At 39.1% G+C, this 72089-nt stretch overlaps 2 protein-coding genes and 1 long non-coding RNA gene across 3 annotated transcripts; 2 read left to right on the top strand and 1 right to left on the bottom strand.

Annotated features, from left to right (window-relative positions):
• The first annotated feature begins 8276 nt into the window (after positions 1-8276).
• Positions 8277-11057, top strand: LOC136558061 (uncharacterized). Its single transcript, XR_010783832.1, has 2 exons — positions 8277-9009; positions 9413-11057. It is a non-coding gene; the product is annotated as an uncharacterized lncRNA (long non-coding RNA).
• A 17715-nt stretch (positions 11058-28772) lies between these two features.
• NRDE2 (NRDE-2, necessary for RNA interference, domain containing) lies at positions 28773-57057 on the top strand. Its single transcript, XM_066552782.1, has 14 exons — positions 28773-28882; positions 32636-32744; positions 34809-35027; positions 37041-37190; positions 39456-39918; positions 40117-40519; positions 44063-44196; positions 46153-46273; positions 48288-48463; positions 49172-49558; positions 49920-50848; positions 53071-53209; positions 55551-55622; positions 56265-57057. Exons 1-14 carry the CDS (start codon positions 28804-28806, stop codon positions 56388-56390), a joined length of 3507 nt encoding a protein of 1168 aa, XP_066408879.1. The 5' UTR covers positions 28773-28803; the 3' UTR covers positions 56391-57057.
• A 2783-nt stretch (positions 57058-59840) lies between these two features.
• PSMC1 (proteasome 26S subunit, ATPase 1) lies at positions 59841-67751 on the bottom strand. Its single transcript, XM_066552783.1, has 11 exons — positions 67676-67751; positions 67249-67302; positions 66330-66426; positions 65882-66006; positions 65222-65407; positions 64900-65028; positions 63897-63993; positions 63523-63712; positions 62377-62528; positions 60907-61061; positions 59841-60141 (listed from the first exon to the last, which is right to left on the bottom strand). The coding sequence occupies exons 1-11, from the start codon at positions 67676-67678 to the stop codon at positions 60007-60009; spliced, it is 1323 nt and encodes a 440-aa protein (XP_066408880.1). The 5' UTR covers positions 67679-67751; the 3' UTR covers positions 59841-60006.
• Positions 67752-72089: the final 4338 nt, after the last annotated feature.

Genomic DNA, 72089 nt, shown 5'->3' with positions numbered 1-72089 from the left:
CCTGCGCTCCCCCGAGGAGCCCCGAGCGGCACCTGGGAGAGGATGATGGCGCGGGGACGGGGAAAACGTTAATAAAGGACTTTTTTCCATGACAAGGCGTGTGTGACAGCGACTGTAAAACTATAATGTTGAAGCGAGCACAGCTGCCTTTTTATTGATCATAGGGTTTTTGTCAAGCGCCAAAATCCAGGCGACGACGAAATTTAATCCAGAATCGGATGGTCTACAACTGAGGTGTCGCTTCAGCCTCTTCAGAAGCCTGCAATTGAGAGGCAGCAAAAGCATGTCCTGATGTCCAAGTGTTTTCTTTATTTCTTCCCTGTCAGCTATGAGGATTTTGTCCACACTGTTAATAACCCCCCAAAAATATTGTAGTATTCACACTGTACCTCCTTTAATAGGCATGGAAGCACAAACATGGACCCACTTTGGAATCTAGGATTTTGGTTCCATTCATGAGAGGTTCCCTTGATTTTGAAATTCGCTTTAGTTCGAGATATTTTTATTTGAAGGTTTTAGTTTGGGCCTCTCTCTGGACTGGGAGGCTTGCAACATTTCCAGTGTGGTCATAATTCTGATGAATCTGCCTGCAGTATAGCAAATCTTTTGAAATTCATTTGTCTATTTACGATTTTGAAAAATCGTGCATACTTTCAGTGTTTGGAATAAAGACAAAATCAGTTTGGTTCTGTATAACAGTTTCAATAGCTCTGCCACTGAAGTTAAAATTTATTTGCTTGCCTTTCTGGAACATAGAGATAGGGTGGCAAGCACAACAGTTACCTGTGTGCAATGTAGAGGGATTTCTCAGCAAACAAAATAGCACATTTAATGTGTCAAGTTTGGTTCCCAAACTATTCTAATATTTGTATAGCAACTACTGTATGAAATGGTGTCAGCAAACCAATTTGCAGCTGGCTAGTCTGGAAATGGTAGGTTAATAGACAGTTTCCATTTTAGATGTGGAATGCCCATCCTCCTATTTTTTGATATGCCTTCTTTTTTTTTTTTTTTAACTACCAAACAGTGATGCTGATTTTTTTCCCCCCTGTGGAAGAACACGCAAATAATTGATCCTTCATTTTCAAACCAGACCAGCAATTTTAGCTCTTACTTTCCTAGCTTAGTACCTTTCTGGAAAGCATGGCAAAATGTTTGATTGGTGTAAGCTACAAGAGTGTTTGCTTGGATAAGTGAATCTTGGAACTCTCTGAGACTCACAGGGACATGTGAAGAACAATGTTCATGTACAAATTGTTCAGCTTATTGTGCTGGTCATACACAAGTGAAGATCTCGTTAAAACACTGAAATTCTACATAAATATTGGGCTAATAAATTTGTACAATTATTTTGCAAAGAAAATGTATTATCAGAAGAATAATTTTTCCAACATTTAAATGTGACAGTTTAGAATGTGGGTGCTTTATTTCAATCCCCTTAAAGTTAATTTTAAGCACATGTAATATGTTCTTCCATTGATCCAAATCTTCACTAGTTAAAAAGTGAAGGGATTAGATTTATCTCTTGAGGAGAGACTATAAGACAAGTAATTAAAATTTATGTAGATTCTCTTACCAACTATCAGCATTACAGCGTTTGGACAGACATGATGAAACTTGGAAATGTGAAGTAGAAAGCCACTCAGTAACATTCAATGAATGTTGCCAAAGATTAACAGGACCTTTGAGTAGAAGGATTGCTGTGCATTTATTCCTATTACTTTTTTTATCTTTAACCTTTTGTGTCTACTTTTCCTAACTCTTGATGGATCATGTTAATAATTCATTTATATTTAAAATGAAATTTTGAAATCAAGTTACTTTTAAAGTAGTTTAGAATATAGTTATCTTGCTTTATTTAAAAAAAAATCAGGATGATCAAGTAAGGTGCCACAGTTGAGTTCTGCAGTAGTTTCTATTTAAATTGCATCATTCTGTGTTTGAAAATATTTCACAGCTCATGTTCCAAAATATCATTCTGACTAAGGGGATCTTTTTTCCTAATTTGACATATGGCAAAGATAAATGTAAACAAAACAGAATACTAATCTTCCGCTGCTTATTTAATGCAAATAAAAATCATCTAAATTGGCATCTCCCTGATCCTTGTAAATTTGCTTTCACTCAATTGTACAGCCAGACCTTGATCAGTATTCTTTGTTCTCTTAAAATTTACATTCAGTTGTGGGCAGGCAATAAATGCCCCTGTCATTCCAATGACATACAATGTCAAATGATTTGCCAGGATCTTCTACAGCCTCATTCAAAATCTCCTGAATCTCAGTGGGAGCTGGACTGGGCCATGGAATTACTCAGTGTTTGTGCCTGACACCAGAGAACTTGGCCATCCCATTGCCATAGAGCTTTTCTATGAACAGAGGGCTATGTAGTAGCTATTAAGATGAATTTTGACTGGATAAATTTACGTTGTTCTAAATGTTCTAATGTTCTAAATTCCTTTACTCTCTAAGCATGCTCTTGTTGACTTGTGTTTGAACTGTAATAGTAAGAAGATATTATTTCATAAATTTATTTATAAAATAAAGAAAATGTTTACAATGGAAGACTTGCAACCATTCTACCTAGTATTGCGTCCCTAAATTTTGCCTTGCTGTGATGGTAAGATTACAGTCTTACAGCTGGTCTTTGTTTCAGCAGACACTTCACATGTCCATTCCTTGGGAGCAGCCTAAGGTAAAAGAGGAATTCTGTTGAGAACCTGGCAAAATAATAAACCTTACTAGTTACATACAAGGTGTGCTTTTCAGCTTTAGCTGTTTGTTAACGTAAGCACTGAGGAACATGGCCTCCCATGTATCAACTGTTTTCTTATATTATATATATGTAAGTTTAAAAAACCCCCAAAAATAAATTAAAACATTTCACAGACGTCTGTCATGAGAGAACGGATGTGAGGACAGATGCACAGAAGTTTGTCATATCATTAATGCACAGCTGGGAAACTGATATTATGGCAATAAGCATAGATAACCAGTTTATAATAGGTTAGAAGTACAAGAAGCCAAAATCAAGTATATATGTGCATGCAACATCTGTGCAACTGGAAAAAATTAATGATTAGTTTTCATGGGTATAATATTGCCAGTTATATGTGTGAGCTACCCAAACTAGATTTATTGTACTATTTTTCAAGCCAACTGGAATCCTCTTGGTATATCGATTTTTCACACTGTCTACAAAATTCTCTTCATATAGGCAATGTTTTTTGGGGAGACCATTTTCCACAAAAATTACTGATTCTAAATGCCATTGGCAGCTGTGAAAGCCTAAGCGAGTATCTTTATAAACTATAAATATCACTAAGATTGCAAATAAGTGGGTGGAACTCCATTGAAATAAAAAGCTAGAACATAATTTATTTTTACAAAAGGTGAAAATAAAAGTTGCTTTCATGTTAACATTTTAAAGTTGCAGATCTTGGAGCATTTTTAAATGGGTACATACACATTCCTGTAGGTAACTGTTTCTTTTCTGAGAGAGGTTTTAAAAAAACAAAACAAATTCATCAATTTTTTATATGTTTGTGATTTAATTTACATTTGCCTAATTCCCACAGGTGTATATCAATAATCACATACAATTATGGATTTTCACTGAGCATTCAGTGTTCAAAGGCCATCTATGTAATTGAATAATCAGTGATTGCTGCCTATGTTGACTGCATATTGTCTTGTAAAGTTTTAGATGTTTATATGAAACTAATTTAACTATTAGTTAGAACTAAATTATTTGCACATGGTAATTAAATTAGTGAGTTCTTTGTCATGTACCTATGTAAAATGGCATCCTTGAGATCCAATAACTTGAAAAGTTTCATGTTTTAAACTTAGCATAGTTTGAGTTGGGAACCTTCAAGATCCTGTCTTAAAAATACTTGTAAATATGGGAATTACAAACTTGCATCCACATATAATCTCACACGTATATCTTGCAGATTACACATCATAAAACAATTATTTTAAACCAAAGGTTTCCCTACTTTTTTTTAAACATTTGCAATGTAAAATAAATGAAAAAAACCCAAAACTTTTCCACACAGTCTTAAAACCCCCAATCTTTCTTCGTAGTCCTATGAAGAGTTCTCTAGAGACACTGGAATATGTGAAAACAGGATTTTCCTTCTCAGTTTTTGCAATTGCCACTTTCATAGAAAGGTAAACATTGGATGATTCATGATGTAAACAATTCACTCGCTCCATTTCTCTGTTTTGTTACCATTAGTGTTTTTTACAGATAAGAGCTGAATTGCATCCACTATTTTTCAAGAAGAAAATGCAGAAGAGGAAAGGATATTTATGTATTGTGTGTTTGCTAAGTATTACATATTTTTACATAACGTTGTCAAGCATACCTAGATCTTGATTTTCCACTGATAAATACATATTCAAGAACTATATTCCCTAATGATGAATCCAGGTAATACATCTGTCAAAGGAAAGTAATATATTTTTACCATAAAATACATTAAAAAATATTCTGTATAGAACAATACTTAAAGGAATGGTTAGTCTAATGATAGATAAAACTCATTTCTAATTTCAATAGATGGGTTCCTCAAATTTTTAAGTGATATAATGTAACAAACAAGTAATTTTTGGTCAGATTCACCTTATTAGGAATGTCTTGAGTTTGCATTTTATTTCTTAGGAAAATGCTGGAAAAATTAGTGGGCCAAACACTAGTTTACTTTATATATACTACATACTCCATATATTAAATTTCTGCATTAGAATTGATAAAAGCTGAATAGCTGTTGCCATTAGCTACATTTTGAACTAATATATAGCTTATAATGGTACAATAAACAATGGTACACAAATATCCTTCAGAATTTAAGTGCTGAAGAAAGGCTGGAAACTATTTTGTTCATCCCCAGTAATGCTGTTCCTCATGTCAGTTTGTCCTGCTTACCATAGGAAAAAAATCTTCACAGATATTTAGGACTGCTTTTTTACATGATGGAAATTATTAAATGAGCCGTTTATACCTCCCCATTGACCGTGAGTTATTAATTTTCATCTGAATATTACTCTGGGGCAAACTGGATATCAATTTTGCAATAGAAGTTCCAGCTAAACTTAAGAAATATAAGAATATATATGATATAGGCAAACAGGTATTTAAAATCCACAGATACCTCCTTTAATGGCCAAGCCTCCTTTACTTAACTCCAATTTTAATTTTGTACTAGGTCTATATTAAATGGAATTTCTTTGGGTCAGGTGGAGCTACAGCTAATGATAAAAAATTAAACAACTCCACATATGAGGTTCAAGAGTGATCATAATTTTAAATCAGAATCATAATTTCTGATACAGATTTTCAGCAATGTAAACATGCCCTGAAGTCAATAAATCCATATTAATCTGCATGAATTAAGGATATGTTCTTCCCTTCCTTGACACACTTGAATCGAGATGTTTCAATAAGTTTGGGATAGAATCTTATCTGAGGATAAGAAGCTCCAAGATCAAAACCACGTGAGTTAATAATGGATGTCAAATACTGTCATCCAAGAAACATCCAGCATTCTAATCTGCCATACTGCAAAGCTGGCCTGAGGTGGGAAGCATAGATACATCCCAAATTACAGATGCTGAAAGCCAGCACCATTGCCAAATGACACTTTTTCCTTTGCCTTACCTACAGGAAGAAAACTATGGAATCATTTCACTTCTTTGGATGGCTATTTTATGTTGTGAATGCACCAGTAAAAAACCCACCTCATAATGAAATAACTTCTCCAACTTATCAACACTTCTGGGGAGATAAAAACCCATGCTTTTCAACAACCTTGAGGAGAAGATGCATTTCTAGTATAAAACTATAAATTCCAATCTCTGTTACCTATTGTCCAAGAGCAAATGACTGCCTCTCCCCTGGGAACATTCCATGGCAGTACCTAGGAAGTGCTCTCCTGAGGCCTCATCTCTTTTAATTCTTTTGGTGAACAGGGACATCTGATGCCTCCAGAATGTAGGTTCTGATATCCCCCTTAAGGTTTCTCTTTGATCCAGTTCTTTGTGTAGACCTTTAGGTTTTTAGTTTTGAGGACACTAGCTCGTGTGAAGTTCAGACTCTTAAAACGTCCAACCCCCAGAGTATGCATCTCCATCCTAAAGCAACTCCCATCATTGTTGAAACTCCAGAAATTGTGCCAAGAAAAGCCATCTTTTTCTGTAAAATTAAAAAGTAGAGCTGTCCCATGAGACTTCGTACTCTTCCCCACATTTTTGTGAGGCTACAGTTCACATCAGCTACCTAATTAAACCTCTGTTCTGCCTGCTTTACTCTGAAGCTATCAGCTTCTGTGGAATAAAAATATGCCTAAAAATTCCGGTCTGTCCCAGGTATGTAGCACTTTGTGCACACCTTTCCTGGCAAGCAGCATTGACCTTCCCCACAGTATGGCTATTTGTTGTTATTTTTGTGGTAGCAGAAGTATTCTAGATGCAAATGAAGTACTTATATTTAGTAAGTGCACTGTTATGTGCTGGCTGTGAAGCAGCACAGTTAAAGAGCACAAGCCTAACACAAAGGTGCACTGCACTTTGAGAATGGGGGGTTTTATGCTATATAGAAGGGAAGTACATTTAATGAGTTTATTTTGGTTAGCCTTTGGTTTAGTTTCAGGTCTGCCAATACTGACATCATTTTTCCAAGCAGGGAGCACCATCTAAGACTTCACTGCATCACTATCCTTGGGGTGGGCCTGTGTGTGGGCTGATGCAGTGCTCAGCACTCCAGATCATTTCACTTTGGCAACCATTCTGCTTCTGCTGTCTCTATCTCCATATTCTATTTTAGGGGCTTACGGAGCACCAATCCACTCAACTAAAATATAACTGAAACAAGATATTCAGCATTAAATAAGCAAAAAGCTAAAGACTCAAAATAGGCTATTTTGTTATTATTATTATGGGGTTAAATCACTTAAACATAGATATCTTCCTACTCCTCCTCCCACATCTTTCTTTGTCTCTTCTTGTTCTCTCAGGACGCACTGATGGCCCACAGGTTTGTGCAAAAAAAATTGAACTCTGTTCTGTGAGGGGTCTATGGGTGCCAAGTACTCATCTAGCTTAATTCTTGAAAAAACCTGTTATTGCTAGAATTTTGTCTGTCCTGAGACCCTTGCAGCAAATCAGCAAATCCTTAGCCACCAGTGGGGCCAGGGAGCATCCTTTAGAGAGCGATCTGGCATGGCAGAATTGTTTTGGCATGAAAACACAGCTCCACCGAAGCCGCATTCAGAGTGAAGTGGATTTATGGGTATGGGAAGCAGGTGGATTTTCAAGCAGGTACACCCATGGCAGGTGTTTGGAAGGATATAGAGGAATAGCGGTCCCTATGCTGGGGACTTCAGCTCGCCACAGAGGAGCTGTTCGGTAGGACAGCGGGCTGCCCTCATGCCCCGCAGCCGCTCGGCACTGCGGCTCCTGCCGCCGCTCCCGAAGGCGCTGTGGCGGCATCTGCAATTCCCGAGCGGCACCGCAGGGCTCTCGGCTGTGCTCCCGCAGATGCCGCTCGCCAGCTTGGCACGGCAGCTCTGCAGCTCCTCTGGAGACACTCTGAGATTCGCCTGAACCGAGGCTTTGGCTCGGCTCGGCGCTGGTCGTGCTCCCGCTCCCCCCGCAGGAACTGCCGATGGCGATTAACGTGACACCCACCAGCGATGGCCCGGGCGGCACAGCACAAACGCTGCGCTCTCCCGGAGCCTCCCCAGGGACCCTTTTCCCCCACCACTGTCCCGCAGGCAACGAGGCCGCAGCGGGCGGCCGGACTCGGCAGCCGTTTGCTGCCCGGGGGATGGGGCTGCACCCCGCACGCTGCCGGGTCCTGCAGCGCTAGCGAGGGGGAGGCAGCGCTGAGGCAGCCGCTCCGGTCCCGGCTCCCTCCGTCCCTCGGCGGGCCGCTCCCGCCAGGCAGCCGCTGGCCCGCGGCGGGACCTATATGCTCTCGCGGAAGGTTACCGCTGCCCGGCACGGCAGCGACCGACGGAAGCGGTGCTGAGGCTTCTGAGGCAGCGCTTTGTCAAGGAGCGCCTGATTGGCTAACGGGACTCCGCAATGGTTATCTGGTAAGAGTCAGGGCCTCTGATTGGCTGCGCCGTACCTGCAATGCGTCAAGTGAGGATGCTGGGCTGCGCGTGCCAGCGCGCTGCCGGGGGGCGGCCGCGGCCCCGGCCCCGCCGGGAATGGCTGTCCGCAGCCGCTGCTGGCCGCAGCACCCGCCAGCTCCGGACGCTCCCGGCCCTTCTGGGCAGCATCAGCAGCGGTCCCAGAGGAAGATTTGCCGTCTCTTCATACCGCTGCAGCTTGCAGCAATAGCAACTGCTTTGCTGATGAGCCCGAGCTGGCGGGAAGAAGCTGTTCCTCAGCCAGTGACCTCTTCAGAGCAGTGTTTCTACGTAAAAAAGCGGCAGAAAGACAAAGCCGCTTTTCTCAATCCTTTTCCACAACACAGGGTGCCAGAGGTGCAAAGTGTGGCAGAACAAACGTGCTCAGGCCGCCCTTCCGCTGCCCGTGTGAGAAGCGTCTCTCAGACCGCTGCTCCCAGTGACAGCTTGAGTGGCAGCTGGGGGAGGATGTGCACGGCGAAGTGATGACTGATCGCCGAAATATCTCGCTGAAACCCTGCAAAATCTTTCAACACAAAAGAGATGCTTCTGCAAAATTAGCCCTGAGCTGCGAAGCTGTGCCGAGGCACGCGAGATTGGTGTGCGTCCATGTGGGGATGGCGGCCCCTCGGGCCTGGGCAAAACCCAGTGCAGCCCTGTTGCATAAGGAGCTGCAGAGATGCCATAACCACTTGTGTGGGATTTTTTGTATGTCTCTAATTGAAATAAGCATAGATCAAACAGAAGCAATGAAAGTCGTCTCTGCAGCAGTAAGAAGCTTACAGGACTGCTTTAAAAACGACGGGGGTTTCAAAGCAGCAAGAACTTCCTGGCAGATCTGTGAAGCTTGATACAATAGGTGTCTAAAGGTAGAAGTAGGTTACAGACACTCATTATCTAAATTCTTCAGTATTTCTGTTACTGGAGTGTTTTCATTGCTCTTTTTCAAAATCCCATTCTTGAAGAGTGAGTCAGCAAGAAGCCTGTGAATGTGTCAGGGAGCAGTGTTTTAAATAAGCTTTTGCTGCTAAGCAATTATTAAAGAGCATGCTTACATATGAAAAAATTACAAATTTGCATATGAACATAACAGCCCAATTTTTTCACTCTAGTGAAAGTTTTTTCCTAACAACGGTTTTCAGGATGACATTCTTGATGTGCTAGCATAGGAATTTTGAGTTAAATTCCTTGGTAATTTGTTTTCTTTGTTCCATTTGGTTACCTGGAAGTAGATCAGTTTTTAATTTAAAATTATCTTGATTTCCTTTTCAGGGCCCTACTGAGTACAAACTGCTTTCCTGCTGGCATGAGAACTTCTTACTGTCTTTTTTCCAAAGAACTCTTTCAAAATATTAAAAACAATTGAACCGCTTTTCCTTGTAATCCTAGCCAAGTGGAACAAGTGCAATGAAACCTTTATGGGAAAATTATATGCCTGTGTAATTATAATGTTTATGAGTCCAAGTTTGCTAAAGTGAAACATAAAAGTCAGACTGCAAGCTCATTCTGTTTCTTACCTGGTCGTTTAAAGTATGATAATGTTTTTGAAAATTTCATGTTTGAACACGTTAGGTCTAAACCAGGTTAATGTCTTAATAAATGGAAAGGAAATTGGTATAAAGCACTGCTAAAGGCATCACCTTGTTCTGGACTATTTTCCAGAACAACCTAATATGACTCATAAAACAAATTTGTTGTATTAATTTACTATAATAGTACTATAATGACTGTACAAATAACAGAACTATGTTAATGACAGAGAACCTGGAAAAAGCTTTTAGAAGTGACATCATCCCATCATTCAACAGGAAATAAATATACTAATTTTAGTTAGCATGTAAGTCATTGTTGCCCCAAACAGTCTCCTTTAAATCAGATTATTTAAAAGATAACTTCAAGGCTTTGGTGTGTTCAAGGCAGCAATATATTCTTAGAGTTAGCTTACAATGACCAAAAGTTCTAGAATGAATCAATGGGAATAAAAACCAATTATATGTTTATTAGAGAGAATTACATTGATCAAGTAATGGTAATTCCCAATCAATCAGCTATGAGTGATGATGCTACATTTTATTTTTTTACAGGTGCTTTATGTAGGCCATGTCCAAAGCCATCAGAGTGTATGGCAAAGGCAATACAGGGTAGTAAGCAGAGTTCATTACAGTTCTAAATATATCACATTCTAAACATTCTGAGTGAAAACATGCCCCATCAATTTAAAGCAACCATTTAAAAACCAATGTATTTACAGCAATGTCATTACACCAACATCTGTTAAATGTATGCAGGTCTGCCATCTTATGGAGCCTGAATGGTACTGCCAAATAACAGAACGTGGAGCTGCATGTTCATGTTTGGTGAATAGTTTGAATTTTTCCTTTACAGGTAATGTGTGCTTTCTTCTAAAACTTGCACCATTTGGATGCACTCTTTCTATTTGATTAGTATGTTTGTGGGATTTATGCATGCATGCAAGTGTAAACACAATCATATAAAGGTGTTACACTGCAAGTTTAAGCATATAAAAGCTGGAAAGAGTTGAAGTTAAAGCTGGTTGTTTACATTATATGACAGCCTGGACCAACTTAATCATTGCAATTTTTTGGGGGAGCTCTGTTGGATCTGTCTGGTTCAGCATTCAGGTTAGATGGTTCTATTTAGCGAGTGGCTATTCAGAATTTTGCTCTAACCTCTTTGTTTGTAGTGTGACTGTGCTGTATTTCCTGCAAGCTAGTCAAGTCTTGTTCTAAAGATGAAATTATTAACTCCTTTATGGGCTTTTCTACAGCTGTTATTATTAGAATATAATATAAACAGTTTTGAATTAAGTTTGTACAGGCCAAAGCAGACAATCATCATGGCAATATCCAGCCCAAGTGATTAAATTTTGGCACAGCTATTAAAGTTGCTAAAATGATGCTTGTTTGTTTGTTTTATTTTCTATTTTTATAAAAGCTGATGTCAGATAAACTTGATAAGTGACTTTTGGGTCAGCCAAGAACAAATGCACAAGAACACAAGAATGTTATAATTAGTACATCAAGTATTATTATACATTATTTTCTCTTTAACTGGTGCAAATTTATTTTTGGGTGAAAAGCATTCTTCAGGAAGACCTCATTATTTTGCTTTTGAAAAGTTTGAGGTGAGTTAGGAAAGTGGTTGATCTAAGTGGTTGTGACACAGTCAGATACTGTGGTAGAACACTTAAGATAAGCAAATTGTCCAGCATTCAGTGAAGTTTTGCAGAGTTTTACCAGCTGCTGGAAAATCTAGTAGTGCCTGGAATCTAAACACATAGGAGGATGTCTGATTTTTCCCAGTTGTACCTGTACTAGAAAATACTCTGTGTTATACCTTTTCCATTTAGTGTCATTTGCAAATATTCATATCTACCCTGATGCTCTTGATCAAAAAAGACACTAAGCACAAACTGCCATTTAGATTACTGTCAATTTGTGAATTTGATGATGTGAAGTACTGCTTACCACAACAAAGATGTCTTAGCATAATTTGTTTTCACTATTTGAATCAGTTTGTTATCATGATATATCAATTTTCATTTGTCTTTCATCTAAAAGTTTTACAGTTTCAGATGGATGTTAGGTAACCTTGGCTTTTTGTTGAGGAAGTTATCTTGTGTCTCAAAGGTCATGCCACATGTTACTGTGTCTTAAACACCTTTTTTTTCCAGTCAAAAAGAATCTGTTGTTGACTAGAAAAAACCAAATCTGTAAACCACATATGTTATATGACAGCAGCAAATTTTTTTGTGTCCAAAACTTACATTATTTTGAAGTGGATAGTTTTGAAGGTGGATACAGACACACATTCATTATTTTGAAGGTGGATAGTTTTGAAGGTGGATACAGTATTTTGAAGTGGATAGTTTTGAAAGTGGATACAGACACACATTCAAACCCATTGCCACGTACACATCTCACCGGAGAGCTGCTGCCAGATGCAGATACCAGAGGAGTATTTCATGCTGTGTAATTCTGAGCTGGAGGTGTGGTCAGGCAGGTGCATCCTCAGCATGACAGCCAGTGAGCATGGTGTTTGCTAGGTTCATTGATGGCATGTGTATGACAATGCAAACAATCTCCTGCTACTATAGGTATCCACATATTTTTATGAAAGACTTTAGGAATGACAGCAAATAGGCATAAGGGTATGATTTTTATATGAGTGGCACTCATCTGACAGATTCCTAACAACTGCAGTATTAACCCCTTTGTAGCTGCATTAGGCAACCCTCAATATTATATTAAGTAGTTTAAAGTCATCCTCCATTGAATTTACTTCTCATCAAGTTAGATTTGTCTTTGACTATTTTCAATAGCTATCCAAATTGATTAACCTGCTATATGCTAGTTAGTTGAAATAGAATACAAGCTAAAGCATTGGCTTGAAGAATCTGGCTTCTTGTGGTATGGTTTCAGTCATTAGTAATGGGCACCACAGTGATAGATAAGTGTGTCACTAAAGGTGCCAGGTACCTTGCCAGTCTTGTGTAGAAGTTTGTAAAGCTGTTGGTAGCCAGCTTGCAATTCTGGTTACCACAGCTTTCAATTCTTACAATATTGAGAATTTATTTGCTAGAATTTTTGTGTTAAACGAATTCAATGTTCATGGTCCTACACCAATTCCACCCAGCAAAGTTTGCATGGTATCTCTTTGATTTCTGTATCCTATTGCTGTGTGTTTTTTGTAGCCATCATAGAGGAAGATGCTATATTCATCACAAGTCTTGTTCCTTGTACCAGTTGGCTAAGTTCACATGTATGTTAATCTCATTAATTTTGGAGCCATAATCATGGGCTCTCATCCATGATACAGTTGCATTAAGTAAAGGAGTGTCTTTGTTAAGAGGTTTTTTGGTTGTTGAATAAGCAATTCTAGTTGCATATAAGATACACAATCAGGAACAAGTAGTATCTTAATTGTGTCTATTTGCATTGACTTCCTATTGATTATTAGCAGTGTTTATAGAAAAATGGCTGAATATTATGATGTTGTTCTCATTGTTTAAAATTTGAGTGTAATTCTTAGGAGCCCTTAAAGTTTGATTGGTTGTCTTATGTGTCTATAGTACCCACTTAATTTTATTAATAAAATAATTTGCAAGTTCCCATCCAGTATTACCTACAGCTAAAGTCAGTTAATTTTAGGCTTTAGGATTACTGTAACATTATCACCTACTCACCCACTATCAGTTCTTGACCCAGAGCTAATCTGTGAGAATGTATTTCCAGCCTTCAGGAAGGACCAATATAATCTATTTGCTGAGTTTCTCAGAGTAGTTTACCTTCCTTGAGATTGGCAGCCTGTTGCTCTTTTAAAAGGTACAGTCTCATTAAAAAACTAAACAAAACAAAACAACAAACCCAAACCCGACAAAAACCTAAAACCAAAACCCAAGAAGGTATGTGTTTAGTATATGTATCACCAGCAGCAGGACACAGGCAATCCTCTCCTTGTATCCTGTTGAAATAAATCATAACTCCCAATGTGTCTTAGCCATTCTGGTACCCACTTACTAGCCTTTCTCAGAAGGTGATTGAATGTTTTAGATCTCTATTAATACAAATGCTGTGGCCTCCCATCCATCATGTACCTAATACTACAACTTCTTGACTTGGTCCCTGCTGTGTAAAGTCAAAACACTAATATTTAATTCCAGAAAATGCTTGATGGAACATTAATATTTAATTCCAGTGAATGCTGGATGATAGCATTCGAACTTTTTCCTCATGCACTCCAGTTAGAGTATGATCTGTGTACTGTAAAATTGTTACTTTGGTGGGAGGATCATTGCTTCCAGCTGTTTAGCTAACATGGCACAGACAAAGATGGGGCCATGGTTAAAATCTTGGGGTATGTGATAAAAGGTACATTGTCTTCCACCCCAAGTAAATGCAAACTGTGGTTTCTCTTGCTCTTGTATCAGGATGATAAAGACCATTTCTTGTGCAGCTGACACACCCACCCATGGAGAGCATTTACTGTGCTGGAAACCAGGGGCTGTTAAAGAGCCAGTTGCTTCATGGGAAGCCCTACAGTCAATAGTTGTGTGCCATATCCTGTCTGCTTTATTAAAACTGGGCTGTTACACAGTGAGCTTTTTCTATAGTACCCTGTTGCTCCAGTTGTTTGACTTAATTCTGTCACAGGTTTTATGGCAGGGGGTTATGGCTCTGAGCCTTCTTTCATTGTGGTACTTGTTTGATCAGTCTCAGCATGTGATTGACTTCCTGGATGTAAACTTTAACTTGTTTGTTATCCATCCTAGCATACATTCCAAGACAACAAAACAGACTGATACAAAGCAGGGGCTCTCAGGATTAATCCATTGGATTGGGGCAGTCATTTGGTGCTACTGGAAGCATCAAACTTCTGTCCCCAGACTGATGTGCTGGATGTGCAGGAAGATACATGCTTCCACACCAGCACTCTTACACCACTTCTGTACCTGTGTGCATGCATCATATACGGAGGTCCCAAGTTTTAACTTGCTTCCCTCATCTCCAGAAGAAGACACTGGTTTCATTTCCTCATATGGCTACGCTCCACCCATGTCACATTTCCAAACTTGTCTTGGTCCCAGAGTCTTGGAAAAGGTGGCTCTTGGCTGGGTTTCTACAGTGAGGGCCATGATGGTGCAGAGGCAAGAGCTGCTAACCCAGACAGCAGCAAAACTCTGCCCAACAATCCTGTGCTGGTCACACACAGCTCCAGGGGTGGAGAGAAACTGCTCTGTGCCAAAGCATACTGGAGATACAGGAACACTTCACTGTATGAGCAGTTAATGACTGCATGGAATGACTTCTGCCGTGGTGATTGCTCCACAGCTCGTGAATCTTCTACTTGTGGCCTTCTTTGCAATTAAAAGAATGTTAAAAAGGCAAAATAATGTTGTTAATTAATGGGACTATCAATTTTGACTGAATCAGAGACCACTTTACTGCTTAAAGCCTCACTGCGTTTCTCTGCTTTAAAGTGGTCAGAAGCTGACCCCAAATACAAGTGAAAGCAGAAGGTGGATCAAATTTTTGTGCAGAGCTGCATTTAAAGAAAAATTCTAACTGCAGAGATTAAAACATAGTTGAGTTACTGTGTTGGGAAAAAAAATCTATAAATTGGTGTCATTATTTATGTGCCTTATTCTTAAAATGGTAGTTACTGATAAAGCAAAATGGCAAAAAAATTACTGAAATTGGCATCCACTATGCTTTCTTCAGCTCCCAAACAACAGGGAGATCACAGGAAGCTCAGAGGTTGCTATGTAGAAAATACTATTCTGCACCAGACTGGAGATCAGACTGGGTCAGTATCTTTCTACATCTATGGCAATATGAGGTCCTTGAATTAATTACTTGCTGCTGGTAAGGGGAATCAGTCCATCCCCATGAAGGATTGTACTCTAAACTTTAGGAGTAAAAGATTTTCTTAACTTTAAAACATGACTTGTTAAAAGGATTTCAGAATTATTGTGAACAAGCACAGCTCCAGGTAGTTTCATATTCATGTACATTTTAGAATTTACTCAGTTCTTGACCTTGGTGGATTTCTGCAGCAGTATGTTTCACCATGCAATTACTTATTGATTTGGCAAACAGTAATCAAGCACATTCTTTCTTCTACAAAAACGATGCAAGATTTTATTATCATTACAAAGGAGGAAACATTTCAGCTCTCTTGTTTTGTCTGAGAAACTGGCATAACTGCAAACTGCCTTCAGCTGGTTGTATCTTTTAGATCAGATCATCTTAAAATGTCATATTGGGATTCTGGTGTTAATTTACAGTGTCAACATGTCTTAGGGTGGATGAACCTTAGTATTTTACTGAAACATAATGTTTTCTGGGTTTTCTAATAATTCAAACCAGCTTTATCTAGTTATTTTCAGCTTTCATAATTATGTGTATTTTTTTTTACCTTCCTGATGCATAAATCAATGAGTAGCATTTAATCTAACATTTGGTTTACTTCTGTTTAACAATAAAAGCCTGTACAGATGGCTGCAAAACAGAACCCTCAGACACAGTTGGATTTGTACATTTGTGCTGATTTCTTGCTCAAGGGAACTCAGTTCAACATGCTGTACTGCCAGATCCATCCCTGCACTAATTCTCTTGGCTTCAGTGCATGGCCACATGGGATCACCTGTGCTAGCTGGCTAAGCTAAGAGATTCTGTACCATTCCAAAGAGATCTGCTTGACAATATGAAAAATGAAGTCTGAAGAGGATGCTGTGTTGGGCTTTGGACAGTTCAACTGTTTTGTTCATGTAGGGGCCATGAGAGCCACTTTCCATTCAGGGACCACAAGAAATAATTACAACTTTGATTTATTATAATGGGCAGTAGAAAATATTGTGCTCACCCTGGGTACTGTCTAGGTGCAGACAATAGGAGGGTCAAAGATTCAGCTGATTTTCTGAGGACTCAGAAATCATTTCAGAACTGTGGAAGTCATTGAGAAGCTGCTCTAATTCTGTCTGTGTGACATCAGAAATGCTGGAAGGAAGATTTTTAGAATACAGCTGCCTACAAAAAGTCTGGGAACTACAGGCAAATAAATTGTTCCTATTCATGTGAATTTCTTTGTGCTCCATAAATCAAGTTGTAATGTCCATTATTCCTAAAATCAAGGATCATATTAAATTTCATGAATTTCTTTTCCTAATGGAAAAACCCTTAAAGATGTAGAAATCTGAGCAACTCTGGGACCTAAAAGGAATTGACACTTCTAGAGAATATGATATTCCACAAGATTGCAACATAGGAACAGGCAAACAGCTTGTTTGGCTTTGTTTGGTATGGCTTGTACAGGGCAGGCAAGACACACAGAACTGCAAGTCCTGAAGCTAACTTGTTTTTATGGAGTTGTGCACCTTATCTGAATATATGCAAAGTATGAAAATAATTAGTTGTGAATTTTTGATCATCCATTAAAGGCAAACTGTGATAGTGATTACATTAAAGTCAAATTACTTGTGCTCACTTGTAAGTTGGCTTGCTTTTCTATGGGAAACAACGTTCTTTCAAAATCACCCAAAATGGTAAGCACTTTCATGGTGCAATACAAATAAAACAGAATAATCAGCTGCAAAAATGCTGTCCAGAACGAAAACATACTTCCACACTGAGAGGTGATCATAGTTTGTAGGAAACAACCATGCTTGTAAACAGTGTTAGCACTGTGACAAACAACCAGGAAAGAATCACCTTATAACTTCAGCTGAATCCTTAGGGTCATGCAGCTCGGTTGGGCTGGAGCTGACCCAAAGATGGAATGCTTCTCAGCACTCTACTCCTCCTAATTGTAATGTTTCCCATTTTCTTTTGCAAGTAATACTTTATAGTGTAAATACCTCACTGGTGGTGTCACCTATGACATTTTGGCCTTTTCATTCTTCCCATAGTTTCCTCCAGAAACTGGCCAGGGTTCTTGCTGTTGATGTTTCAATGCTATCTCCCCAGTTGCCTGTAGGAGAGTTTGTTGGGTCAGATATCCAAAGCGGATCCGTGCCTGTGTATCGGATTCACCTGACCTGAAAGGCCTCCCACAATCCTGCCTGCTGGGGATCATTTCCACATCAATCCTGCCTGCTGGGGATCATTTCCACTTGAAGGCGCCTGCAGCTGGCCTGCAGCCCAGCTAGGTTTGAGCTGCTCCTGGGGGGAAGCAATGTGGTGTGACTGCAGCATGCTGTCTGTCACTCCTGGTTCTGGGAACACGGTGAGGAAAAGCTTCAGCTGTTTTTTCACAGAGGCCACTTTGGATTGACAAAATTTATGATTTCTGGCTCTGCAGGAAGGTGCATGCATTGTTCCCAAGCCAGGCACGGTCTTGCAAGAGATGTTTGTACAGTCATGGGCTTCAGCTAATACCTATGCTGGAGGCAGTGTGGTTGGTTTTATATTTGTGGCACAGATTATCTGCAATGAAGATAATCTAATCATAGATAATTGAGAATTGGCTCAGTGGGTGTTACAATCCTGCTCTCAGTTTTGATCTAGCACAGGCTGGTTTTTGCTGCTGTCCAGGCACTGCTATCAGCATGAGGTATTCCTGCTTCCCTGCTCCTGTTCCCTCTTCTGCTGTGGCATGCCAGCCATTCAGTTGTGCTAGCAACTGAATGTGCTAGTGATTATCACAATCAATAATTCTTTTTTAACTCCAGTCAGTTCCTTGACTTAGGGCTGGCAACTTTTTAATGAACCTTAGTTCAGAAGCCCTGCAAGCAATTTGTTGGCACAGCTGAGGGGCACAGGGGTATTAAGAAGGTTTTAAGCTATTACTGACATTTTTTATCATGAAACACTAGCCATAGTTCAGCTGTATTTTTGTAATTTCACTATACCATTGTAAATTAGGAGTAATCTCAAATAAAACAATGCTTTCACTATCACCAAACATGTTTTGAGAAGGTGAAATAATTAAAAAAAAAGAAAAATTATGGTAGGTAGTTGGAGATTTGAGAGAAGGCTTTTTCTTCCTTGCAAATAAAATAATTTAGGAATGCCATCAATAAATAGAATTATTTTATTTTAGCAGATGAAAACAGGATTATCTTCCATTTAGTACTGAACCAGCACTTAGAAAACTGCAGGGTTACAGAATTAAAAATCACACAAAGTGTTCTATGAAAAACTCGATTGGTTCAGTGAGCCATGTCCTACTGAGCATTTCATGGCTCGCTGGGAATGAGAAGCAATAGTGCCTCGGATTCACCAGTCATTTTTGTCATTGACTTCAGTGAAGGAAAGGCTGCAAATAAAGCTGCTGCAGGGGCCCTCTGTCCCACAGCCAGGTGTGGCAGGGCCAGACAGGCAGAGAAATAAATGACTTGTCCTTGGAGCTGCCTCTGTCACACCACACTGCTTGGCAGGAGGGGGAAATGTACAGGGTGGAGGGAGACAGATGATCATCAGGCTTCAGAAATCCCTTCTAGGAGTGCCATCTGATGGGTCTAACTGCGCTTTTTGTTGAGAGGGTGAGAATCCTTGTGTGCAGGAAATATAACTGCACAAAGAAAAGAAATCCAAACAAAGGTAATAAATGCAGAGCAGGCACTTTGACAAGGAGTAAACAGATTCCGTTTTGACAAGCAACGGAACTGATGACTGTCAAGCTCTTTCCTTGACAGGAAAAAAGATGTCAGAATCTGCTGCTGGAGAAACCTCCCACCCCATCTGACTAGCAAAACACAGCTGGCAACCCCAGGGAAGAAGATCCCTGAACAACAGGGAAAAACAACACATGAAAATACTCTATTTCTTTTGACTTGAGAAGAACAAGTTCTATCAGCAGAAAGCTCTGTTTGATACAGCTATTAATTAACGTTATTGGCATTTTCTAACTCTGGCCTTTCTTACTGCTTTCCTCCCTTTCCTCTTTAGTCTCTCCGAGCACCTCTCCCCATCTTATCTATGTTTCTGACAACTCACTAACTCACTGTGCTGATTATCTGAATGTCCTTCTCTCTGGGCTCGTCTGTGACTGCTAGTCCTAGTAATTTACCTTTTTGAAATAGTTATTTACTGAATAGCAATAGAAAGTAATTACTTACAGCAGCCAAAGAAAAACCCTGATGTTAGCATTTTAAAATGGGATACTTTACAGACAAAGTCTTAAAGTCTTCAGGGTTCATATTTCTGTAGTGGTACTCTAGTACAGGACCTCCATTAACAATTATGGCTGTTCAAGAATTTCTGTAATGTCAACATTGGAGTCTCTTTCCTTTCTAGTAAAGTGTTCCTGATTTTTTTGCTAACAAATATGGGATACCAACCCACAAACTGAAGGTGCAGTGTTCTATAAATGAACTTGGATGAACCTAGCAGAGCCTGCTTTATGTAGCTCTTCCTAAATGAAGGCTGCTCTGACAGTGTTTAGAGATTCCACATTTCATATGAGGCTACTGTGTGCTCCTGCCAAAGGCCATAACAGAGTTTGGGGTGGAGTGCAGCTTCCCCTCTCAGTGTGAGGGTGCCAGAAGTTTTTAGATTTAAGCATATGGTGTACTTTCTTCATTAAAACAGCAATGTGCTTAGCTCAGAAGTACTTAATTCTAAAACTCACTGATAGCCTTTTGATAGCAGAGCTGGTAGAATGCCATTTAAGTGTTATTTGGATTTTAGGACTCTGAGCAGCCCTAAATATAGGGAATCAATGATTGTGATTCCTAGGAAATACAGCTGCAGCTTTACATTGCTTTCAGCACAAGATTGTCTACAATGATTAGCTATACTTTAATGAAGTTGTTCTGGATATACTGATGAACACTAACAATAATTTCTTAATCTTTAATTCATTGTGTAAATTGTTATCTGCTTTTCTATTTACTTCTATATGGATTTTTTTGTATTTTTTATATATATATATATGATTTCTAGTTCAGAATGGTCTGGTTGCTAGGTTAAATAGAAAGAGCTCATATCTAATATGGATAATAATGAAAAGAGTAGACAAGAATTGTTTATCAAAGCAAAGTGTTTGAAATAAGAAACTGTTATTGAAGCATCTTGGAAGTTGTCCATATTTACATGACATTTCATGTAAATAAAGTGAAGTAATGAAAATAGGTGAGAAGTCCTTTGTCCAAAAAAACTCATATAGTCAGATGGGTAGAAAGTATTTCAGATAATGGCTGCAGTTGAGAAAATGAACTCAGGGTTCATGAAAGCCCAACAGTTTTGAACAAAATTTAGCATCTGAAAATAATGAAGAATCTGTGGGGAATTAAAAAAGAATGTAACATTTAATAGGGGAAGAAGTATTTGGGATAGACAGTGAGATAAATGATTGTTGTACAATACTGAGTGTCTGGGAAAAAGAAGGAACAAATATGCCTGGCCATTTGTGAGCAGATGGTCATGTGTGGTCATGATCATCCTGAGGTACCAAAAAGGGAACAAATATGTATGGGAGACAGATCTGTGCTATGAGCTCTTTGACAAAGGGTTGTCATCTGGTTTTGTGCATGTCTGGGTGTGGAATAGTGGTTGTGAAGAGAGAGAATTCTAGGGAGAGAATTCATAGAGGATCATAGCATGAGTCAGCTTGGAAGGGTCTTCAGAATATCTTCTAGTCCAACCTTCTGCTCACATGGGAATGAAGATGGTTGCAAACATTTTGATAAAGTTGAGCATATTCACATTTGTGGTACAGACTAACAGATTTTGAAGTACTCAATTTTCTTGGAATTTGTAAATTTTGAACTGCTCCACTCCTGTATGTGTGTCTAAAATAAACTACAGAATATAAAATTGTATCTATATTTTCACTATTACCCTGATGCATGTGTATGGGCATTCAAATTATTTTGGCTTAGGCTATTCTTATTCTTGCACTAAGAACTAGGTTTGCATTGCCATCATCCTTATTTTTCCTCCTAATACATTTAATGAATGTACAACTGGTTGCAGCCTTCTGAGCTAAAAGAACTGCTTTTATGCAATTTAATGGCTATAGCAAAACACTAAGGGACAGGTAAGGTGAAAAAAATGTGCATGAAAAAAGCACAGACATACCTTTGAGGACATACCTATGGTTCTTTGAGGAAAAACCATAAAAATAAAATTAATGTTCTTTCTTCTCCACATGAAGATCAAATTTCCAATTGCTGTTATAGAGCTTACCTATGCATTCTCCTCTTTTCAAAGCTGTGAACATACTGATGCTTTTAGTATGTGAAAAGGAACAGCACATCAGCAGAATAACTGCAGTCTATGATAGGACTTCCACTGCTAGTAAGATAGAGGATTAAATTTTAATAAATATATAATTGATTAGTCCCAGTTAATACAGTATTATGACTTAGTGATGGCATCCATAATTTAGGTATATTAGGTTGGGTTTTTTATAGGCTTAATAATCTTCAGTGTGCTGAAAGGAGTGTAATAGTTGAGGACAGCAGGATTTCAGGTCATTATATTGTAGATTTTTTTAAACTGTGTATTTATCATCTAGCTTCAATGCCTGTCATATCAGTTGTCTAGTGACAGCAATCAGCATTCTGGCAAAGGGGTGACATTGCATACAACTCAAGCATTATACAAATTTTCTGGTAATAAACTTTTCAATACCAATAATGGATATCTATGTGATATTATTTACAGATTGAATTTTTTAGAAAACTGAGGAAAGCTTATGGTCTCATTGGCAGCTGAATTCATGTAATTTTGCAGCACAAATGGAGATTGGAGAAAGGAAAATCTGTGGGCATCTCAGCTCAATTGTTGGCAAACCATGGGAATGAGGAAGATTTCTGGCAAGGTTGAAGACAGATTAAAAAATGCAGTTGTATAGTGAAAAATGCGGGCTGCTAATGCTCAGGTACAGCTCAGGTACTTGTGCAAGTGACAACAAAAGCTTTATTATTTATTTACTGGGCACAAACTGAGGCTGTTTTAGACTAATTTATGTAGGTAGTAAAGATGGGAAGGAAACTGGTTGTGTTTAAATTAAAAACAGAACAGTCCTCTCTCTATACCCACCTGGCTGAAAAATCCAAATGAAATGGAAGAATAAACAAAACTGTTTTGACAAAGTTTTACAGAGCTTTTTTAGTACTATAAGAACAAATATTGATAAACTAGACATAGTAATTGAGGTAATAAATCAGGCTTAGACATGACAGAGATCTGGAATTTATCTAACACAGATACAAAAAATGTCTGGAATTTACATTCCAAGTATGAAAGAGGGATGAGTAACCTTCACAGTCAGAGAAGAAACAAGGAAAAGCTCTGTGTAGAATGGAGAAGGGAAATGAATGAATCAAGAAAGCTACAATTTGGAGTCTTGGAGGTGCAGACTCAAGGTCTTGCAGAAGACTGAAACAAAAAGACTATTTAGCAATATAGGCAGCAAATTGCAACTAGCACATAAAGAAGGGGGAGCCCTAAAGGTTTTGTATCATCTAGTTGCATGCCCCAGCATAATGAGCAATTTTGCAGCTTTCAGAACAGACAAAGATGTAGAAAAGAAAGACAAAGCCAGAAGTGAATATACACAAAGTGAAAAGAACTGTGGGGTGGAAACTAAACTAGGAGAGCTCAACTTATTCAAAGGGATGGGGAGCATTACTGACTTATGAAAAAACTAGGGAATGAAGTTTTATGGCTTGTGGTAGAGATTTTAATCCACTTGTGGTGTGCTATATAACAAGCTTCATTTTTATTTTATAAACATTTGCTATATTTGCAATTAAAGCTTAGAATGAATGAACAGTATGGGAATAAACAGAAGATGGGATAAAATGCAGTTCAAGTTTACCAAACATAGACCATGAGTGTATTTTAATGGCAGCAGAATTTTTAGGATGGAAACATGTTAGATACAATTAATTTTTATCTCAGTAAAGCATTTGACAATGTTTCACTTGTGAGATTATTAGGTGAAATGGGAAATAGCACAAGAAATAGATGAAGAAGTGGCTAAAAGAGGGATGAGAATAGGTCTGTGCTGGAAAGGGGACTATGAGACTAAAGAGGGAGTTCAGTGGGGGCTCCTTACACCAACTATTGGCCAACATTATTTAACAAAGGCAATGACACAAAAATAAGAATGTGCTAATTAAACTTGCTGATGGCAAAACCAGAGGCATTGCTCACAATGAGCCAAATCAAAAATTTCAATCCTATAAAACAGGTATTCTATGGAAGTAAAGTTGAACTTAATACAGAAATAGAAGGCAGTGTCCTTAAGGATTAATAACAAGATTTTCTGGTATAATAGGAGAAATTCATATAAGGGAAGCAATTGCTTGGAAATGCCCAATTATAATTATTCATTATGGTCATTATGAGCTACTAGTATGATTCACCCAACTGTACATTAAATGCAGGGATGTAGAATATTTCCAGTAGAGACTGAGAAGTACCACTGTGTCTTGAATACTGTGTACAATTCTAGTTCAGAATATGAACTGAGAAAAGTGCAAAAAATTTAGTGGACTGAGCACTGAATATTTTTAAATTGCTTAATGGCAGAAAGGCTGAGTGGCATATGATTGCTGTCTGTGCATAGATTACATCCAGGTTAGCACCCTCATGAAGCAGAGAGCTATTTTAAGCCATAGGAAATTGCTAGCCCAGAAAGAGATGGATATAAACATAAATGGAATTAAGGAGGAAGTCAGGATGTTTCTAAGCATTGGAACATAATGGTTCTGGACCTGTCTCTCTGCAGGAGCTGTGGGTAGAAAAGGCCAACAAATTTGAAAATTGAATATATGAACACACCTGTGGGGTGAGGTTTTCTGCAGAGAAGGCTGAACTCAGTGGCTCAGACCATCCCTTCTGGACATATGTCCACAAAAGATTAGAGACCAGGGATAAATGGCAAGATCAACTTTATTTTGGGGAAAAGCCTAATGAGAAATTATAATGGGTTTTACATAAGAAATCATTAAATCCAGGGAAATGCAGAATAACGAAACACAACAGAAAATCCTGACTGTTGGTATAGCTTATTTATTTTTACAATACTGACTATTTAAGCATGCTGTTTCATAGGCTGCATTTTGAAAGGTTCATTAGGAATATGACTCCTCCTCCAAATTAAAACCTGATCCTATGATCCCAAGGCACCAAAAACCCCACCTCATTACAGTAACTGGAAGCTTCACCTGTGGCTGCACAAATAATGTCACAAAGTCACCTCAAAATTATGCAGTAAGTTGAATGTTTTCTGACAAAATTAACACTTTAACATTAGCATTTAACACTTGTTTTGATTTGAGAGTAAAAGAAGTATGTCAAGTGCATTTTTCTTAAAGAAGGATCTATTCCTATGGTTTTAAAAAGAAAGGTGGAAGAACTACAGGGTACAAAATATAAAAATAGACCAAAAATAAGGGTGGATGTGGGGTCGGGTGTTTTGTTTGGTAGATTTGGTTTGTATTTTTTTAAGAACTAAAATTCCTCTACTCTTTTCTCTGCAAAAAGAAACTGGATAAAATTGTATGGGTCTGGATATGTATAGGAAGTTTTAATCATTCTGGATTTCTTAAAATTCTCTAGTCTTCACCCTGAGAAGGCTTGTATAAAATGCTAGTGGGCCATTCTAGCACACAAAATGTGCTTATGTCTGCAAAATACCTCCTTCCTCTCCTACTGTGCTTTGTTCCCAGTAAATGTACTGGGGACAATATCAAGACCCTACTTTTTTGGAATGATATAGAAATACAGACTTATATTCACATATGCAAAAATGAATACATAGCAGAATTTAAAATACTTTACAAGTCTGAGTTTATGTCTAAACACCTCACAGACCAGTCTAGAACATGGCTTTGATACAGATTTTTCATATTAATGTTGTTGCTGGTTTTGTTTTGTATAGTGGAACAGTGTACACATATTTCAAACTTGCCTACAGGATCAGTCTGACCATGGCTTCAATTTGAAGTTCAAGACCAGCACTTCCATGCTGCCTGAAAAAATCAAGTCAGGAGAACTCCTTAAAGTTTTTGAAGTGTAGCATCAGAATGCATATCTGAACTGAACCAGTTATCTTTATTACATATGTCCATCACAAATATACCTGCAATAACTGATCCACCCAGCAAGCATTTGATAGCCCAGCAAGCTTTTCATAAGTGAAGATTTTGCAGATAGGACTTGGATCCTATCTGTAATAAACCACCTAATAAACTACCAGATTTATTAAAGCATTAGAAAGAGGGCCTGACAGCCTTTGTGAAAATATTAGCAATAATGCATCCATCAACTTGTATATGTTTACTTTCTGTTTAATTTTGTCTGTGGAAGGAAAAATGTTTGCACCTTTCACATGTAATTTTATAGCCCTATTTTATTAATAATTTAAACTGCTAAGACTTTATTCAGGTATTGTTTATTACATTGTAAGAAGGCAGTAGAATTGCATTTTTATAATGTAGTTTTCAAAATCTCTGTATAAAAGACTTCAGGAAGCATAAACATACTAACCTGCAGAGGAGGTCCTTTGAGGAGAAAATGTGATACATTAAATGTAATAGCAGTATTATACAATATCATCACCTAGAATACTTATTGTACAAGTAATATAACAGATAAGTAAAACTGAAGAGAACACTAGTAATTGAAATTTGTTGCTAAATATGCAGCTACTGTGGTTTTGTCTGTAATGTAAAAGGCATGATGGTTTGCTTTTATTAGGATAGAACTGAAGAAACTGCTGGGTATTTCTTTACTCTAGAGATCAAGAGGTCCTTTGGTCAGGCTTTTTAGTGAATCCTAAGGAAAAGTGTGGCTCAACTGCATTGAGGCAACCAATTTATTTAATACACTGGATATGTTGCAGAAAACTCCACTTCATCAGCATGAACACTGCTCACTCAATAGTACAAGGAAATGTCAAAGCAGGAGATTTTACCACAGGGCCAACTTTAAATAGTAACTACTTATGTAATAATCTAAAAGCAACATTGACACAAGTTTAACTTCATTTGTGATAATGGAAGATAACTGCTTTCAATTTTGTGGTAGTGTTAAATATGTTTGTTTGGTTGGGGTTTTTCTTTGTCACAGTACCAGATGTATGGCAACAATAACTGTTTATTAATGTATCCTTCTCATCCTTTTGCCATAATTTGGTTTAACTTTCAGGGACATGGCATAAATCTGTGCTTAGGATTCTTATAAACTCTCTCTTTGGCCATTTGCTTTACTCTCAAAAAGCACATTTTCTGTATTCTCTTTGTTGAGAAACCATTAGCTACCATCAGAGTGAGCAGCTCAGAGACTATATGAAAAATTACATTCAGCAAATTGACTAATTTTTTTTTTATTAAATCTATTTAGTTTATCTTGCACTAGAGCATCAAAATCTTGAAAGGGCTTTGAGTCTCACTCATAAGAGAAGAGGGAAATAATTATTCTTCTGTAGATAGGTGGTAATTTTCCCATTGCTGAAGTATGCAAAATAAACACATTTACAGATTTCAGGAACTATCCAAATATGACTATAAGAAATATTTCCAATAACAGAAGAGTTCTGCCTCAACTTTCTCAGTAGGTCAGTCTCCCAATGTGAACTGCATGCATATTGGAGTTTTGCTCCCACTCAAAATCCTGCTCTGAGTTCCAATCTGTTCTCATTTGATTTGCAGTAATGCAGTAACCTTTAACCCTCTTTTAAATTTGGTTGAAACTAATCATGAGTTCTAAAACTACTTGGAGAAATTATGCCAGGCAGACAGAAAGACAACTGCAGGTTGCAAAATTACATACATTTTCCGTTCTCAGGATAAAGGCCGAAACATGCATGTGGCAAGGTAATTATTTTGTAATTCTCTCTTCAAAATTGGTAATGTACTTCTTTTAGATGTCTCCTGTTGATTAATAGCATTTTATGAACTAATAATAAACTTAAGGTAGGAAACAAGGATTAAGAAATAGTTTTAGAGTTTTCTAAAGGATGAAGTCATCAACATCTAAAAAAGGGCTGCAAATGCAGGGACCATGGAGTTGACAAAGTTTGCAGATGGTGCAAAGGTATTCACAGCAATCAACTGGAAATCTGACTGAGAAAGGTCACTGAAGTTTTTAAAAGATGAATTATAAAATGACAAAATAGTCAGTTTGGTATATATGAAGCAGTGTGTATAGGGAAGCTAATCCTATCATCTAGAAACAGTAGTTACTGTTATCTTTTGCCAATCACAAATGGTCTTTTGACAGATTCTGGAGCTCAGGAGAAGACAAAAGTCAAACAGAATCATCAGAAGGCATTGGAAAAGGAGCACAAAACAAACCAGTCATCGTAATTCCATATAATCCCTAAACTCACTGTACACCTTAATCATTGCATGAAATTGTGGTCATGCAATAGTATTAGTAAGAATTTAGAAGAACTAATGAAATTCAACAAGGAGACTGTTATGGAGTGGCTTTAGCATACAAAGCAAATAGGCAAACGTTTCAGTCAAAGAAGAATACTGAAGTATATTAATAGGGTATAAAATTTTGCAGAAAAAGTGAATAGGGTGCTTATTTTTTTCCTCACAATACAAGAATTGGGCATTGGCTAGAGGAAAAAAAATGAAATACTGTTTCAGACAATACATAATTAAGAAGCGGAACATCCTGTCCAAGAAAGCACAAAGTGAAAAACATAAAAAATTATTTTTCCAGTTCCTTAGTGGAGGGCAGGCTCATGGGTGCTATCGGACACGCAGGGTGGCTCCAGGGTCAGGGGGTTATTTGTGCCCGTGCTGGGACAGGCTGCCAGGCTGGCCGGCTCTCCGGGCATGCACTGGTTACCAGCAAAGGCCGCTGGCCTCTCCCAGCAGCGCCTTTAACACTGCCGAGCATTCCCGGCTCCCGAGACCGCTCGGGCCTTCTGTCCCGGGGAGCTTCATGAGGGATGAGGGCGGTGGGAAGGACGGGCTGGCTCTGGAAACTGCTCCCGCCTCTTCCCGCAGCACTTCCCTGCTCCAGTCCCGCAGTGCGGCGGCGGAGGGCGCACGATACGCGGAGTCCCACAAAAAGCCGCCCGGCCACAGCAGCGACCCCAGCGCCGAGCCCTCCTTCCCCCAGCCGCCATCTTGGGGCCGGGCGGAAGAACTACCGCTCCCAGCGCGCTCGGCGCCGCGGCGCCATCTTGCCGCCGGCAGCGCGGGCGGGGGGCGGCGGCGCCGGGACATGGCGCTGTTCCCGGCCTTCGCCGGGGCCGCCCAGCCAGGGGAGCCCCCCGCCGGCAGCTCCGAGGGCTCCACGAGAGGTAAAGTCCTGGGAGAACCGTCTTTCCCTTAACAGCTCTCCAGCGGCCCCCGGCACCCGCCACCGGCCCCCTCCGGCCGTGTTTGGCCCCGCCGTGTAGCGGCGGCGTGGGCGGTGCTGCCACCGGGCCCGGGCCCATCGCCCCCAGAGGCTGCGGAGCGCGGCACGGGGGCTTTGGGTTTATCGTTAGTTTTGTTATTTTTTCTTTTTTTTTTTTCTTTTTTCTCCGCTAGCTTTGGGTGTCTTGAAAAGTGTTTTTTAATTCCTTGCTTATTAAGCCACATCACAGTTGGAAAGGACTTTCTTGGAAGGTTACAAGTGAGGTTGTGATTCATTGTATCACATTGACTGTTGATGTCTAGCGAGTTATACTTTTAATAAAATAAATAATAATAGTAAAGTAAATAGCACTTTCTGGTGTAATGCCAATCGGTGAAGTAGGTACTAAGTTTATTTATTCTGCTGAACGGGATTTGAACTAACCCTTCCTTTTGCTTGCCACCCTTAAATCTTCCCATTCCCTGGACACCACAGCAAAGGGTAACCAAAGAATTATTTCCCTAGGCTCCATTTCTTGTGTGTTTGGTCCAGTCGTATGGTGCATTAGTTTTTTGTTCTAGCCAGTTCTGCATTACCCCTGATGGCATAGCAGTGGTTGATACTCACTCTGCCCGTACAGAGATGTTCTAGCTGCCGTCAGGATCCTTTCTGACATTTGGTGTAGGGAGTCGTGGACATAATAAGATCCCAAACTATAGTTTGTAGGAACAGAAGAGCTGCTCTGTCAGGCAGAGATACAGTAAAATTTTCTGGTAATAAGACTTCGGTTATATTTTAAAACTTTAGGAATTTAGCCTTTAAGTTTGTTACAGTAGCCTATGTCGCTTCAGGCCACCTTCCACTGTCTGGAAGATCAGATTATACAGAAAAAGGTGTAAGACTGACTTTTGGATCCAGATTTCAGTTGTTGGCACTGCTTATGACTTACATTTTGGTATACTGGAAGCTTTTTCTGTGAGAATTATTGACAAACCTGGAACATAATTTGTTTGGTTTATGTTTTAATAAATATTGTACTTTGTTGTTGACAACGATATTTTAATGTGAGTTATAAAAATTAAATATTAACTCAGAACCACGTTTATGGCAGTGTATATCAAATTTCACACATTCAGCTTGTGAGAACTTGAGAACTTGACAGGCATCTGTCTCTCTGATAGATGGTTCTCTGCTCAGACCTGATGTGAAGCCAAAGTGCATCATAATACAGAGATCCCAGAGTATTTTGATTTTAATGTTAAGTAAAACTAAGGTGCTTTTAGCAGACATTTAGGACTGCTTCATAGCTTTACTGTAAAAGTTGAAGTAATAATGTATATATGTTGGTCATGTTTCATGCAGCAACCACTCTGTCTCATACTTTTAAAAACTTTCCTAAACCATTTCTGAAGTGGAAGTGCTGTTTGAAACAGAAACAGAAGCAGTGCTTATGCTTCCTATGCTGCTCAATTGCTGAGTTGTAGCAGTCACCAGGGTGCTGCAATTTTCTATATGCTTTGATATAAGCATATGTTGTTGTCAAGCTTAATTAGTGTTTGGTAGAAGATAAATTGTGAATGTATGTGTAGCCATGAAGAGAGCAGTGGTGATAAGTAACCCTGCTGACATTAGTAAGCATTATTTGCATCTGAACTATGCTGTAGGTCAGACAATGCAGTGAATTTTGCTGGAAGCAGATTTTCAGGATCCTGAGAGGCATCAAAAGACTTCATGTAACTCTTAAAAATTGTCTCTGTAGACATGCGCTGTAAATTCTTAATTTTTCTTTCTGCTTGAGAAGGTATAAAGAGAATGTCATTCGATTGCTGCTGCTGTTGCTCATAAGCATGTAACAAGTACATGCATATTATTGAAAAATAGGTCTTTTATATCTCCTCTGCAAAAATGATAAACTTCTTAGACATTCCCCAAGAAAAAAGCCTAACAAGTGAAGAGATAGTGTTTTAAAGTTTGGAATGCATTGTGATGTTTGAAATGCTTGCATCCAGCTAACTGAACACTTGAGATTATTTGCAAGCAGTTTGAACTTGAATGTTGCATAATGGCAAAAATTGCTCATATCTTTTTGAGTATTAGGTCAGTTTGGTTAAATTCTTCAGAAGATACTGTACTTGGAGAATTCTGAGCTTCCCTGCTGTAGCCACAGAGGTGCATTGGCTGTGCCACAGGGCTTGATTTTCACAGAGTGATTCTTCAATGCATTAAAGATGCAGTTTGATCTTACCTGCTCAGGTAGAACCAAGCTCCAGGCACAGGCTGGGAAATGGTGCATGGTGGTGTTCTGCAGCATGTTGGTTTTGGCTGGACATGTGGAGTGTGTTTTGGTCTTGACAGTGCCATGAATTGTGAATTCTCCTATGCACAGAGATGGAGGCTCAAGAGCCAGGGAGGTGATCACTCCTCATGGGGCCTTTCGTAATTGGGATGGACTTGTGGGAAGCACACACTGTAGCTTTGCTTTATTTTTTGTGTTTCTTGATGTGTTTAATTTAGGTTAACAAACTGTTTTGCAGCCTACTCTGCTTTAAATCCTTTTGTGGACAACAGCTCAGGGATATGAGACAGAAGAAAGCTTTTCATACCAAAATTCTGTTTCTGAAATAAATACTTTGAAAGGAGGAGAGGTATATGGCTTGATAGACAGTGAGTTCTTGTTGTTTAAGGAGTAGAGGTCAGTGTAGTCAAGAGCACAAAGACAAGAATGTGACAGGAAGAAAAAAAAAAAGTGATTGTAAAGAGCCTGGAGGAGAGGCAGGGAGACCATATTTGTTCCTCATGTTATCTCTGTCAGTGTGGCACTGGAGGGACTGCTTTTAAGTTCTGTATTTATGCAAAATAACTTTTGTTGTTAAATAGCAAAGAAATTTCACATGCTTAAAGGAATTCTAGATATTAAAACCCTGTGAAAATCATTATAAAACTTGTAATATCAGTAAAATTGTGACAAAAAGTTTCTCTTCCATGTTTTGTCCATGTCTGATCTTATCTGGTGACTTAGATGCAGAATGCTTAATGCTGACCAGTGTATCCAAATTAGCATCAAATAGCTTTCTTTCACACTGTTGAAAGGTCTCATGATATTTCAGTGGTTAGAGAACTGAGAATCCAGTGCCATGTTTTAGCCATGTATAAAACACTTGAGTATTCTTATCAGTAATGGATGTGCCTATCAATAAAACTGTGTTAAGAATATTTTCCACACAGTCAGTAAAGTACACTTTTGTTAGTTTGTATAAGCGTTATCACATTCATTAACTATACCTTTTGTTTTATTATGCTTTTCTGTAATTTTTAAATTTCATTTTTAAAATATGTAACTAATTCTATTTTATATTGTATATAGAAATTAATGTGTAAACGACATATAGTAGTAAATATATTGTGATACAGTAAATTATCTTATATAATAAATTTTTACAGTCTATAAATATATAAAGTTAGAACCTTTAAATCATAACAATGAATGTTAGATAGCTTCTTTTTTTATGTATAGAGCTGTGTTTTAAACATGGAGTCTGCTTTCAGTTTGAGCTAAAATGAAATTTCATTGAGTGCTTTCCAATATGCACAGTTATTGCACATGACTTAGTGACATTTACTGTGAATTTAACTGTCTGCTGACTAGATTAACCCCCAACTTTAAAAAGCATGGCAACCTAATTTGTATTGATCTCACACTTTTTTTTACCTACAGAGTTAGACTGGCTTAGTAACCCAAGCTTCTCTGCAGAAGATGCGCTATTACTGCACCAGCGCTCTACAGAAGTTGCCAATCTCATTCCTGAAAAATCACCATTAATAAGGTAGAATGTGCTTCAATGTCTTTTGAAATAGCTTCTTTCTTTTGTCCTGCTTATCTTTTGTTATATGAGACCAAATTCAGAAGCTAAAAGCTGCTTTTCATTCTATTGTTCAGTATTTAAAAATGCCTGAACTGAGTCACGTGTAAAAGAATGAATAATGCTTCCCTGTCTTTTAACTTAAAATAATGAGAAATTGTGTGTATGCAATTACATTCTTATTTTCTTTTTCTCAGAGCTGCATTTAAATGATTCTTATTTTGGAATGGAGAGGGAACTGAGCAATCATCATTCTTTATTAGCTTTTGAATGTCTAAAGTGACCCTTGAAATAATGTAAAGATTAAGCATCACCTTGTGCCTTCTCTGGGGAAACCAGAGAAATCAGCCATTTCACTGTTGAGTTTTTTACTTTTTGAAAAACAGTTGCTGATGTGAACTAATGAAATATTACATATATGAAGTTGAGTGTGGCTGGAGAGCATTCTGGTCAGCTGAAGTGGGTGACTATCCTTTTGCAGAAATGAGCTTTAAGCAGCCACATTTGCTGAAGATCTGGTTTTAATATGTTCACTGGGCTGGGTGCTTGGCTTATCTACACTGTAACTAGCACTCAACAGGGAATTCAGTCAGGCTGTAGTTGTCAAGTTCAAAACCTTAGTCTCTCTTAATTTGATACAAGCTCCCTTGTCTATGCTGATTGTTGGTGGTCATGATAGAGAATATCTTTATAATACCAAGCACACCTAAGCACATCTTTTTCCATACTTAGTCTTGCATTTACATGCATTGTGTGTTTGAAATGCACTCAATGCTTTGTTTATCAGTCATATACTCTGCTGCGTTTCTTCAAATCTTTTTAGGACTTTCATGTCATAAAGTTAAGGATTTTGCAAGTTACCATCAGATAGAATGACACAATAAATCCATCATATTAATTTTATCTTTGAAAAGGACTTTGTCAAAAAATAGCGTGCAGAAAAATGTTTGGGTGTTTGTTGTTTGGGGGTTGTTTTGCCTATTACTTGGGTACTTGCTTTAATAAAAACTAATTGGTTGCATCTCAGTTCAATAAAAAGTAATTGCTCCAACCTGGTAGGTGGTTTTGAGAGGGTTTGCTTTGTTTGGTTTGCAGAAATGTGCATGTTTGTTTTAAAGGTCTGCTAATGGTTCTTCTTTGGTTTCTTTTTCTTTAGTGTCCCTAAAAAAATTCTGTCAGGGCTGTTGCTTGAGATGCCTTATTTCTGAAATACAATATTTTCTTTTATTGACATATTATGAATAATGAGAGTTGTCAGTCCTTTTTTTCATTGAAAGACTGCAGAAAAAAAAGTTTTAAAAGAGTTTCTGCTTTTATTAAGGGTTAGAGAAGACTTCCATTATTCATTTGATTATTAAGTGTTGGAGTTTTTGTGGAATGTACAATAATATACACGTGTTTTGCCAAAACTATGTGTCCTTTGTGTGATCTCTCAATAATTCAGTTGTCTGTTCTACATAGTGTTATTTATTACATTATACTGTGTTATATGATAACATTTGTTGAGTAGCCATCAAAAATTGTTTCTTGGTTGGTAGATTTCATTTTTTTAATCTGGAATCTTGATTTTTTTTTTATCTGGAATTTGATACTTCTTATATAAATCATAAAAAAAAGGGAAAAAATTCAGACTTTTTTCTTTTGCAGGGCACAGTGAAAGACTTCTCAGTCTTTTAACATGACCTAAGTTGTTTAGCAAAGTTAGGAAATTTTATCATTTCGGTCATCTTCTTTAATTTGGCAGTGTTAACAGATGGTTATTTATAGAGATCACACATCTAAATGCCTTGACAATTAGAACATTAAGACTGGCCGTCCGTAATTCCAGCAGCTGAAAAATGTAGTTGTGATTTAATGCAGATTTAGCTCACTTTTGCTGTATATGTTACTGCTACCATCTCAAAAAAATAGAGGGAGAATAAAGGTAAAGAATAAAATGTTCTGAACTTTCTTACAGTGCTAGTCCGTAACAGTTTTACTGCTTAGCTGTATAGGTGTATATAAATGTATATACTTTTTTCCAAGCAGGACTTCTTCCAGATCTGAGTTGTCAGAGAAGAGTGATACAGATGAGAGTCTGAAACAGACAAGTAAGAAAAGGAAAAAGAAAAAGAAAAAGCATCACCACAGTAAGAAGACAAAAAAGAAAACCAAAGGGGATTCCAGTAGCAGCGAATCAGAGGTGGACACTAAGCACATCAAGGACAAAGGAAGTGGCAAAAGTAGTGAAAAGGAAGCAGCAGCAAAGTATGTAAATATTAACATTGTGTAAGATGTAAATCCATTTTGTTGCTGTGCTTGTCTCTTCAACTGAAATTTTTACCATTGGCTGATCATCTTTTTCTAAGCTTTGTTTGACTAAACATGCATTCAAAGCAAGGGAAACAGATTTAGAGCTACTTGTTTAATCATATAAAAAACTGACTAAAATATTCAGTGAGGTGCTGTTGTACAGAACAAGGCATGGTATGGTGGTTATGAAATAAATCTTTGAAGTCATGTAGAGGCTTACGTTCAGTTTTTGTAAGCATCTTGTTTCCTTTCACTGATCTTTTGTGGGGGTTTGGAGAACGATTGCATTAAACATTCTTAATTATTAATGTGTGGCTGGGTTTGCCTTGTAACTTCCTCCTCACAGAGTTTACATTTCCTTTTTTTTTCATTTTAAGACAAAATTTATGATTTAATACTTCTTTTATATCCATATATTTTGCTTCATACTTCCTACTTGTAATATTTCTGTATGAGTATTTGAGCAATTGAAATTGTTTTGTTAAGTCTTCTTTGTTAATTCCAGGAGCTCTAAGGTACTGTGTGATTAGTGGAGATGTCATGTTTTTATAGAGCAAGAAAATAGGCATGTAGTGACTATCAGGATGTTTGAGTAGCAAAAGAGGTCCTGTCAATGCAGCAAGTATCCAGGTTTGGCATACCTAGCTGTGCTTTCCTCAAGCTGCTGGGTTTTTAACATTTCAAGGTGGCCCTGTCCAGCTGGCAGTGAGTCACATTCTCCTGGTTGTCACCATGTTTGCTAGTTTGAGCAGCCATTTTGCCTCTCTTTGATTCCCTGGCTCCTGTGTTTTCTTTGGCATCAGCAGCTCTGGCTCTACTGTATAGCTACTCCTGTATAGAGTGAGGGTTTGGTGACATTAAGGAATTGTTGTTGCAATTGATGCAGTCTGGGTAGTCTTTGAATTTCCCCCAATTTACTACTTTTCTCAAGGGGGGTTACTCAGGAGCTGAAAGTGCAGGTTGGTGGGCTGTGTCTATGACTAGGTAACGTTGTTTCCCTGTGGAGGAGTGGCAGAGGTGCTGCAGGTGTTGTCTGATACCTCTAGCCCGACCTGGCTCCTCCTTTATGAGAACTTTTATTGGCTTGTGGTGGCTAAGGCTTCCTTGACTTAGGAAGGACAGTAAAAATTACTTGGGTGCTGAACCCATTCTGCTCAGTCCCATCACTCATCTGTGCTAGAAGGGTGCCTGGGCATGGTTCATAAGCTGTTTGCCAGGTTGGGCCACACAGCCAGTGCTTTGCCTGAATAAAATGTTGAAGTTCTTTCATGGTGTCTTTTTTTACTACTTTCTAGAAATGTTTGATGCTGAGAGAATATTGAATTTTCAAAAGACTGGTTTTGAAACCTGAACCACAAAATTGCTCTGAATGTGAAAAGTGTTGTGAAATTTTAGAAAACTTTTCAGGACTCTAAAACTAACATAATTGTACCATGAATTCAGATTGGAAATTCACAGTTATCTAGAGTTCAGAGGCAGGTGGCAATTTCCACTTAAGTTAATTTGTATAACTGTAATCCATAAACCACTTTGATACACACTGTTTTATCAAATGCATGGGTATAGTTACAGCTAGTCAGTCCTCTTACAGGTTATCTTATTTTTCTTGATTGTAGCATCTTAGCAAGACAAGAGTAAATTTTGAAAGTAGTAATATATGGCTTTTGAATTATAGCATGCCAAGCTATTGATTAAATTGATTGGTTAAATCTGGTTATTACCTTTCATAATCATAAATTCAGTTTTTGGAAGTGCAAGGACTTTCAGTGTTTTGATTTGATGGTACTATTAGGGTATTTCTAATTGTTTTTTTCAAAGCGTGGACTGACTTTGCAAGAGTGGATCATGTACAATGACTTTGAGTAAGTTAAATTACTGTGAACTGCAGAAATTTAATGTAACTTGGGTTATGTGAATGCTGAATATGTGCACAAATGCTCAGAATATCCTCCTTCTCCTTGTCTGCAGTCTAGGTAAGAAAGCATCAGGTGTTACCAGCAGTCATTCCATTTGGCTTGATGATATCCAGGCCCCCAGAGCAGACACCTTCCGGATAGACAAGAAACCAGACCCTGCAAACTGGGCCTACAAATCCTTGTATCGTGGGGACATAGCAAGGTATGGAACGTTGTTCTCTGTTTGTATCCAAGTCACTTGAGTCTGTCTGCAACTTTTTATGTAGAAGATGAGAAAAGATAACTGAGTAGCTTATTTCAAAATTTGACTTGGTGTTGAACCAGTGTCAGTGGCAAGTGATATCCCTAGGGGGTCTGTACTGCTACCTAATGTGTTCTTCATCAATGACATGGACAGCAGGATGCATGACATGCACTCTCAGTAAGTTCCACAACTCCAAGCTGAGCAGTGCAGTTAGTGCTCCTGAAGGACGGGGTGACCTCCAGAGGGACCTGGGCAAGGATCTTGAGATTTAACAATGGCAAGGTGCTGCACCTGGCTCAGGGCATCAGCACAGGCTGGGGATGAACAGATCAGAGCAGCCCTGCCAAGAAGGACTTGGGGGTGCTGGGGGATGAGAGCAGTGATGAAAGCAACTGGATGAGGAGTCAGAAATATGTGCTGGCAGCCCAGAAAGCCAATTGTATCCTGGGCTGCATCCAAAGCAGTGTGGCCAGCAAGGCAAGGGATGGGATTCTGCCCCTCCACTCTGCCCTGGTGACACTCCACCTGAAGTGCTGTATCCAGCTCTGGAGTCCCCAGCACAGGAAGGACATCAGCCTTTTGGAGGGAGTCTGGAGAATGGCCACCAGATTGATTACAGAGAGATGGAGCACCTCTCCTTTGAGTAAAGGCTGAGAGAATTGGGGTTGTTCAGCCTGGAAAAGAGAAGGCTCCATCCAGTACCTGAAGGGAGCCTACAAGAAAGATGGAGAGGGTCTTTTTATGCTCTTTACTGAGAGGGTGGTGAGGCACTGGAATAGGCTGCTCAGAGTCTTGGATGCCCCATCCCTAGAAGTGTTTGAGGCCAGGTTGGAAGGAGCTTTGAGCAGCCTGATCTAGTGGAGGGTGTCTCTGCCCATGGGGTTGGAATGAAATCATCTGTAAGGCCCCTTCCAACCCAAACCATTCTATAATTTTTGGATAAATGTTTTAAAAGGCAAAAGATGGCATGAAATAATGGGTATAATGTGCATGATTTTCCTTAAAAACATTCTCTGTGTAGCAAACTACAGGGCCATCTGGAGGTGGCAGCATGGGGCAAATTCAAAGGTGTGTTTTTGAGGTCAGAAATCTGAGGTTGTGTTATAAATTGTCTTTTGGTCTCTATGGTTCCATTTCTGTGTCTGAAAGGAAAGTGAAGGTATTGATTATTTCATACTAGATTTGTCAAGAGGTTTACTTGAGTAGTTTGATACCATTGTAAAAAAAAAAAAAGCTACAGGTATTTTCTTAGAAAACAGATTTCACCCAGACATTGTACAAAAATGTGTCTGTTCTATGCAATGCTACATTTCAAGTTAGTATAGATGAAATTGCACATTCAATATCCTTAGTGAGTTACTGGTGCTGTGATGACCCTTCAGAACATTTCCTTGCATTAATACAGAAGCCCATCCAAAGGAGCCTGCAGTTGGCTCATGCATTATGTATGTACACTTCTTGATTTTCTCAGGAAAATTGTTTACTGTATATACAATAATACTGTATATAATTATTTGTGGAGGAGGGAGAATTTATGGGTTATATTTTTTGTAGCTGTTTATGCCTTTGCAATAAAATTGCCTGGTTACAGTTTGTTTCAATTTTCTATCACCTTTAGATTGTCAGCTATTTTCTGAGATGAAAAGTATTATTTTAGTGTTGTATGTCCCTATATCTGCCACTGAAATTACATTCTTTGATAATATTTGAAGATGGTATTTTCCTGTCTTAATCCATAGGATTATTGTGGCCTTTATGAACATGGCCTTTCTTTTTCTCTTCACACTCCCCTCCACTTTTTGGCATATGAAATGGACAGAGGCTTAGGGATGCAGAAGGAAATTGCTGGACTGAACAACTGGTGTCTCATTTTCAGTTTAAAATAGTCTAATCTAAGTAACCCTAAATAATGTCTGTTGTTCTTCCTCTGGGTTTGTCTACATGGTTTAAAATGATGGGAAGGAAAAAGGGTTTCTTCTGCTTGAGTATGATATATGTTGTTGAATTCAGAGGAAGCTTAGTGTGATAGTAAAAGTGTGATGGCAGTGAAGGAATTTGTAAGTTGAAGTCTTAAATAAGCAGAAATTTACCAGGTTCCTAAACTTTTGAAGATATATGCATACATCATTTGGGTTAATTTGAATGAAAGTATTTCTTTCAAAAAGGAAGTATATTTTCTAATGTGTATTTTAGAAGATGTTTAATTCTATCTTCCCTTTCAAGGTATAAAAGGAAAGGAGAGTCCTGTCTTGGCATAGATGCAAAGAAACAGTGCATAACTTGGGACAGTTCTACATCAAAAAGGAAACAAGCACAGAGTCGACCTGAGCGCTACTTTACAAAGAGCAATGTGAAGATGCTGAACACAGATGGGATTCTTGTCTGTAATAAAAATTCTCCATCTGATCCACCTGCTTTTATACCAGTTTCCCAAGTGGAAACTGATGATTCTTCTGACACAACAGAAGTAAATCCTCTTGGGATTTATGATCCATCAACCACAGTGTGGCTACAAGGAAAAGGGTGCAAGAGTGCAGACACTGAGTCTGTAAATACACAGCAAACAGTTCAAGAGCCTGGGCTAAACATGAACTCCATTCTAATGACTAAAGTGGAAGAATATAACAAGAAAGTTAGAGAAAACCCAAGAGATATTAATGCCTGGATGGAATTTATTTCCTTTCAGGTATGTATTCTAACAGACCTTGTTGCTTATTATAAGTAATGAATACATGAACACTATATTGTAATTTCATTTGTTTAGAACTGTATGTATTTTCTTGGTGAAGAGTGAACTGTTAACTCATCTTCACAAATGTCAGCATTCTTGTTATTCTAGTGAGCATTCTTCCTAAGGTTGTAATGGTGTTTCTTTTTGTTTTAGGATGAATTAATGAGAGGACCTAGCCCTTATGCCAGTAACGGAGAGCAGGAATTAAGGAGAAAATCACTCAAGTTAATCTTGGAAAAGAAACTGGCCATTTTAGAGAGGGCAATTGAAAGCAATCCAAGTAATGTTGATCTGAAACTTGCCAGGCTGAAGCTTTGCACAGAATTCTGGGAACCACCAGCCGTGATCAAAGAATGGCAGAAGCTAATTTTTTTACATCCCAATAATCCAGAGATGTGGAAGAAATACCTTCTGTTCTGTCAAAGTCAATTCACTACCTTTTCTGTTTCAAAGATCAACAGTCTCTATGGGAAATGTTTGACAACACTGGCAGCTGTACAGGATGGCAGCATGGTGTCCCACCCTCTGCTGCCTGGCACTGAAGAAGCTATGCTGGGTAAGGTTCCTTCTGCATATTATGGTCAGATTGGTCTTCATAGGAGCTAACTGCATTAGGAACAGATTTCCCTATGTATTGCATGAAGCTTTTCTTCTCTTCAAAATGCCTGGCATCCTGGTTTCTTAGCTGAGAATTAAAGCAGATATTCCAACCAAATATGGATATGGCAGATCCTTCTCTTCCCCAGGACAGTTTATGATACAACATCCATTAAAGTCTATTGTGCTGAGTGGTTTATAGCACAATGTCAAGACTGGAGAATCACAGCCAACAGCCAGGAGATGTGCTTTTATAAAAGGGAGACTTGTGAAAAGAAGAATTATCTCTTGTTCAGAAGTTTTACAATTGATTACTTTAATCCAGAAAAGAGGAGGAACATTACAAGTCTGATGTGAAATTTTGTTGAGAATCCCAGTGTGTAGATGGAGAATTCTAAGCTGTAATACCATGTGATCATGCCTTTTGTATTTCTCCTATGCATACATCTACCACTTTATAATTTATTATATAATTATCCTTGGAAGGAAAATAATTCAGATAGTTAGGATGCTGGAGTGGATTCAGGGAAGAAATGAGTTCATGCTCAGTTCTGGCATGGTATTTAAATTTATTTGGAGCTAAATGACTTAACTTATCCATTTCAGTTTTACTTCTCTACCTTGGCATGTCATTGTGATTATTGATTTGTGAATACTTTGAGGAGGGGAAAAGATTAGTGTCACCATGAGTATTTTTGACTTGGTTTTTTTTAATTTTAAAATTAATTTTCAATCTAAGAGAGTATTATGGAGGAGTCCTTTTCTTTTCATGTGCATCATAGTCCAAGAAGCCTCTTGTTTTTATCCAGTCCTGTAATTCCTGTTGGAGCAATGATGTTATGCAATATCCAGTCTGGACTAACAGATAGAGATGCTGGGTTACCAAATTGGTTTCAGGTGTTCAGATCTCATACGGTCTTTGGCTGACTCATCTTGGATCAAGCACTGCAAAAAGTGCTGCAAAGGAAAAATGCTCTATTGGCCAGTGCATATTGTACAGCCTGATAGCTTCCAATTGCTTCTACTGTCTCTGATTTCCAATATTTCAGTCACTTTGTACACTCACCAAAATGAATGATACTCAGGACAAAGGTTTTATTCAGAATCTAGTTTTGGAAACAAGAAGGTTTTTCTTTCATTTTGTTTTCCTGCACATATTTGAGGGTATATGACTCATGAAGCAGTTTGTCAACTGCTATGAGGATTTTTTTAATAGAGTTCCTTTAGCAAGTTAACCAATACTAGATTGATGTTTTTCTAAATACTTTTTTGCTGGCAATATCCATAGATAGTTAAAAATGAAAATGAATTCAAATTCATGAATGGAACAGAACCACAAGTAACTTCTTGTTCTTCTGTCTTAAGCCTACAGTGATTTGTTTATGAATATTCTCAAGTATTTTATTTTTCCTCTTCAGAACTCAAATTATAGGATTAGAGAAATTTCACTGGGAGACTTCTTGATTTGAGATTTCTTCATTTGTGATTCAACTATGTAATTCTTGGGCTGACTTTTAATTGATATTGTACTTATTAGGAAGGTTACCAAATTGTTCATTAAGATAAATATACAGAATATTTCACAAACTTATTATAAGGTGAGTAGCACTGTAGATGTACATTAGGTTTATATCTTCAACCTTTGACCTTTCCTAGGGACAAAGTGTAAGAGCTCTAATTTTAAATAGTGGGGGACTGTGCCATCTAGTGTTCAGTTCAGTATGGAGTACTGTCTGCTGGGAAATAGCTGGGTGATTTTTTTTAAGTATTGAAAAATTTTGAAAAGGTAAAGCTGAATTTAAAATAGTAGATCAGCCTTTACATAAATTTTGAGATAATAATTTATAATACTTTAAATTTACTAGGAACTGTTAATATAAAGCAGATTAATATAAAGTATTCTTGATTTTTGCTGTGTAAACAGAGTTCTGTTTTTCAAATTATACCTCCTGGTTGGGGAGAAACAGCCTTATCTTCTAGGTCAGTTCAGCTGCAGAATTGTCTTAGCATCATGAACTGAATTAAGTATGTATTCATGCTCTTTTCAGTTTTTGCCACAAAGAAATGCTGATCTTTGCATTTCATCAAATACCTTTTTTTTTCTAATGCAGAAAAATTTACACTGTAATTTATTTTTGGCACCAGTTTGGCAGCAAATCCTGATGAGGCATTTTCTACATTCAGAGTATTTCAATCAAAGTTCATTTCTGAAGCTGGGAGAGTAGGAAAGGACAATTTATTCAGTATCAGTTTGACACAGTGCCTAAATTAGTTAAAATACTTAGGAAGACTGCATTATAAACTTAATAATTGTTTTTGTCGTTTAAATACCTTCAGAAATCTCAGAGTCTTTGTCAGCAGGAATAATCATTGACTTTGCAGAAAAAAAATTACTTAATGCCCAGTGTATATATTCTGCTGAATTCAGGTTTTTATGTGTCTGATACATATCTAAATTCAGATATAAGGAGTAAATAATTTCCCATGTGCTAAATATAAGATGATGATGATGAAGAGCAGTTGCTGCTAACCTGTGTTGTTACATGTGTGTATCTAGACACCTAATATTTGGATTGTTTAAAACCCTCCAAAGACAGTGTGTTTAGTGAAGGAACAGTAGTATTTAAAGAACTGTTTTACTGTTTTCCAAGCTGTCAGTGATTAAGTCTTTATGGGCTTGGGGTTTTTTGCAAGTCTGTTATGATTTAAAGCAATTTAAACAGCTTTTATTGTGTTAAGACTGGAGTGTCATTTGGAGTGATTGAGGATCACTGAAGTGTCCTTGAGCTGCCTCATAATGGAGGTGTTTATAATACCTGTTACTTCTCCAACTCTTGTCCAAAATATGGAGAGGAGCACTGGGACTTTGCTTCCCTTTCTAAGCTGAGACTGAAGTTCAGTGTGCAGTGGGAATATGGCAGTGGTTAGACAAATAATTTGTTGAAGAGTGAGGGACAGGGCTTTTCCCTACTTATAAGCAGTAATATATTGACCAGAATACTGGATTTCTCTTGACTCAGGTCTTACATACAGAAAAAGGAAATGACAATTGGAATGAAAATTATATATTGCTTACATATTATCAGTGTAAATATCTCATGCAAAACTGAGGCAAAAAGGATTTTTGTTGTCATCACCTCCTGTGTGCCCTGTGCTAACACCCAGTATCTTCAGAGAGGGCTGTGACCCACTGACAGATGTTGGTACAGTGAAGGGCAGAGCATTGTGTCCAACTTCCCACCAGAAAGGACAGTGCATGGATGGCATGAATAAAAGTCATCTCTTTGGCACATTTAAAGTGAGCAGTCTTAAAGGTCATTAAACTGTGACCATTTTGACATGCATTTGTGCTGGTTACCCTTCATAGTTTGGATTTTGATACTGTTCCAAAACAATTATGTTCTACAGCATGTCATGTATGTATTTTTATATTTGTGGGCTGTAATAAAACACTTTGCAACAAAATCTGAAATACTAAAATTTAATCTTCTTTTCTTTACAGCTATATTTATTCAGCAGTGCCACTTTCTGAGACAGGCTGGCCATTCTGAGAAAGCAGTGTCTTTGTTTCAGGCTCTGATTGACTTCACCTTCTTTAAACCTGACAGTGTAAAAGATCTGCCAACAAGGGGACAGGTAGCAATTTCCATTTAAATGGGTGTGTGTCTTTATGTATTACAGAAAATGCTGTACCAGAAAAATGTTGATGACTTTTTAAGGCCATAGGGAAATATTTTGGATAACAGCTTACTTAGAGGTTCTGCAAGGTGATGCTTGCATTGAAAAAAATGCTTGTGGGTCCTCTGGAACTACAGGCCAATTGGCTGCTTTTACTGTATATAATAGAAGTATCTTTTTTAATAATTAAAAATGGAAAAAATGGAGCTAGCTGACCAATGTCTGTGTCTAGCTAGCACTTGCCCTGCTTCTTTTCCCCCAAAATGCTGTTGTTTTGTTACTGGTGATGGAGAGAGCTGATAGGACATAAAATCTTTCAGTTCACACAGTTTTTGCCAAAGTTCTTAGGTTCTCTGTTATCTGTTTCCATTAATTTGATGGCTACATTAAAAACACTTTTGTGCTTTCAAGTGCCTTTTATTTGACCCATAAGATTTTGTTCAGCTTATAATGGTAAATGTTGAAGTACTAAATCACTTTTTCTCTTAATTTGTTCGGGAGGATGTTGCACATGCACCCCACTAATAATAAGGAAGTTAATATTCAGTTGCCAGTAGCATCATCCCACTGAACTGTTAGGAACTGTTTCCTTTTTAATGAGTGGTAGAGAGGCTGCCATTTAGGCAGCTGGGCTGCTGTAGAGGATAAAATTAAATTTGCTGCCACTCCCTCACAGTCTTCCCAGAAACTCAGACTCTCGTTCTTGCTCTCTTGATTAGCAGTTACCCACAAATAGAGCAATCTTATAGGTTAAAAATCAGTGCTGTCTTCTTAAAGAGCTAAAATTTAGAGTGCAGTCATAGCTATAATGGAGTAGTTGCACAGATACATGTAGTTACAGTTCCAGTCATTTGAAAAACTGCATTTGTAGTTTTTTAAAAATCTTAGAGCAGGATGAAGAGGAACCTTGATTCAAAAGGACCATGTTTAGGTTGGAAAATGCAGTTCTTGAAAATAGGAAAATGCCAGATTTACAGCTGATCACACATTCTGCTGTGATACAGAAGTGTTATGACTCAGTCTGGAATTACTTGTTTCTGTACTGTTTTCACAGTTCACTTTCTCACTTGCAGCAAAGAATAAATCCACAAGGAGCAGAATTATATTTGGCAGTTTGCTGTAAGCCTGGAATTTTCTCATGTTGGTTTTTCTTGGAGTAAATTTTATTGTTAATATTTGTATTAACAGTCACATCTCAATGTCCAAGCCAAGGGCTGGTAAACAGCAGAAGCATTTAATAGGTGAGAGATTGTCACTAGAGCTTAGAATACACAAAGCAGAGGAGGAATTGATGAATCTAGAGATGACTGATTGCATACTGGCAGTGACAGTCACCAGGACTAGAATCCTGAACTTCTGATTCACTGGAAAGTGCCCTGACCTTTTTGGCCATCCTTAAACCTGAAGGATTAAAGTCCTTATGGATCTTTTTATTCTGTCTTTAGTCATATTTATGTGCAACTGTAACATTTTGATTTGACCGTAGGTGTGTGATGGAATTATCATTCCATTAGCCAAATTCTTCATGGTCCCATAGAACTTAGGGAGGAGGGGAGTTTTGGGTTCTGAAAGCCACACCTTAGGGACTTTGGATCTTTATCCTTGGAAGATCTATAAAGGACTGTGGGCACAAAAGTATTTTGCTTTCTTTAAAGCCTGTTACCTTTTAAAACAATCTTTATTTTCATGAGAAGAGCTGATGACAGTCCTTATGTGCCACAGCTGTAACTGAAGTACTCAGTTGTGCCTGCTGAATCTTAAGCAGTATCCAACAGAGTCTTCAGATACAGAAATTGCATCCAGTACATGCTTGTAGGGTCTGAGAAACCTAAGTTGACAGAGATAATGTCTGTAGAACAACAAAAATTATTTCTCTATATGTTTTGTTTTGGTTGGTCCTGTCAAAAACAATAGGTGGAATTCTTTGAACCCTTTTGGGATAGTGGAGATCCACGAATTGGAGAAAAAGGAGCAAGAGGCTGGAAAGCATGGATGCACCAACAAGAAAAGGGTGGCTGGGTTGTTCTTAAGCCTGGTATGTGTGTCACAATATGTGCAGTTGTATATCTATGTGTTCTTCTAAACATTTTGATTAGAATGATATAATCTGAGTCTTGCCATAATTTTGCATACAAGTTTTAAAAAATATTTACTGATTTCAAGATAATGTATATCATAGTTCACAGGGAATAGCAGGTGTTGAATGTTCTGTGTATGATATTGTTTGTGGAACATTGTTGCCCTTCCTACAGTGAGAATTAGAAGAGGATGCCATATCCTCCTCTTCATGTTGGAAAAGGCAGAGGTGTGAGTACCTGGTGGAGAGTCACGCCCATCAAAAGTGAGAGGAAGCTGCTTCCCTTAAGACCCTTTTACCATATTATTAAGGTGAAGTGGGATTATATTGTTAGATGACAGTTGCTTCAAGGATACCTACATTTATGATTCTATTTACAGAATCAGACTTGAGTTTCTCAAGCAAAGGTATAGCTAAGATAGGAGGAAAACATTTCCTTTCTCGTCGTGATGCAGAAAATGAAGGAATTGTGTCTTCACTTGGCTGGAGTGCTTCTGGATGAGCAGGGATGCAGAAAACACTCCCTGCTGCTTAGCCTCACCTTGTCTTGTGGTCTACAGTGCTTCTTTTCATGTCAAGGACTATTTCTCATGCAGATACAGCTTGCAGGGAAGCAGGAGGTTGGAATGTGTCTGACCAAAGATGAACTGTCTTTGCTTTTGCTACTCCTGCTGTAGCAACTCTGGTGAAGCAAGTTTGGGTCTGCTTTTAGTAAACAAAGGAACTGAAAGATAATTATGTGCCTCCCTTGTCCCTGGATTAAGATGGAATTTCCTTGGCCCCTGAGTTCAGCAGTTTTATTTTTGATGGCTTTAGGCATTTTGTTCACAAACTGAGAAGAGTGAGTATAGAGAAGAGGACCACTGCCAGTCTTGGGCAGCTCCAGTATATACCACTGGTTTCCCCGTATGTGTCAACCCCTAAAATCCAGGTGCAATTTTCAATTGAGTGTGTTCATTAAAAGCTGTCAGGTTTCTTCACAATTTGATTAGATTGTTGAAATGCTGTCTTTTTTCATAGAGTTGCTGACTAAAGGGGATACTATTGATCACAAAAATATAGAGAGAGTAAAAATCTTGCAACCACCTGTTTGTTTTACCTGAAATTTAAGAAGAACTGGGATTGGGAGTGTTTCAGATGGCAGATGTCAGGATCAAGAATTTGGAGGTGGTGTAGAAATAGCTTGATTTTTATAATGCAGGCAACCATCAAATTTTGAGGGCAATTTTTTTCCTCAGCAATAAAAAGAAACATCTCTACAAGCTTTCCCTTGCCTATAGGTGCTCATCAGTTTCTGCACAGAATTAATATATTGCTGTCAGAAGAAAAATATGGTAATTGTATCCAATAGTCCAGAAAGATTATCATAAAAGTGGGGTGTGGTTAAGCACGTCCTTTAGAGTGTGTATGTGTAACTATGTGGGTTGTTTCAACTGCACATTAATTAAAATGTTGAAAATACTACTTATAAAGCAACATGGCCAAACTTCTTTTGCAGTGTTTAATATAAAATACCATTTTTTATGTTCAGTGGTTTTCTCAAAATGTTTTATCCAAACTAGTATTGATAGAGCATACTTGAAATTTTATGCTCAGGTATGAAGTGAAGAATGTAAATTGCACAAAAGGATGACTGACTCTTGGCTGTTGCTTGCAAGTTGCTGTTGATAGAAGTGCTCCACAGCCTGTCAGTGTTTTTTCTTCTCCTCTGTGAAAAAGTTTGAGTGCTGACACTGATTCACAACTTCTAAAAGTTTGGAAGCTTTCTACCTTCCTGTTACAGAGTTGGTGTCAAAACCCAGAACTGTGATGTGGAAAATCTCAGCTAAGTCTTGTGTGTTTTTTTTATTAACTATATTTATTTCCATTGTTAAAGTAGTTAAAGTGTATGTCATGCCTGGCCTTTGGATTTGGTGGGATAATTTTTCTTTAATAATTTTGTGTGTGTATATATATATTGATTTGATTTTAGATGATGAGGATGAGGAAGACATAGATGAAGATCAAGAAATAAAAGATAAAACTCTTCCCAAGTGGCATATTTGGTTGGATATTGAATATTCCCGGGAGGCAAGGCACTGGTTACCTTGGAGGCCAGACAAAACCAAAAAGGAAACTGAAGAAGATTGTGAAGATCCAGAAAGACAGGTCACTGTGATAAAATAGAACAAGGGGAGATGATAATACTAGCTATACTTCAATTTTAATTCATTGCCATGTTTGTGGATATTTTAGAAGAATAATACTTTTCTTTGTTTGGAAAAAAGATTTTTTTTCTTTGAAATTCAGAATTTGCCTGAGGTTTTGTGCTGAGACTTCTGAAAGCCATGGGAAGCTCATGGTAAACTTTAGAAAGTCTGCAGGCAAAATAGTCTGTCTTTGCTGTTCCATGATTCCTGTCATCTGTGTGGAGAAATCTCACAGAAATATGTGTTTAAGAAGAGATGTGCATTAAATAAACAAAGGTTTCATTGCCTTCAAGTCAGATAGTTGGATATTTTTTATTCCTTGGGAAATAGGTCAAGTCAGACATTGATTTTCAAATTTGAATGTGTTAAAAGGCCTATGAATAAAATCTTCCAGACCTTCATTTTGTAAGTTTTCTGTGGAGGTCTTTGTTGTTCACAGGCAAAGAAATCTCTTGATAGCAAATTTACAGACTGATTGGAAAAACAGATTGTTTGTTTAACTTGTCCATTTTTAATTTGAATGACATTTTGATACTATTTAATGGTAATTCTAAATGCTATTGATTTCAAAAGGTTCTTTAATTGCATAAATTGTTTAATTGCATAAAGTTTTGCTGCTTTTGATTGCATAAATTAATGGAATTTGTTTTAATTTGGATTTTTTTAGGTGTTATTTGATGATCTTGGACCATCTTTAATCCGTCTTTCTAATCCAAAGCTTCAACACCAACTACTGTACTCTTTTTTGCAATTCCTGGGAGTTCCATGTACAAGTAAACTCTTTCCTTCCAGTCTCTATATTGCCATGGATGAAAACAACATCTTTGACAGTGTGCTTTATGATGATAAACCACTGACTTCTGTTGATTTTCCACTTTCTGGATTCAACAGTATTGGTCATATGGATACGATGTCACGAGGCAGACATCAGATAGGACACTATAAAGAAGGAGAGGAGTTCATACAGAATGTCTTCCATGTTCTGTCCCAGATATTTACAGGAAAGGAAAAATCTAACCTGGCTATTTGTTGGCTACAGTATGAAATATCTAAGGTAATGAGGAGTCTGCATAGAATCAGTGTTGTGATGTGTGGCTTTCTTCTGTAATAATTTTTATATTGAATTTTAAAAAGTCTTGACAAAAGTTTTCTTGCAGGACTAAGTATTCAAATCAGGAAATATCAGTTAAGATTGCACAAGGGGGGAAAAAAAGAAAACCAAAAACCCCTTTTCTTCAGTACATGTTAAAGAGTGGCATACCTGTAGCAAACTATTTTTTGAAGTTTTGCATAAATGTTATTATATGATAATATATAATTTTGTAATTATATTATAAAAAATTGCTGTGAGGGGCTTTTTTCTCCTTTCTGCTTCCATCCCTCTCAAAATATACCCTGTTTATTTTTCCCTGCAGGTAATTCAGTGTCTCCAAGCAAAAAAGAAAAAGAAGCTAAAAGCACAAGGGAGGAAGAGTAAAAAGTTGGCCAAGAATTTCCTTAAAGCACCTGACAACCGAAACAACCTTTCTCTCTGGAAGCTCTATGCCTACCTGGAGTGGCTGCTTGGTAACACAGATGATTCCAGGAAGGTGTTTGACACAGCTCTTTGCACAGCAGGGACAGGAGGATTGAAGAGTGCTCAGCTCTGCAGCCTCAGCCTGCTGTATGCTCAGCTGGAGGTGGAACTGCTGGAAAGTTTGGAAGGAGCTGTCACCTCTCGTGCTGTTCATATATTGACCAAATTGGCTGAAAATGGACCATATGTGCCCTATAGTGGACAAGTGTCACCTGTGAACGTCTTGAAAGCTCGTAAAACATATGAGCATGCACTGCAAGAATATTTAAGTAAAACAGCAGTTTCTGATCAGGATCAGGCCAATGATACTGATCAGCTGGTTAACCTGGTTGGTTGTTATGCACTGTTTCAGTATTTGACTCTTGGGATTGATGCTGCAGTATTAATATATACGCAGGCTTCAGAAAAACTTGAAGTTTCTGGTTCACAGAAATGTGAAAATACAGGAGAGAATTTTGGCATTCTAAATTTTCCCAGTGCTCTTGAAGCTGTCACACTGCTGCATACAAATTTACTGAGATTCCACATGAAAATCAGTGTTTATCCTTTGAATCCCCTGCGAGAGGCACTGACAGAGGCTCTGAAACGGTATCCTAGCAACCAGTCCCTTTGGAGGTCATACATCCACATCCAAAGGAAGTCTCACTGTGCCAGCAAAGCACGAAGATTTTTTGATAGTGTCACAAGGTCTACTAACTCTTTAGAGCCATGGCTGTTTGCAATCCAAGCAGAGCAGATGAGAAAAAAGCTCACAGAGAAGGTCCAAAGGTAACACCTTGCAGCTTCTTACAATTATGCTGTTTTGAATCTGTCTAATCACTCAGCAGAGGAGAGAAAATGCTATCACAGTTCTCATTTTGCAGGTGAAGAAGCTGTAGCTGCAAGAGCCGTAGCTCCAGCTGTAGCTGGAGGTTTTTTGCTCAAGGCTGAACAGGGAGTCAGTGGCAGAATCTTGAACAGAATAAATGCCCTGAGTGATAGCCTTATGTCCTTTCTCCTGAGCCAGATTGTGTTTGAGTTTGTTTGATTACTTCCTACTAATATCAGGATGGTACACATTAATTTAAAGAATTTTTAAATAACTAAGCCTGCTTAGATGGCAAAGATAGGCAGTGTGAGCTTAGAAACTGCTGCATTTTAGTACTACAGCAATAAAGAGGATAATACAGAGCTATGCTGCACTTCCTGCCTGAGCTGGCTGCCCTACTTTACTCCTGAATCACAAATACAGTTGTGGCAGATCTGTTTCCATAGTGAGTCCTTGAGAGTTTAGTTTTTGTGTGGGGCTGTTACTAGGTAGAAGAGGCTGGAAATTCCATGAATTCACAGTGGTCTGGGCTCAGATTTTTTGCTCCTGAGAAAGGAGGAAAGGGTAGGAGATATGGGGAGCAAGGTACATGTTCATTCTGAGAGCTTAGTCTCTTGTCTTCTCAATGTTTGGAGCTGCCTTTCCACTGCTGCCTACTGCAATATCTGCAGTGACATTGACAGCTTGGTTGTTTGTGTCTGCACATGACAGCAGATATCTAGGAAACAGTTACATGGAAGTTTTACAGGGCTGTAAGCTCACAATGTTCACACATGGTGAAATTACACAATTACCAGTATACTTGGAAATGATGGTGTATCCACTTTGATTGCTGTAGGCTGACAACAGGCATTCAGACATGATAGTGACGTTCCTGAACTGTTAGTCTGTGTCATCCTAAATTGTTATAAGAATTCTACAGCCACCAAATGTAAAAGAGGATTGTGATTTGATTTACTGTTAATTTCAGACTAACACTGATAGGTTTTCATTATTGTTACTTGGAACTGAAAATTTCAGAACTGTTTTCTCAGTGAGGTTGAGTTCCTTTCCAGATTGTTCACTGCTAGCAAAGCCTTTCCTATAGATTGCATTTATAAAGGACAAGTTGGGTTTTGCAAGAGCAGAGCTGAACTACTGCAACAGGGAGATAAGTGGCCTGTCAGTCATGCATAAAACTAATGTTTTGTGATGTTGTGACAAAATTAGAAAATGTCTGTGTTGTGTCTGTCTATCTCATATTCTGGTTTGTATTTCTCCTTAAGCACATGGAATTCAGATGAAAAAATGAGCACAAAGGGTAAAACAGGAATGTTTTTAAGTCACTGTTAGGTACAAGGCTTCAAATGTTTGACTCATGCAGAGTAGGTTACATAATTTTCCCTCATGGCAAAGGTTAAGATGAGGGGAAACTTACTTCAAAGACACAAGGAAAAAAAGAGAGAGGTTAGGAGCCAGGTGTTACTGGTGAGTGGAGCAAGCTGGCAGGCTGAGAGAACATGCACAGACAAGTGATGTTGCCATCAGTGCTCCAGCCTGTTTTGTCAAGCTCAAGCATCAAAAGTAAGCCAGTCTGTATCAGCTGTTGAAGGAAATCAGTGCTTTGGTGAAAACTATATACCTGCTTTGGTGTTCTGCCTGGAACTAAGGGGATTTGAATCTCTGGGTGAAAATTACTGTTATAATTATGGTTGAAATTCAGAGTTGTCATTTTGACCTTGATCAAAGACCAGTGTATGGCATTACGAAAGTGATGGGTAAATTTGAACAAACTTGCCTGGGCACCAGAAAATGTGCTGATCCAGACTTGAATTTCTTTTGAGCTGCTCTGCCAAGCTTAGAGTGATAAATTATCTTGGAGGCAGGCAAGATGTTTTAAGATCATATGATAGTGGACTTTTATTTTCAAAGAGAAATTATTTTTGAACATACTACATGAATTTTCACCAAAATACTGGATTTATATTTTTTTCCTAATTTTCCTATTTAGAAATGTGTTGATTGCATTAGCAAGTGCTAAAAATCTGGTTTATAACATTGAGTTTATAGCACACATTGCAAAAAAACCTGGCTATAAATGGTGCTGTGAACAGAGGCAGTGCATTGTTCTTTACCTCTTCTTACCCAGATGTGGTCCCTTGGCTTGGGTTTAAAGGACTGTTGTTTGTTCTCTGTGTTTCAGGGCAGATGTTGGTGAAATACATTGTACTATTCCTGAAACTGGATTAACAAATCGGATTGTAGCTCTGTTTGAACATGCAGTTCAGAGTGAAAATGGTACCCATTGTCCACTGCTATGGAGAATGTATTTGAACTTTATGGTAAGAAGAAAAATATTAAAATATTTGTTTTGTTTTGCCATATTTGGAATTCTCATAAACACAGCTGGAATACTGCTTAGAAAAAGGAATACTAAATGCTGCCATGCCTCTGTGATTTGCAGGGTGATATATTTGACTTGTACTGCTCCTTATTGTTGGGAACATTAGGGAGAAGGTAATTCATGTGGATTAGGAGTAATAGCTTCTGACAGTGTAGTCTTAATATAGATGCAGACATTGTGTCTGTCATCTTACATAGATAAAAAGAAAGTATGTCTTGAGATACCAGTAGATGTCAAGCTGCTTTCCAGTGGAGTGGACTCCAGTGTAAATTGGGTGCAGGAATTTGCACTTCCTGTAGAACTTGGAGGTTTCTGTCAGCTGATTCCTTCATCCCATTGCCATCCAGCCACTCCTCTCAGTTCTGTGTGGTCTGCAGGCTTGCTGAGGGTGTACTCTGCACCATTAGCCAGATCATTAACAAAGGTGTTAAATGAGATTTGTCCCCATAGTACCAGGGGCACTGCTGGTCACTGACTTGTAACCAGACTTGTTCCACACATCACCACCCTCTGGGCCCTCTTGGAGACAGTTTTCTCACTGTCTGTGCATCCAATTCTTTTGTCAGCTGCTCACTTAGGAGGCTCTTACAGGAGACGGTATCAAAGGCCTTCCTGAAGTCCAGATTGACAATGTCCACTGCTCTCCCCTTATTTACCAGGCCAGGCATTTCATTATGGCAGCTTATTGAGTTGCTCAGTCATTACTTTCAGTGAATTCACACTGCTGCTGATTTTCTTCTCACTCACGTGCCTGGAAATGGTTTCCAGAGTTCTGTCACCTTCCCAAGGTACAAGGTGAGGCTGACCAGCCTGTAGTTCACTGGGTACATCTTCTTCCCCTTCTTGAAAGCAGGGGTGATGTTTTACTTTCTTTAGTCTTTGGGTCCTTCTCCCAGTTGCTGTGATAAATCAAAGATTGTCAAGAGTGACCTCTCAGTGACATCTGCCAGCTCCCTCAACACTTGAGGTGCAGTTCATATGCAAAATAAATGCATGGTAGGCAAAACATAGCTATAGCTTCTGTAACTTGCCTTCAATTTTGACAGTCTTTTGTTTCTTAAAAGCTGCATATAAAAGTTATATTAACTGGCATTGCAGTTTAATGCTGAAAAGCAATAATGTTTGTTTCTTCCATAGTTCCCCATGGAAGTACAGAAATAAAATCATATAGTCAGCTTTGCCATCTTGGTTTTCTTGCTTCTCCAAAGTACAATATGGAAGATGAAAACACTCAAGTAATAACTTGCATTCCCCAGTGTTACTCTTCTGTTCATGTCCCCTGGTGTAATAAGTTGTGAGAGGGGGATCAGCAGTCAGAAGGCTGTGAAATAGAGAGGAGGTAGGAGAAGAAGAAATCTTGTTCTGTGTTTGAGAAGATCTCTTGTGTGGGACTGTTAATTGTGACCATTTCTACACAAATACATGCTTGTAAATATGTTATACAACTTTGTATGTAGGAATGTAGAACTGAATTACTGTTATTCTTTACAAACTAATAATGACACCCCAGTATGCACAAATGCTAAAGATCAGCCATTATGTATTTTATCACTAGTGCTTCATTCATGGAAGATACCTTTTCCACAAGAACAACTAGGAGTATTTACTAGATGCTAATAAAATGGAGGCAAATGCAGTAATAGCTTGGAATAACATTATTTAGAGAAGCAAAATCAATCAGAAACATATACATTTTCAGACATAATCATCAAAGAAGTTGTGATTGTTTGGTATTACTCTAAGTTCTATAGATCTGTGTTGTCTTTGCTGATGAAACATGGGTTTGGTGAGTGGACAGGGGTGTGGGCTGGACTCTGCCTGAACTGCCAGGCTCAAAGGCCTCAGTCAGCAGCATGAACTCCTGCTGCAGGCCAGGCACTGGTGCTGCACCCCAGGGATTGATACTGGCACCAGTGCCCTTTAGCATCTTCAGTAATGATCTGGATGATCAGAGAGTCTGTACCATCAGCAAGTTTGCATCACCAAACCAAGAGGAGTGGCCAAAGCACCATGTTCTGCTCTTGGTCTGTCCAGGTTCCTTAGAAGAGCTGGGAGCCCTTGTTCTCTTCCTTATCTTACAAGTAAAGCCTTGAAACTCCTGTAAGACATCTGAAGAGTGTAACCTGATAAAATACATAGCTACTACAATGTAGAATAAAAATGATTTCTCAGCAGAAGAACACTGAGCTTTTCAGCAATCATTTCTTTGTCTCAGAAGTAATTGTTTCAGTATTTCAGCTATTACTGCACTGAAGTATGAATGTCTTTTTATCACACAGGCTTCACTAGGAAAAAAAGAAAAAAGTAAAGGATTGTTTTATAAAGCTCTTCAGAACTGTCCTTGGGCAAAGGTAAGCACAGAAAACAGGTAAACTTGTCATGATACTTTAATTTTTGAAGTTCTGTATTTGAAAAAAAGTTTAGCTTTAGTAGTTGTTGTAAGAATTTATATGCAAATGAAAGAAGAGGTTTCTGAGGATGTAATGTTAGGATTTTCTGCAAATAAGAGATGTATCTTAAATGGAGACATGATCAATAGTCACTGCAGTTTGTGTTTCAGGACAGAAAGGTGTTGCATTGAGGGAGTAAGAAATCCTTTGTGATCTAGAAATGATTGAGTCTTTCAGACTTTTATCATGAGTATGGGAGTATCAGAAATACATAGCTAAATAAAAATTTATTTATGTAATAATACATAAAAATTATTGAGAGAACCTGCAACTCCTCAGGTAATGTCTGTATTTGCTGCAAATGCTCCAGTGTCTTGACCTCCATTTTATCTTTTTGAATAAAGTTTCTCAGTACAAGTTTGAGAAGACTTGATTAAACATCTACTTGGCTGTCACTGAAGGAGTGCTAATTGTGTTCCTATTACCTTAAATAATACATGCTATTTCTTATGTTCTTGCTACAGAGTTGTTGCTGTCTACTCACTTTAAACTGTGTTTCTTGCTAGAAAGGTAGCACAGAAAATGTTCTGGCTGTCTTTCCAGGTGCTCTACATGGATGCAGTCGAGTATTTCCCTGAGGATCTGCAGGAGACACTTGATCTAATGACTGAGAAGGAATTGAGAGTGCGGGTGCCTATGGAAGAGCTGGATCTACTACTGGAGATTTAAAAGCTACAGAAGTACAGAAGCTGCTTCCAAAGCTAACAACTAGATCCATTTTCATACAGGAACTCTGTTGGGACTTGGGTACTATGTACTTGACATTTTTTTGTTGTTAAATATTTTATATAAATTCCTATCAAAATGGAGTTCTACTACCTGCAAGTCTTCTGGAATCAAGAATTGCATTTTGCCCACAATAATGGATCCATTTCTCTGCAGTATTGCTGGCTCCTGCAGAAGGACAGGCTCTTTAAATAGCCTCCTGTTGGAAGTTGCCTGCATTTCTTCCTCTATTGTTTAAAATTACATTCCCCAGGGCTCAGTAGAGGTTCAGTACATGCCAACTATGGCTTGATGAGCAGCACAGGAAATAAACATCTGCCAAATGGATGCTCCACTGTCCTCCAGTTGGCAGACTTCAGTAATTTCCTTCAGCATGGTGTGGCTGTGCATATGCAGCTGCCAAGTCAAACAGCCATTACATCTGTACATATACTGTAAAAGCTAAATTTTTGTTTGAGCAGGCACCTATTTTGATATGTTTTGACAGATGACCATTTAAATGTAAATCTTTCTGAAAAATATACCTGAATATTTGAAAATTCAAAAATAACTTGTTTCTTACGTATTAAAAATAGAACTGAGTGTATTAAAAATGAAAATGTGTCCATAATGCATCTCTAAGCAGCTCACTTCTAAACAAATTTTTGTAATTAATTACTGGCTTTGACTCAAGTCCAGGCAGTTGTTGTAAGAGAAGTAGAGGTTTGATCTGTATTTGATTCTCATCAAGAAGGCATAGTCTTCTATGATGATTTTAAAAGGAGCTTCTAGTCCATGAGGCTTTTAGCAAGCTCCTAGAGAAATAGTATGAAATATAGTAACAATTTACAGATACAGTTATGTTATAATTTATTTTGTAAAACAGAACATGCTGAAACATGGAAAGGATTGTTTAGCATCCCTACTCTTGAGACCCAAGGGCTCAGAAACTGGATTTTCATCTGAAACAAGTATACCTGCAGCCACAGAATACCCTCAACTGCTTCAGACAGTTTTCATGAGATAACGAATTGTCACTAGCAGCACTAAAGCAACTGGGACCATCCAGCTGGTGAGATCCATTACATATGAAACTGTGTCTGAACCAAGCCACACAACTTCTAGCTTGGGTTTGCCACCATGGTACAAGATAGAATACACTTTAGTCCAGGCTGCATTTCATTTATTCCTTTCTAAAATTATTCTAAATATTGCAGGGAATATGTATAATTTTAAATGGCATTTCAGCACTTCTGAAGAGCCTTATAATATTGATGTAGTTGCAAGTGATGCTGGTTTTGCTGTAACCAATTAGTCTTTGTGAAAAATACGGTTTATTTTTTAAATCTTTACTTTCTACAAAAATGACAGAGCTCCTGAATTGGACGTAAAGTTACTCTGTACCCTGCACAGTAACAGGACAAATTATGCCTGTGTTTGTTAATGCTTTGCCATCACAGCAGAATGCCATTTCCTCTAAAGCCCTGAAAGGGCCATGGGGAGGGAGAGAAACTTGATTGTGCTCCTGCTTAGTCACAGAGGAACCCAGGTTGAGAGGGACCTTGAAAGATTATCTGGTCCAACCTTCTGTAGCACAGGGAGCCTGGATGAGATTAACAAGCTCTGGCTGCAGTGACATTTGAAAATTTCCAGTGATGGCAGCCATGACTTCTGTATCCATCACTCTTCTGTTCTTCCATGCATCTTGTCCCAAGTCCTTTCCTTTGCAGTTTCTCCCAAAGCAGCATTTGGGCTGCTTCCTTCCTTTTGATGGTCAGAGGCCTCCTGGAGCAAGTCCTGCCTTTTAATTCAGTCCCCAGTAGCTTTCCTGTCCTTGTGGGGAATATACTTGCTGTTCACTTTCTCCTGATATTTATTACTTTTGTCTTGTCAAGTTCAGAAACTCTGGCAAAAGTGGCAGCAGTTAAATTCTGCTGCAAAAGCTAAGAGCTGAATTTTCAAACGTGTGTTTTTCAGTTCCTGGGGTGGCAGACAGGGTACCAGAACAGAGTCCTTGGGTTCATTTAATGCAATGCAGCTGTTCTTCAGGGAGATGAACCCATCTCTTTGTGGCTGTTGCTTTGAGGCAGCAATAACAACCATGTCCCTAATCAAAGTGCCTTGCTTGCCATGCATGTCATACATCTCTTCAGCCCCTAAGGCAACAGTGAGATCAAGTGCCATGATTAGAAAGTGCTAAAAAACCCCTAGCTTTTTGTGACCTTTCCAAGGAGACAGATCTCCTAAGATTTATAAGAATGGGTAATAAAATTTGTTTTTCTAGCTTCAGATGAAAAACAATTCTATTTCAGGATTTCTGTCATCCAGATTAAATAAAGAATTCCATTCATCTGTAGGGTTCATTTTTAACAATGAGCCACATAATTTTCACAGAGAATAATAAAATCTCTTGGCCCTGTTGCTGCCATTGTTGTTGGAGCACTGGCAGTGAGGAAAGGCATTGCTCTGGGTCTAACTCTCCACTGTCTGTTACTGGCCTGCATTTGCTCCCACAGAAAGTTCCCAGAACAAAGACTGCAGACAATGCAAAACTGGTTTGCATGTGGAACTTTTATATAAACCTTAAAGATCACATGTACAACATTTGGAAATGAATTCCTGAGAACTTAACTAGGCCTTCACATAAGTGTACTACACAGGATACTTGGTAAGTAGTACCTGCATGGCTACAATGGAGCCAGTGGACACCTGGCCCCATGGGAATGGAGCTGGAGGCAACAGAATTGTCCAGGGGGAAGAAATCAAGGTTATGCTGTAGAACACCAAGCCTGGCACATGTAGTTGGGATTTCTCTGTGCACATCTGCTGCATGCCAGACCCTGCACCTCCAGCACTGGTGCCTTAGCAGTGTGCACAACCTGTTCCTATTGTTGGCTCTTTTCAAAGACATTCTCTACCTTGGATATTTATCTAATGAACTGAAACCCTTTTGGGAAAAACAAATTTATAAACTCTAATCTTAAAAGCACCCTATCCAAACATGTTTATATGTTTAAGGTAAGATTACTAATGAGCATCCATCTTGCCCTTATAAGCTGCAAGTGCTAGAGATGGGTACCTTTAAAGTTTATCTCACTCTTAACTCACAGTTGCATAACTGTCATTGAGTAACCTTAGTGTCATCAGTCATTTATACATGAAAATCAAAAGTGACACTTGTCCTAGTTAGCCCCTAGAAAAAGATATAAGAAGGTAATCAAGAACAACAGCAGTGCTAGAGTAGTTGTAAGAGAGCGTTATGCCTAAGGAGGACTAAGATTTGGAGCACCTGCATTACTCCCTGCCCATATGGTGTGGGTCACTGAGACAAGCACTTGGGGCACCAGCAATTTTTCTTGAGTCAGTGAATGCAACAGTTTCATGTAAATAGCAGGGCTGTGCCCCCAAAACAGCTCAGTTCAAATAAATGCTTTATTGGGAAGTGAAAAGTTACACTGACTGAAAACCCACAACCCACCAGCTTTTAACCTGTTCATGAATGCAAACTAGCTGTGTGGTTTTACACAAGACTCTCACCAACACAGAAAGTTCTGTATAGTTCCCAAAGAGAGAAGATGACTTAAAGATACAACCCCTCAGGGGTTCCCTCTTGCTTTTTATAGAGAACATTCTCTTTAGACTTTTTGAAATCTTCATTTGTTACTTTCATTCTCCGTTCCCTCAAAGCCATCAATCCAGCTTCTGTACAAATTGCCTGCAACACGGGAAGCAAGAATAGTTACACTTAGTGTGCAACCCCTTCAAACCACACCCTCAAAGGCATCTTTCCTACTGCTGCAGTAACTGTAGAAGGGAGGCTGTTAACAAAATTTACGTTCTAAAGTTTGATACTGTTCTGAAGCACTGAAGCAGGCTGGATAAAGCCAGGTGAGCTGTCTGAAAGGACAGAGGTAGTCAAGAGTTACACTTCCCTGACAGAAAGGCAGCTTTGTAACAACAGTAATTTCCCTGTGCAAGGACCTACACATCCAGCTGTGTGATCCTTCTGCAGGGAGGTCACAGTTGTGTCATGTTGGTTTAAGCTCAAGAGTGTGGTAACTGTAGCAAGGGCTCTATCTGCTTTAAAAAAGCAGACAGTATCGCTGAAGCTTCCTAATATACAGTTGCATTTTTATCTGCCTTGCAACATAGTTCCTAAAAATGCTACTTATCCTGTACTATCTTAAGTACTGTTTAAGATACCTTGCACAAGATTCCACACTCTCTTTTTAGTTTCTACTTCACTACTTTAAAATTTCATATTCAGGTAACAATACCTCACAATTACGATTTTGATAGTTTCCCATTTGTAAAGCAGAGTACCTGATACTCATAAAAGGTATTTTAAACCATCCCACTGTCCCTCGGTGATGTATGCACAGAAAACTGGCAAACAGTTCAGGTGACAATGGTTTTGAATGCAGCAAAAATGAGATTTGATTTTTGCTTTGACATATAAACAATGGTGATGTGCACTGACCTTAATATCTGCACCACTGAGATCATCTTTTGCCATAATCAACTCATCCAAAGTCACATCATCTGCCAAGGTCATCCTGCTCGTGTGAATCTGAAAGATTCGTTTCTTCGTCTTTTCATCAGGCAGAGGGAACTCTATTTTCCTGTCAATACGTCCTGTGCAAAAGAGAAGTTCAGCCTTAGGTTTTCTGCATGCAGCTGTTGGAAACAGCAGGAAGAACACCTGAAGGGTTTAACTGGCAGTAACTTAAACTGGTACATGTCCAGAGAAGGGCAGTGGAGCTGGTGAAGGGTCTGGAGCACAAGTCCTGTGAGGAACACCCTGAAGGAACATCTGGGGGTGTTTAGCCTGGAGAAAAGGAGGCTCAGGGGAGACCTTATCACCCTCTGCAACTGCCTGAAAGGAGGCTGTAGCCGGGTGGGGGTTGGTCTCTTCATGCAGGTAACAGGTCAAGCGAAAATGGCCAAAAGTTCACATGGGGAGGTTTAGATTGGATATTAGGAAAAATTCCTTCATGGAAAGGGTTGTCAAGTATTGGAACAGGTTACCCGAGGAAGGGGTGAAGCCACCATCCCTGGGTGCTCAAAAGAGGTGTAGAAGTGGACTTGGGGATGTGGCTTAGTGGTGGACTTGGCCATGACACCTTAATGGTTGGACTCAATGACCTGAAAGGTTCTTTCCAACCTGAGCACTTCCATGATTCTTCCTGCCACAATGAATCATGTCTTGGAGTAGAAAGCAAGGTCAGACTATCTCTTTCAATTCTGGCACAGTATTATCTCCTCTGTACTCTAACAGCACTGGGTTTGAGCTAAGGGGTCCAAAGTTAAGTGATGACAAAACTAGGCCAAACATACCGCAGCAACTTCATACCATGGAGGTATTTCAGCTTATTCCTTTCATCTCTATGTTGTTTTCTACCTTCCAACTTAACAGACACCACAGACATCCTATGCTTTGGTACATTTTTAGTGGCCATTTAAAAATACTTCCTGTGCCTGCTCAAGCTCAACATGTCTCCCTTACTCACCCCCCAAATGGCAGGAGTGTGCCAGGTCAGTAAGGAGCAGCCTGCTTTCCCTGCACCAGGATCCAGGCTGTCTCTGGTAAAGCCTAGGTTCTCACCCCTCAAAACACAGGTGGTGCTGCCCTGCTGCAGGTGTGCTGCTGCTGCTGCACACAGCTTGCTTAATAACTACTTAAAATGGCTGTATCATCTTAATATAAAGGAAGAATATTCACATTGTTTATGTATATATAAAGGAATTAACACATTTCTTCACTTCCAAAGATTTTTCTCCTGTTTAGAAGCTTGTGAATAGGTTCTGATTTCAACAGATGCAGCAGCATAGATGAGATGGTGAATAAGAACAAGTTTGCAGTCTTTATACCAGCCTATGTTTGTCCAGTTATGACAAGTCCTTTCACAAGAGAAGTGGCTTAAGCATACACAGCAGGGAAATCCCTTACCTGGTCTAATTAAAGCTGGGTCCAGTGTTTCTATTCTGTTGGTAGCCATGATAACTTTAACATCTCCCCGAGAGTCAAACCCATCCAGCTGGTTCAGCAGCTCCAACATTGTGCGCTGGATCTCTCTCTCACCCCCTGAATTTGAGTCATACCTTTTAGAAAAAAAACATAGTTGGAAAAAGCACTAAGTAACTGGCACAAAGGTGGGAGAGGGGTATTTTGTTTGTAGACATCCATAAGAGATTTAAATAAAAATTTAATGTTTATCCATATAAACAAAACATAGATTTCCAGAATCGTGTTGTGACATCTAGGTTAAGTAAAGAGACTGAACTATTCTGGTAGCTGGGGAAGGTAACAGCCATCATGTGAAGGAGATATGGGATTTTTTTCCATGTTTGTTATATATTTGGAAATATCTTCTTGCCACCCAACAAAATCAACATAAAAAGGAAAAAAATCTAATTCTTAACAGCACATACATCCATACATAAGGCAGCAGCTAGCACTTTGGGCTGACAGCACTTAGGGTTGGTGGCCTTGTAATAAACATGTATTTTTCTTACTTTCTTATTTATTTAAAAAACACTGACTACTTTACAGACTATTTGCCCTCGACCATTCCAACAAACCTACAGAATTTTCAAAGTAATACAGCGTGGATATGGGCTGTTTAGTGTGGCAGAAGCAATGCTTCTCCATGACATACACTGTGTAACCTTCTGTAAAATACTCTCAGAACAGAAGCATTTAGCCACCTACTCGAGAGGCAAACAACAAAAGGATATATTCTATATTAAATATTCTGCTTTAACATTGGATCACTGAATCCAGTTATTGTATATGGACTTGCAGCTAGGCAATGCCATATACACAGTGTCTCTGGTTTTGACACTCTCTCCTGGAGATGCTGCCATGTAACAAGAGAACAGAGGTTATCTCTGATCACGTCTATTTAGTATGACAAGGCTGTGATAAATTGTATTTCCACCGAAGTTACTTAAGTGCTACTTGTTACAAAGCTTACACCTAAACAGTGTATGCAAATAGTAGCAGAGCAAAGAAAGTGAGTCTCAGTATAGCTGCAAAAGAGGTGTTTTTGTAAAGCTGTGTTTGCTGCTGCCCTGGCGCTCCTGTGCACTGCACCTCTTGGTGCCGATGGCATCGATCTCGTCGATGAAGACGATGGAGGGCGCGTGCTCCTCGGCCACGCGGAACAGCTCCCGCACCAGCTTGGGGCCATCCCCCAGGTACTTCTGGATCAGCTCGGAGCCCACCACTCTCAGGAACGTTGCTGATGTTTGGTTTGCCACTGCTTTGGCCAGTAAAGTTTTGCCTATTTTTAGTTAGAAAGAAACGTTGTGATTAGTTTGCAGAGAACGAAAAGAGAAAGAAAAAAGTGTCCTAACAAAAGAGTTGTATGAAATTTGTGACAGACTTGGCAATGCTTTAAATGCTAACCAAGTGTAAATTATTTAACTTGTATTATCTCAGCACAGATGTTACTGACTGTAAAATACCTGTGCCAGGTGGGCCATACAGAATGACTCCTTTGGGTGGCTTTATACCCATCTCTTCATAATATTCAGGGTGGGTGAGAGGAAGCTCCACAGACTCCTGAAGCACAAGAAAAACATGTTTTTATAAGGCTGAGTGGTCTCCAACAGAGATCTGTAGGGATCTTCAAAACAGCAATAATGAAAGCAGTGAAGACAGAAAGAACTTAACTGATTTCAAGACACACATCAAACTGTATGACCCTCTGCTGCCTCCAATTCTAAGGCAGACAACTACTCCATTTGCACAACTCTTCCTATTGTTCCCACCTGACGTGTGGTAGAGCAGCAGTGAACATTCCCCCTCCTCCATCCTCAATGCACCATCCCACATTCAGAACCCTGGAGCTCCTGGACCCCAAACAATCACGGATGACCTTGGGGCCAGGGAACTCTTTATGAAAGGGTGCCTTCTATAAAGAGTTACCCAATACCATTGATTTTAAGAGCATTTGTGGTTTTAGACACCTAGCCAGAACAAAAGGGCTGAGTTTTAGCAAGGTTTAAGCAGAGTTCTGTTGGTAGGGAAAAAAATCGACTGACCAAACACACCCCAACCAAACAACAAACAAATGCAAAAACAAAACAAGCAATTGTCCTGAAAGACTAAATCCTTAAGTTTAGATTGGATGGCATCAGTAGTCTCTGCAGTTTGTACAATTTAACTCTCATCTTGCAACAACCGAAACATCACGTGTTGCAAAGTAGTAAGCTATTAGAGAGATTTTATGAGCTCTGGGATTTACAGGTTCCCGAGCACTGCGAAAGGTTCCTGTGCACAAAGACTCTGGTGACTCACTTAAAAATTGAGGTCCACAAGTCTGCCTAGTGGAATCTAATGAAGAAATACACTACAGAAAGATAAAGGACACCACTACAGGAACAGCAGCCAGTCCTGCTGCTTCCCTTCTCAACTCCTAGCACAAGTTACATTCCTGGTTAACTGTAAATGAGTACAACTGAATACCTTGATTTCTTGAATTTGGTTGTCAAGGCCACCAATGTCAGCATAGGTTTCTTGAGGAGCTTTCTCTACCTTCATCACAGTCACTAGAGGGTCTGTGTCATCCATCAGGACTCCTATCACAGCATGAACCTAATTCAAGAATTAAGAGTTGTCAAAGAAGGCAAGCAGCATTTTAATACAAGCTGAAGTCTAATCCCTATGCCCACTTATTTAGGTGTGTGAAATAAATAGCATTCTCTCTTCTGTGGTCTTCAGAAAAAGAAGGTCAGTTAAAAACAGTATAAGAACTTGTAAGAATCTTGATTTTATAAAAACAACTTACCTTATGATTTAGCAAAACAGAGCAGCCTGGCTCTAGCAGGTCCTTGTCCACAAAAGACAGAATACTGACATAGTGCTCTGATCCCACTGATGTGGACACGATGGCGTGGTTGTCATCAATGATCTCCTCCAAGGTACCCACAGACATCGGTGTTCCTCTCAGGTCATCCACCTTGGACCTTTCCTCCTGTTGTCAGCAAAAATCCAGGAAACAACTGAACAACACAGGCAAAAACATTCTTGTACAACACTGGCTCAACAATTCAGACAGAACACAGCAGAACCAGTCTTTTCTATTGTTCTACTGCCCCAAAAAGACAGAGCTCAGTAACAAAACCCACTATTAATTGAGTGCTACCCTATGGACACCATTCATATGGATGGGAATAACTAGAATCTTCTCTCTCTGTTGATGGATATCTGTGAGCTGTACTTTGAGCATTAACAAACAAAAAATCCCCACGGCTTCACCTGTAGTGATCTGTGCTTGGTCTAAAACAATTTAGCCAATTAATGAGGAATTGTGATAAATCTGATATGTTTGCATCAACTTGCACCAACACTGCTGGTACTTTATTTCCACTGCTCTGATATGAAGCAGCTCACATTAATTAAGAGCATTTACTGTAACATTAGAAGTAACACTTCATTCAAACCTCACCTCTTGTTTTTCTTCCAAAGGTTTCATCTGTTCTTGATTTCTGATAAACTCTTCCTCCATTAAGAGGTAATCTTTAATTCTCTCCAATTTCAACAACTTGAGTCTGCACTGTGTGTGGGGAGTCACTGTAACCAAAGCAGAATCACAGGATTTTAGAACAAGTTTGACATGGCACCAACTAACCACTAATTCATTACCAGAAATCCTACTTTATTTTCCTGACTGTAACTTGTACCTTACTTCTCCCACTGTAACTCCAGGTGAAAAACAGATTTAATGTTTCCCCTGCATTTTCACTCAGTTCAATTTCTCTCTCTCTTACCTGGAGTTCTTGGGCTGCACCTTGCAAAACAATAATCTTATTCTGTGGGGGGCCGTTTTATGTTAATTAGAAATAAAATTACATTTGGCACTGTGTTAGTGACCTCCACAGAGGCAGATTGCTTACCCAGAGGGAGTTTGCTGGCAGCATCTGGTCCCTTGGTCTTCTTTTTCTTTTTCCCCACTCTGGTTGGAACTGGAGGTTCATATTTCTTCTTCTTGTCCTTATTCATAAAAAGAATTCAATTAAAAAAAATTGGGATAATAACAAGTAAACAATACACACAGGTGTTAAGTGCACAGACTAAAAAAGGGCTCAAGGTGAAGGACTTCATAACAAAACTTTATGATCTCTAGCAAAAAGCCCAAAAGAAACATTACTCTTATTTTTTAAGAATGTTCAAAAATTTTTCTCCTGTTTATTTTACATCTCTCTAATTTAAACTTCTGCCATATTTCAATGAATACAGGACAAAGAAGGCTCAAGCCTGAAGTAAATCACAAACAAAACTAATAGATGAGACAATGAGAAAAATATTGAATCTCTACCTTCCTGCTGCTCTTCAGTCAATAAATCAGACACACTCAGCTTCCCAGCCTAGTCACTGCCTGCCATATGCATTGAACTTTCCTTTTCCCAAGGAGACCAGGGAGGCCCCTGATGTCCCCCAACCTGAAGTACACTCCTACTGCAGATCATTGTGCAATGTCGCTTCCAAGCCATCAACAGCTCCTTAAGTGACAGCTTGAAGGCAACTAGTCTTTCCTAACCCTGACACATTTATAGTTTGTTTCTTTTTCAGAAAAACAAGTCACTGTGAAAAAATTTCAGTTTTCTTAAGCTACCTTTTTTATTTATGAATAACACTTGTTGTCTCCAATGTACAACTAGAAAAGACATTCATCAGACCCAGCAAGAGCATAATTTTATGCAGTTCCAAATACAACAATAATTTTTAGAAGTAAATTTAAGAAGCCTATTGCAGCCAGGCTCTGTAGCATCACACCCGTAGTTCATTCTGTAGGTATTTATTAGTTTCAGTTACCTTGTCATCCTTCTTGCTACCACCAGGACCGTGTCCACCACTCTGACTTTGACCCTAGACAAAAGGTAAAAAAACAAACGACAAAAATAGTAATATAGGTACAGTTCTATGAATCGAGACGCCTGCGGGCAAGTCCAAGTACAGAAATCCCGTAATTTGATTTCTCCTGTCTAAACAAAGCACTAACTTATTTAACTTATTGTACAAAAGCAAAGAAGCGTCCCGCCCGGCGCCCCCGCCCGCGCTCCCCCCTCGCCGGACCGCGGCCTGCAGGCACCGGCGGTGACTCCGCAAAACGCCGGGCGCGGCCGGCGGAGCCTGAAGGGGCGCGGGGCCCCGGTTCGGCGCTGCAGTCAGAACCCGGCTCTGCCCCCCGAGGCCGCGCTCGGTGCCGCGGGCCTGCCCGGAGTGCCGGGACCGCTCTCACCATCGCGCCGCGACCGCCCGGCACCGGCACCGCCCGCACCGCACGGGCCGCGTCACTACGGGCAGCGGAGAGGGACACGCGAGCGCACGGGGCCAAACGCGGGTGTGGCACCGCAGCGCCCGGCAGGGAGCGCCCTTGCCCGCGGCTTGTGAGGGGAGCGCGACTGAGGCACAGCAAAAAGAGAGGCAAACCTTTAAAGCTACAGGGGGCTTTTTCCTCGACCTGATCCTTCCTTCCGTCTCTTGCATCAGCTAGCCAATACAAAAACGTTTTTGTGTGTGCTGTAAGAATTGTTTCTCTTGTAGCCGCACTTTAGGAACATGGGTAAAGTTTTCAGGAAATCCCTCCCTCCATAAAAACATAACTTTTGTACCCACACTGAGTTCTACCGATCTGTGGTGTTCCTGGGGAAATGCAGGAGAACCTGTCAATGTCCGCTTCTGACGTTCCCGAGGGCACAGCTCGGCCTGGACTCGAGCCCGATGGAGTCGAGGCAGGGTCGGGTCCCGCCAGTTCCACCCCGCTCCACGGCACCGGCGGCGCCAGCTCCGTGACACCGTGCCCGCCACGGCCGGAGCTCCGCTCCTCCGGAGTCTGCAGGCGGCGGCTCCGTGACACCGTGCCCGCCACAGCCGGAGCTCTGCTCCTCCGTGGTCTGCAGGCGGCGGCTCTGTGACACCGTGCCCGCCACGGCCGGAGCTCTGCTCCTCCGGAGTCTGCAAGCGGCAGCTCCGTGACACCGTGCCCGCCACAGCCGGAGCTCTGCTCCTCCGGAGTCTGCAGGCGGCAGCTCCGTGACACCGTGCCCGCCACGGCCGGAGCTCCGCTTCTCCGTGGTCTGCAGGCGGCGGCTCCGTGACACCGTGCCCGCCACAGCCGGAGCTCTGCTCCCCTAGAGTCTGCAGGTTCCTCCTCTGCCTTGGGCTGGAAGGGCATCACTGACAGCAGGGAGGTTACAGCCAAGATGAAGGCATAGCCTGAAAACACTGCCAGCCGGCTCTCACCCAGTCAACCAGCATATAGATCATATTTACATCCATCAGTGCTCAGCGTAGGGATCAGAGCATTTGCGAAAAGAGGCTTCGGTTTGCAGCAGACAGTAGGATGCTTTGCTTTGATGTTGTTTTTTTTCTTTCACACTTTCTCTAGAATTCCTGTCTGAGTAGGGAACTTTATTAATTATTAATGTCGTTGGCTAAGTTGTGTAGAAAGGTGTGAGGTTTTGATAATTTACTTTGGTTTGGTTCCATTCGCTCACAAGGGTTACTGTTGTGCACTGTGGATTTAATTTGACTTTTCTATTGTTTTTATTGTTTTTTGAATTAGCTGCCTTTTTGTTACAGTATCAGCTGTTCTGTAACTTTTAAGGGCATTGAAACAAAATTAAATATAACAGGTGTTCTTTGCTTTAATAACATTCACTTTTTGGAGTTTACAGTCTTACAGGATTGCATCTGTATTTCTTTTAACCTTATAGTGTAAAGATGCTACAACATTCTTTCCCTCACACAATTCTTACTCCCTTTAACCTCCCTTTAGACTAAGATATACCCATATGTATTCTAAATTATACCTGTAATTGGTAGTTCTGGTTACGATTGAGAATTCTTATCACTTTTTTCTTTAGAAACCTGATTTTAGTGCCATGTAGCTTTGCAGACATTTTAACTGTGAGGATTATGGCATAAACTGATCTAAATGGTAGGGGAGTAGGATGAGTGTAAAAGCTGAACTTTCCATTTATAAGCTGACAAGACAAATTTGTAACACCTATCTGTTTTTTTACTATTAATAAATATTAGGAAACTATATATGGGAACAAGTGTAAAAGGTTATTGGCAAGATTGTCTCCCACCTCATTCACTTAAAGACATATTATGGAACAGCTGTGACAGAAAACATGAACTGCAGGAGGGGAACATTGTGTTTGGGGTGATCTGGTTAATGGCTTTCAGTTCTTGGGGTGAATAGTGCTGGCAAACTGGAAGCAAAATACAAATGTGGTTCTGTAACCTGGCTGCTTGCCCTAACTTTACACATCCTGAATTTTTGTTTGGCTGCAGAGTACAGATAATGTCAAATTAGGAATTTTAAACAATAAATATTGTATAAAAAATAAAAATTATCCAAGAGCCCCCGATTTCTAGGGTTATGCTTACTAGAAAAAAACAAACAAACCCAAAAGAGTGAGCCAGGGTAACAGGAAGGAACACACAGTCCTTGTTTGTTAAAGATGAACATAGCCTTAGGGGCATCAAAAACCTCTTCATATCAAAAATACTGAGACTTGTTCAGAGAGGATGGATTTTTTTATGCTTTGTTTTATAGTTAGTGCCCCTCTTCTTAATTCTGCAGTAAGCTTACTGCTGATCTTTTAGGCATACTCTAAAGCCCTCAGCTCTGTTCCCAGGCCTTTGAGGAGGGAGAGGGCAGCTGAGGGCTGGGGGATATTGGGCTTGGGATTAATAAATAGCAGAGAGGTTTATTTTCCCTTTGCACATACAGGAAATTACGAGGATTGCTTATGTTGTTGATGTTAATTTGTCTTTCTTAGTATATGTCTAGCTGCCTAGAGCTTTTTATGTTTGCATAAAATGAAATAAACCCACAGATTGGAAAAATACTAATCTTGCTATTGCAGCTACATATAGTGGGTTTCATTTTCAAAAGCGGTAATTTGGACACCTTCTTTTCATAAATGGGCGTTAACTTACATCAACTTCAATCAATAAATAAAATTGCAAGGGTTTAAGGACCATTTGGATTTTTTTTCTTTTAGAAAAGAAAAAAAATGCATGTGTCAAAGTAGCAAATTAACAATTAAGCTTCTCTGCTGCTTACAAGTTATTCAAACAGTTCAGAGGTGGAAGGTATTCCTACCACCTACTAATTACTAACAATGTGAAGGATAATTATGAGCAGAATAGTAATCCTTATGGGTTCCTCACAGAAACAATTCAGCAGAGGTTCTCTTCCAAACTCAAAATAAGGCTTCTCACCTTCTGAAAGTCTTTTACTTTATATTGTCCATCCATGGGACTATGGACATGACTTTTAAAATTAAGGTGCTCAAATAAGTGCCTGATATCAGGCAACATGATTGCTTCCTCCTTCTCCCATCACCAAATATGTTTTTAAATGGTTTTAAAAATAGGAATGTCACCTTCACCTCCACTGTTTTTCCTGAAGTCTCTACTGTACATTTGAGCCAGTTCATTTTCCAGGAGTGGAAGCCAACAAGCTTCAGCCCTAGCTCCATCAATGGCTCTCAGCTGAAACCCCTTTGATGTGAGTTATTGGGTGTTCACAAAGATGACATTCCCTTAGAAAAGATTCACCTGATGTTTCCTGACTCAAACCATCAGTCACAAGTTCTCTAGTCTTCCTTGGCATGGTGCTGTGTTTCTCAGCTGGGAAGGGCTGTGGTCCTTTGCCCTCCTGATGTTCTGTGCCTGGCTCCCAGTGTGGATGAGAGCAGCTCCAGCACCTCTGCAGTGACTCTGCCGTGTCCCCAGGCACAAAGAGCTCTCGCCCTGCCTCTGTTTCCCTGTGCTGGCCAGGCTGCCAAGGGAAGGGAAGAAAAGGAAATGAAGGCACCTTGCTAATTCCTTGTTTCTCTGGAGAGCCCAGACAGATGCCCATCTTTAGTGCAGCTTCGTGGCTGTGGATTAGCACCAAGCAGCTGCAGCAGTGTAGAAGGGCTGCTCCATGAGCTTATCCCTCTGAAACAGCAAAGCATGTTCCCACCATTGGTGATACCAAACACTCCAGTTAGAATCTTCAGCTACTCCAATTGAAGCAATTTCCAAAGTGCACAGATTCTACTGTGCATTGGAAAGGGGATGCTGAAGTAGAGGAGGAGTCCTTACATTCTTACTTCCTAAACAATTTGAAAACTAAATTTTCTGCATGGCTAGAAATAATCTGGATGAACTTCATGTTCTTGGATATGCTGTCCTCCATTTACACAATTGAGTTGGCATTTATTATATTCCTAAACATAATTATGCATAGTTTGCTGTTGTAAAATTTTATTTCTTGGCAGCAACCACATTAAAGCAACATTTAGGTATACTAAAAACTAATTGTCTTGACAGCATTAGCCACAAACTTGCTGTGAAGCTTTGATTACTACATATTGGTTAGAATAAGATCATATATGAAAGGGAAAGGTTGCTGAGACCATTCTTTAAAATAGCTGATGCACTCAATTTTAACCATAACTAGTTTAAGAGATTTATTAATTAAACTTGGAGTATACTGTAACATTTTCTTTGGAAACAGAATTAAGTTTTTTTCATCCACATGGAAAGGCAATATATGTTTTTAGTTTAAAAAGCAAGTAGAATTAGTTGACAATGAAGTTTTTTCTCAAGCTTTCTTAGAATAAGGAAATGAATTGTAACCAACCCTT

This window comes from Molothrus aeneus, chromosome 6, assembly GCF_037042795.1.
Source record: "Molothrus aeneus isolate 106 chromosome 6, BPBGC_Maene_1.0, whole genome shotgun sequence".
In the NCBI taxonomy this organism is placed as follows: domain Eukaryota; kingdom Metazoa; phylum Chordata; class Aves; order Passeriformes; family Icteridae; genus Molothrus; species Molothrus aeneus.
This window is presented reverse-complemented; position numbering and strand designations above follow the sequence as displayed.

Coding starts and splice junctions, on each gene's coding strand:
- NRDE2 (XM_066552782.1), top strand. CDS start 28,804: ATGGCGCTGTTCCCGGCCTTCGCCGGGGCCGCCCAGCCAGGGGAGCCC. Junction 40,520..44,062: donor CACTGAAGAAGCTATGCTGG/GTAAGGTTCCTT, acceptor TTTTCTTTACAG/CTATATTTATTCAGCAGTGC. Junction 44,197..46,152: donor ATCTGCCAACAAGGGGACAG/GTAGCAATTTCC, acceptor CAAAAACAATAG/GTGGAATTCTTTGAACCCTT.
- PSMC1 (XM_066552783.1), bottom strand. Junction 62,529..63,522: donor GATGCCATCGGCACCAAGAG/GTGCAGTGCACA, acceptor TTTTTCTAAAAG/GTATGACTCAAATTCAGGGG. Junction 60,142..60,906: donor TCAGTGGTGCAGATATTAAG/GTCAGTGCACAT, acceptor CCCGTGTTGCAG/GCAATTTGTACAGAAGCTGG.